At 46.9% G+C, this 72,089-nt stretch overlaps 1 protein-coding gene across 1 annotated transcript; it reads right to left on the bottom strand.

Moving 5' to 3' along the window:
* Positions 1-28,528: 28,528 nt before the first annotated feature.
* Positions 28,529-61,530, bottom strand: LOC110485764 (solute carrier family 2, facilitated glucose transporter member 9). Its single transcript, XM_021556922.3, has 12 exons — positions 61,369-61,530; positions 57,104-57,202; positions 52,608-52,768; positions 49,985-50,109; positions 49,080-49,225; positions 47,562-47,694; positions 47,097-47,284; positions 35,733-35,843; positions 34,592-34,693; positions 34,217-34,277; positions 32,457-32,584; positions 28,529-32,089 (listed from the first exon to the last, which is right to left on the bottom strand). The coding sequence occupies exons 1-12, from the start codon at positions 61,411-61,413 to the stop codon at positions 31,838-31,840; spliced, it is 1,551 nt and encodes a 516-aa protein (XP_021412597.2). The 5' UTR covers positions 61,414-61,530; the 3' UTR covers positions 28,529-31,837.
* Positions 61,531-72,089: the final 10,559 nt, after the last annotated feature.

The following is a 72,089-nucleotide window of genomic DNA, read 5'->3' as shown; positions in this document are numbered from 1 at the left end:
GTAGGCCAGGGTGTGACTAGGGCAGGCATTCTATGTTCATTTTGGGGGTTGCCTCTCATTTTGGCCGTTACAGAACTACCCACCACCAACGGACCAAGCAGCGAGGTGAAAAGGAGGAATGGACATGGGAGGACATCTTGAACGGCAAGGGATCCTACACATGGGAGGAGATCCTGGCTGGAAGGGATCGCCTCCCATGGGAACAGGTGGAGGCAGCAGGAGAAGGGAACCAGCGTTACGAGGGAACACGGCTGGCGAGGAAGCCAGAGAGGCAGCCCCCAATTTTTTGGTGGGGGGCACACGGGGAGTGTGGCAGAGTCAGGTTGGAGACCTGAGCCCACTCCCCATGCTTACCGGGGCGAGCATGGGACTGATCAGGCCCCATGCTATGGGGTGATGTGCACTGTGTCTCGGCGGAGCATTCACAGGCCGGTGTGCTCGGTGCCAGCGTCCCGCATTTGCCAGGTGGAAGCTGGCATCCAGCCAGAACGGGTGGGGCCAGCTATGCGGTCGAGACCGCCAGTGCGCCTCCACAGCCCTGTGTATCTGGTGCCTCGGCCAAGGAAGAGGCCGCCTGTACATCTCCCCAGCCTGTGACTGTTCCCAGAACCAGGTCTCCTGTGTCTCCCTCCAGCCCGGAGCTGACAGATTCTCCCTCCAGCCCGGAGCTGCCAGAGTCTCCCTCCAGCCCGGAGCTGCCAGAGTCTCCCCCCAGACCGGCGCTGCCAGAGTCTCACGCCTGTCCGGCGCTGCCAGAGTCTCCCTCCAGCCCGGAGCTGCCAGATTCTCCCTCCAGCCCGGAGCTGCCAGAGTCTCCCTCCAGCCCGGAGCTGCCAGAGTCTCCCTCCAGCACGGCGCTGCCAGAGTCTCCCGCCTGTCGGGCGCTGCCAGAGTCTCCCGCCTGTCTCCCGCCTGTCCGGCCAGAGTCTCCCGCATGTCCGGCGCTGCCAGAGTCACCTGCCTGTCCGGCGCTGCCAGTCTCCCGCCTGTCCGGCGATGCCAGAGTCTCCCTCCAGCCCGGAGCTGCCAGATTCTCCCTCCAGCCCGGAGCTGCCAGAGTCTCCCTCCAGCCCGGCGCTGCCAGAGTCTCCCGCCTGACTGCCGCCTGTCCGGCCAGAGTCTCCTGCCTGTCCGGCGCTGCCAGAGTCACCTGCCTGTCCGGCGCTGCCAGAGTCTCCCGCGTGTCCGGCGCTGCCAGTCTCCCGCCTGTCCGGCGCTGCCAGAGTATCCCGCCTGTCTCCCTCCTGTCCGGCCAGAGTCTCCCGCCTGTCCGGCGCTGCCAGAGTCTCCCGTCTGTCTCCTGCCTGTCCGGCCAGAGTCTCCCGCTTGTCCGGCGCTAGCAGTCTCCCGCCTGTCCGGCGCTGCCAGAGTCTCCCGCCTGTCTCCCGCCTGTCCGGCCAGAGTCTCCCACCTGTCCGGAGCTGCCAGAGTCTCCCGCCTGTCCGGCGCTGCCAGAGTCTCCCACCTGTCCGGCGCTGCCAGTCTCCCGCCTGTCTGGCGCTGCCAGAGTCTCCCGCCTGTCCGGCGCTGCCAGAGTCTCCCGCTTGTCCGGCGTTGCCAGAGTCTCCCACCTGTCAGGCGCTGCCAGAGTCTCCCGCCTGTCCGGAGCTGCCAGTCTCCCGCCTGTCCGGAGCTGCCAGTCTCCCGCCTGTCCGGCGCTGCCAGAGTCTCCCGCCTGTCTCCCGCCTGTCCGGCCAGAGTCTCCCGCCTGTCCGGCGCTGCCAGAGTCTCCCGCCTGTCTCCCTCCTGTCCGGCCAGAGTCTCCCGCCTGTCCGGCGCTGCCAGAGTCTCCCGTCTGTCTCCTGCCTGTCCGGCCAGAGTCTCCCGCCTGTCCGGCGCTACCAGTCTCCCGCCTGTCCGGCGCTGCCAGAGTCTCCCGCCAGTCTCCCGCCTGTCCGGCCAGAGTCTCCCACCTGTCCGGAGCTGCCAGAGTCTCCCGACTATCCGGCGCTGCCAGAGTCTCCCGCCTGTCCGGCGCTGCCAGTCTCCCGCCTGTCCGGCGCTGCCAGAGTCTCCCTCCAGCCCGGAGCTGCCAGATTCTCCCTCCAGCCCGGAGCTGCCAGAGTCTCCCTCCAGCCCGGCGCTGCCAGTCTCCCGCCTGTCTCCCGCCTGTCCGGCCAGAGTCTCCTGCCTGTCCGGCGCTGCCAGAGTCACCTGCCTGTCCGGCGCTGCCAGAGTCTCCCGCGTGTCCGGCGCTGCCAGTCTCCCGCCTGTCCGGCGCTGCCAGAGTATCCCGCCTGTCTCCCTCCTGTCCGGCCAGAGTCTCCCGCCTGTCCGGCGCTGCCAGAGTCTCCCGTCTGTCTCCTGCCTGTCCGGCCAGAGTCTCCCGCTTGTCCGGCGCTACCAGTCTCCCGCCTGTCCGGCGCTGCCAGAGTCTCCCGCCTGTCTCCCGCCTGTCCGGCCAGAGTCTCCCACCTGTCCGGAGCTGCCAGAGTCTCCCGCCTGTCCGGCGCTGCCAGAGTCTCCCACCTGTCCGGCGCTGCCAGAGTCTCCCGCCTGTCCGGCCAGAGTCTCCTGCCTGTCCGGCGCTGCCAGAGTCACCTGCCTGTCCGGCGCTGCCAGAGTCTCCCGCGTGTCCGGCGCTGCCAGTCTCCCGCCTGTCTCCCGCCTGTCCGGCCAGAGTCTCCCGCATGTCCGGCGCTGCCAGAGTCACCTGCCTGTCCGGCGCTGCCAGTCTCCCGCCTGTCCGGCGATGCCAGAGTCTCCCTCCAGCCCGGAGCTGCCAGATTCTCCCTCCAGCCCGGAGCTGCCAGAGTCTCCCTCCAGCCCGGCGCTGCCAGTCTCCCGCCTGACTCCCGCCTGTCCGGCCAGAGTCTCCTGCCTGTCCGGCGCTGCCAGAGTCACCTGCCTGTCCGGCGCTGCCAGAGTCTCCCGCGTGTCCGGCGCTGCCAGTCTCCCGCCTGTCCGGCGCTGCCAGAGTATCCCGCCTGTCTCCCTCCTGTCCGGCCAGAGTCTCCCGCCTGTCCGGCGCTGCCAGAGTCTCCCGTCTGTCTCCTGCCTGTCCGGCCAGAGTCTCCCGCTTGTCCGGCGCTACCAGTCTCCCGCCTGTCCGGCGCTGCCAGAGTCTCCCGCCTGTCTCCCGCCTGTCCGGCCAGAGTCTCCCACCTGTCCGGAGCTGCCAGAGTCTCCCGCCTGTCCGGCGCTGCCAGAGTCTCCCACCTGTCCGGCGCTGCCAGAGTCTCCCGCCTGTCCGGCCAGAGTCTCCTGCCTGTCCGGCGCTGCCAGAGTCACCTGCCTGTCCGGCGCTGCCAGAGTCTCCCGCGTGTCCGGCGCTGCCAGTCTCCCGCCTGTCTCCCGCCTGTCCGGCCAGAGTCTCCCGCATGTCCGGCGCTGCCAGAGTCACCTGCCTGTCCGGCGCTGCCAGTCTCCCGCCTGTCCGGCGATGCCAGAGTCTCCCTCCAGCCCGGAGCTGCCAGATTCTCCCTCCAGCCCGGAGCTGCCAGAGTCTCCCTCCAGCCCGGCGCTGCCAGTCTCCCGCCTGACTCCCGCCTGTCCGGCCAGAGTCTCCTGCCTGTCCGGCGCTGCCAGAGTCACCTGCCTGTCCGGCGCTGCCAGAGTCTCCCGCGTGTCCGGCGCTGCCAGTCTCCCGCCTGTCCGGCGCTGCCAGAGTATCCCGCCTGTCTCCCTCCTGTCCGGCCAGAGTCTCCCGCCTGTCCGGCGCTGCCAGAGTCTCCCGTCTGTCTCCTGCCTGTCCGGCCAGAGTCTCCCGCTTGTCCGGCGCTACCAGTCTCCCGCCTGTCCGGCGCTGCCAGAGTCTCCCGCCTGTCTCCCGCCTGTCCGGCCAGAGTCTCCCACCTGTCCGGAGCTGCCAGAGTCTCCCGCCTGTCCGGCGCTGCCAGAGTCTCCCACCTGTCCGGCGCTGCCAGAGTCTCCCGCCTGTCCGGCCAGAGTCTCCTGCCTGTCCGGCGCTGCCAGAGTCACCTGCCTGTCCGGCGCTGCCAGAGTCTCCCGCGTGTCCGGCGCTGCCAGTCTCCCGCCTGTCTCCCGCCTGTCCGGCCAGAGTCTCCCGCATGTCCGGCGCTGCCAGAGTCACCTGCCTGTCCGGCGCTGCCAGTCTCCCGCCTGTCCGGCGATGCCAGAGTCTCCCTCCAGCCCGGAGCTGCCAGATTCTCCCTCCAGCCCGGAGCTGCCAGAGTCTCCCTCCAGCCCGGCGCTGCCAGTCTCCCGCCTGACTCCCGCCTGTCCGGCCAGAGTCTCCTGCCTGTCCGGCGCTGCCAGAGTCACCTGCCTGTCCGGCGCTGCCAGAGTCTCCCGCGTGTCCGGCGCTGCCAGTCTCCCGCCTGTCCGGCGCTGCCAGAGTATCCCGCCTGTCTCCCTCCTGTCCGGCCAGAGTCTCCCGCCTGTCCGGCGCTGCCAGAGTCTCCCGTCTGTCTCCTGCCTGTCCGGCCAGAGTCTCCCGCTTGTCCGGCGCTACCAGTTTCCCGCCTGTCCGGCGCTGCCAGAGTCTCCCGCCTGTCTCCCGCCTGTCCGGCCAGAGTCTCCCGCCTGTCCGGCACTGCCAGAGTCTCCCACCTGTCCGGCGCTGCCAGTCTCCCGCCTGTCTGGCGCTGCCAGAGTCTCCCGCCTGTCCGGCGCTGCCAGAGTCTCCCGCTTGTCCGGCGTTGCCAGAGTCTCCCACCTGTCCGGCGCTGCCAAAGTCTCCCGCCTGTCCGGAGCTGCCAGTCTCCCGCCTGTCCGGAGCTGCCAGTCCCCCGCCTGTCCGGCGCTGCCAGAGTCTCCCGCCTGTCTCCCGCCTGTCCGGCCAGAGTCTCCCGCCTGTCCGGCGCTGCCAGAGTCTCCCGCCTGTCTCCCTCCTGTCCGGCCAGAGTCTCCCGCCTGTCCGGCACTGCCAGAGTCTCCCGTCTGTCTCCTGCCTGTCCGGCCAGAGTCTCCCGCCTGTCCGGCGCTACCAGTCTCCCGCCTGTCCGGCGCTGCCAGAGTCTCCCGCCAGTCTCCCGCCTGTCCGGCCAGAGTCTCCCACCTGTCCGGAGCTGCCAGAGTCTCCCGACTATCCGGCGCTGCCAGAGTCTCCCGCCTGTCCGGCGCTGCCAGAGTCTCCCGCCTGTCCGGCGCTGCCAGAGTCACCTTTCTGTCCGGCACTGCCAGAGTCTCCCGCTTGTCCGGCGTTGCCAGAGTCTCCCGCCTGTCCGGCGCTGCCAGAGTCTCCCGCCTGTACGGAGCTGCCAGCCTCCCGCCTGTCCGGCGCTGCCAGAGTCTCCCGCCTGTCTCCCGCCTGTCCGGCGCTGCCAGAGTCACCTGCCTGTCCGGCGCTGCCAGAGTCTCCCGCCTGTCCGGCACTGCCAGTCTCCCGCCTGTCCGGCGCTGCCAGAGTCTCCCGCCTGTCTCCCTCCTGTCTGGCCAGAGTCTCCCGCCTGTCCGGCACTGCCAGAGTCTCCCGTCTGTCTCCTGCCTGTCCGGCCAGAGTCTCCTGCCTGTCCGGCGCTACCAGTCTCCCGCCTGTTCGGCGCTGCCAGAGTCTCCCGCCTGTCTCCCGCCTGTCCGGCCAGAGTCTCCCGCCTGTCCGGCGCTGCCAGAATCTCCCGCCTATCCGGCGCTGCCAGTCTCCCGTCTGTCCGGCGCTGCCAGTCTCCCGCCTGTCCGGAGCTGCCAGAGTCTTCAGCCTGTCCGGCGCTGCCAGTCTCCCGCCTGTCCGGCGCTGCCAGAGTCTCCCGCATATCCGGCGCTGCCAGAGTCTCCAGCCTGTCCGGCGCTGCCAGAGCATCCCGCCTGTCCGGCGCTGCCAGAGTCTCCCGCCTGTCTCCCGCCTGTCCTGCCAGAGTCTCCCACCTGTCCGGCGTTGCCAGTCTCCCGCCTGTCCCGCGCTGCCAGTCTCCCGCCTGTCCGGCGCTGCCAGAGTCTCCCGCCTGTCTCCCGCCAGAGTCTCCCGCTTGTCCGGCGCTGCCAGAGTCTCCCGCCTGTCTCCCTCCTGTCCGGCCAGAGTCTCCCGCCTGTCCGTTGCTGCCAGAGTCTCCCGCCTGTCTCCTGCCTGTCCGGCCAGAGTCTCCCGCCTGTCCGGCGCTGCCAGAGTCTCCCGCCAGTCTCCCGCCTGTCCGGCCAGAGTCTCCCACCTGTCCGGAGCTGCCAGAGTCTCCCGACTATCCGGCGCTGCCAGAGTCTCCCGCCTGTCCGGCGCTGCCAGTCTCCCGCCTGTCCGGCGCTGCCAGTCTCCCGCCTGTCCGGCGCTGCCAGAGTCTCCCGCCTGTCCGGCGCTGCCAGAGTCACCTTTCTGTCCGGCACTGCCAGAGTCTCCCGCTTGTCCGGCGTTGCCAGAGTCTCCCGCCTGTCCGGCGCTGCCAGAGTCTCCCGCCTGTACGGAGCTGCCAGCCTCCCGCCTGTCCGGCGCTGCCAGAGTCTCCCGCCTGTCTCCCGCCTGTCCGGCGCTGCCAGAGTCACCTGCCTGTCCGGCGCTGCCAGAGTCTCCCGCCTGTCCGGCACTGCCAGTCTCCCGCCTGTCCGGCGCTGCCAGAGTCTCCCGCCTGTCTCCCTCCTGTCTGGCCAGAGTCTCCCGCCTGTCCGGCACTGCCAGAGTCTCCCGTCTGTCTCCTGCCTGTCCGGCCAGAGTCTCCTGCCTGTCCGGCGCTACCAGTCTCCCGCCTGTTCGGCGCTGCCAGAGTCTCCCGCCTGTCTCCCGCCTGTCCGGCCAGAGTCTCCCGCCTGTCCGGCGCTGCCAGAATCTCCCGCCTATCCGGCGCTGCCAGTCTCCCGTCTGTCCGGCGCTGCCAGTCTCCCGCCTGTCCGGAGCTGCCAGAGTCTTCAGCCTGTCCGGCGCTGCCAGTCTCCCGCCTGTCCGGCGCTGCCAGAGTCTCCCGCATATCCGGCGCTGCCAGAGTCTCCAGCCTGTCCGGCGCTGCCAGAGCATCCCGCCTGTCCGGCGCTGCCAGAGTCTCCCGCCTGTCTCCCGCCTGTCCTGCCAGAGTCTCCCACCTGTCCGGCGTTGCCAGTCTCCCGCCTGTCCCGCGCTGCCAGTCTCCCGCCTGTCCGGCGCTGCCAGAGTCTCCCGCCTGTCTCCCGCCAGAGTCTCCCGCTTGTCCGGCGCTGCCAGAGTCTCCCGCCTGTCTCCCTCCTGTCCGGCCAGAGTCTCCCGCCTGTCCGTTGCTGCCAGAGTCTCCCGCCTGTCTCCTGCCTGTCCGGCCAGAGTCTCCCGCCTGTCCGGCGCTACCAGTCTCCCGCCTGTCCGGCGCTGCCAGAGTCTCCCGCCTGTCTCCCGCCTGTCCGGCGCTGCCAGTCTCCCGCCTGTCCGGCGCTGCCAGAGTCTCCCTCCTGTCCGGCGTTGCCAGTCTCCCGCCTGTCCGGCGCTGCCAGTCTCCCGCCTGTCCGGCGCTGCCAGAGTCTCCCGCCTGTCCGGCGCTGCCAGAGTCGTCTGCCTGTCCGGGGCCCTCTGCGAGGGTCCCCAGTCCGGGGTTGGCGGCGAGGGTCCCCGCTCCAGAGGCGCCACCTAAGTGGTTAGTTATTTTCTGTTTAGTGTGTTTCGCACCTGACGGAGCTGGTTCGGTTGTTCCTTTGTTGTTTTGGTTATTCAGTGTTCAGTTAAATAAAAATGACGAGCACGTACCACGCTGCACCTTGGTCCTCACCTTCTTCCACCAACGGCCGTTACAGTATGAGCTGAAGTGAAAATTGAAACAAAAACCACATCTAAACCTAGTACTCCTGTAACAGGATTGGTTATGTTTCCACTTGACATTGCGGAAATATGTCTTGATATTTATGTATTCTAATTGGTTGGTTCAAGTCAGATGTCAATAAGGTGTTATGCCATTGGTGATGCTTGCAGATAGAGGGAGGTCATGAAAGTAAATTCTTCCTAGTCTGATATTGACATGCAAGGGGTAGGTCACGTTCCGAAATACATACTGGATTCTATTTTCATATTTACAATGTGTTCACTATGTCCATGTCCTGATAGGTATATATATGGGTGTACGCAACCTGTTAGATATTGGGGGCATCCTGGGTTGTGCTTTTGTATGTTATGGCTGTAAGAGCGAGTTAGCTAGCCTGCTCTAATTGTAAGCTTCCTGCTAATTCACAGTTATTTCCATGCTAACAGATGAATCACGAACCTACAGCCATCAGCATACTGTTTTCTTGCATATCTAATGTGCTCCCTTGTGTCTATCATCATAATAAACACCAATCAACTGGGACCGCTGGCTGGACAGTCATTTCTTTAAAAACACAACGCAAGAGAGTTAGGAAGTACAATCACATCTGTTAAAGTGGTGCAGAGACCAGTTTTCTTGTCTTCGCTGGACAGCTGCTACAGTCCATAGGACCTCCTAGACTATAGAGTGTTTACAACTCTACATTCAGTTATCACTCTGTGTAATGTGAGAGTGGTGCTAAATGACATTTGTTATTCTGGACTTGTCCAGTCAGATATGGTATTTCGGGGCGCTATATAAGAAGGTTGTGGTATCCGGGAGGTCTACCCCAGGGGTTGGTGATAGAGGGGAGGGACGTGCCGCAACGTTGTGTACTCTGCTGGGAGTACACAGGCTGGGCACCCAAGGTAATTAGGGGAGAGTGCCAACCAGCCGTGCAGGCCACATAAAGGGAACACCTTGGCACACCGCGAGGAAGACAAAGAGATAGGCAAGGAGTGAGCCTACAGAGGGGAACAAAGCTTCCAGAGGCACGAAGCTAAAAACCTTAGACTGATAGCGGAGGAGCCCAGTTGAAGGGTGGTATATCTCAGGAGTCTGGCCCAAATCAGTTCCTGGTCAAGATAATGGAGGTAGATGACATGGAAACATATTTGTGCACCTGAGGACAGCACAGAGGGAAGGATGGCCCAAGCCCAAGTGGGCCAGCCTTTTGGCACCCCAACTCTCCGGGATGGCTGAGAATGCCTACTATCAGGCAGCGAATTATGAGGGACTCAAACATGAGATCCTGAGCCGGTATGGATTCAGCATTGCACCTAGTGCACTATTGGTCCACAACTGGGCCTGTGACTCCACCATCTCCACCTGCGCTCAGATGAGCGACCTGGTGCACATTACCAGGGGCTGGCTACTGACCGATGTACCGTCCCTCCCGATAATCGATAAGGTCGTCCTGGATCGGTACCTTCGGACCCTCTTACGAGGTGAAGAAGGCGGCAGGCATGCAGAACTCCCAGAGCCTGGAGGAATTGCTGACTGCTGTGGAAACCCACCAGAACACCCAGGACCAGCTGAAAGGGGCCTGGGCCGAGAGAGAGGACGGGGGAGGGGGAAGAAACACACAGAGAGGCGAGAGGCTGAAGTGGGCCCAGACGAACCAGCCGAGGCCGTGAAGCGGGAGGGCGACGCAAACTGACGACGACGTCTACTGCTAGACCTAGATCAGAGGTGCTGCTATGTGTGTGGTGAGCCGGGACACCTTGTGTGGAACTGCCCCACCGGGAGGAGTCCATGCCCTCCGCATCCCCCAGCTCTGGGGTAACCTGTATGGCGAGTTATCTCACCTCCTGTTGGGCACAAACTGAGGCTGACCCTCTGATGGTTCCATTACGAATTGATTGCGTCGACGCCAGCGCTCTGCTGGCCTCCAGCAGCATGGTGACCCTGGCCCAACCGCAGTGGCTCACACGAGAGAGGAAAGATGAACCGGGGGACAAAGAGATGACAGTGTGCTGGGATGCTGGCAGATCCGCGTAGGGGCTGTATCTAACCTGCCTGTGCCCATTCTCCTCGGTAGAGATTTCCCTCTCTTCCAGGCACTGTGGATGAGGGAGGTGTGAGGTAGGAAGGAAGGAGAGGAAAAAGGACGGTCGCCTGCACAACCCAAGCCCTGCGGTGAGAGGTGTCCACTCGGCCTGAGTTGGACCATGAGGAGGGAGACGACCCCACGCCCAGAAGCCGGCCATTGTCCGAGGAGGACCTCAGGCTTCCCTTTATGGAGGTGGAGGCCCCAGACGGACCCCCTGACACGGGAATCCTCACAGGCCAGTTTGGGACGGCCCAATTAGACGATCCCAACCTCGAGGGGCCAGGTGATCATGGTGGACGGCGCGCTGTTACCCGAGGTAAGAGAGTGGCGCTACCCACAATTCGCCATCAAGCATAATTCATTGTATCAGGTAGTAAAGCACAGTGGGGAGACAAAATACTTGTTACTCCTACCCACCCAGTATATTAGTACTGTCTTGCTGGTGATGGAGAAAACCAGGGAACGGGTCAGGATTCAGTTCCACTGGCCCAGAGTTAAGCGCCCTGTGGAGGACTACTGTCATACCTGCCCAGAGTGCCATATCACAGCCCAGAGGGCACAAATGAGAACTTGTTCTCAACTAGCCTACCTGGTTAAATAAAGGTGAAATTAAAAACTTTTTTTTAAATTATCGAAACCTTTTGGTTCCCGTGCCCATTATATGGGTGCCGTTTGAGCGGGTGGCGATGGATCTAGTGGATCTGTTAGTGAAGACATTGAGGGGGACACCAATACATCCTGGTAATCATTGATTACAGCACCCGGTATCCAGAGGCATTCCCGTTATGCACGGCGGTAGCAAAAGGTATCACACGGGAGCTCTTCCATTTATTCAGTTGGATGGGTATTTTGCGGGAAATGCTGCGGACCAGGGCACTGCATTCATGTCTCGTGTAATGAAAGATGTCTGCAATCTTTTACAAATCAAACAGGTGAGAACCAGTGTGCACTATCCACAAACGGATGGGCTAGTCGAATGCTTCAATAAGATCCTAAAGCAGATGTTGAAGAAGGTCATCGAGAGAGAGTGGAGGAACTGGGACCAGTTGCTGCCCCACCTGATTTTCTCGTAACACGAGAGTTCCACCCAGGTGAGAAGTTCTTGGTGCTGATCGCCACAATGGAGAGCAAATTCCTGGCAATGTGACATGGGCCCTTCGACATCGTCGAGCTTTACTATGTGAACCTACTGAAGAAGTGGCATGCACGAGAGGCGATATGTGCAACGTGGACCCGGCCACTGCAGAACCCGTCCTCTGTTTCCATGGGGGAAGACCTCTGCCCGACTCAATGACAAGCACTCCGAGAATTGGTCCATTGGAATATGGCCATGTTCTCTGAGGTCCTGGGGCGTACGGATCTTGTGGAACATCATATCCATACACTTCCAGGAGAAAAATTCCGCAAATGGTAATACCGGATACCAGAAGCCCGGAGGGTGGGGGTCCAGCGGGAAGTGATGACAATGCTAGAGATGGAGGTAATGGAGTACCACAGTGAGTGGTCTAGCCCTAAAGTGCTGGTACCGAAACCAGACGCTTCTGCAACGACTTCCGGGGCCTGAACGAGGTCAGTAAATTTGATGCCTATCCCATACCCTGGGTGGACCAACTGATTGACCACTTGGGGAAGGCAAGATACATCAGCACCCTGGATATGACAAAGGGGTACTGTCAGGTGCCGCTGGCAGCAGCCTCCCAGGAGAAGACGGCCTTCTCCACCCTGGGGGGGCTATACCTTCCAGCGACTCATGGACCACGTCTTACGCCCGCACCAGCCCACATGTGCAAGCAGGGCTACACCGACGTGGAGTACCTGGGCTATCAAATCGGGCGGAAAATGTGATGCCCCAAGAAAAAAAAAATCACTGCCATAGGGAATGCCCGGTCCCCCGAACCAGAGGCAGCTGAAGTCGTTCCTGGGGTTAGCAGGCTACTACAGTTGATTCGTACCTAACTGTGCCGCAATAGCTTTTCCCCTCACAGACATAAATAAGGCACACCTACCCCAGATGATGCGATGGATGGAGGACACAGAGGCGGAGGTTCCAGTCCCTGAAGGACATGCTATGTTCGCACCCGGTACTCGTCACCACGGACTTCTCAAAAACAATCCTGGTCCAGACAGATGCTTCTGACACTGGGGTAGGGGTCGTCTTGTCCCAAGAGCAGGAAGGCGAGGAGCACCCAATCATGTATGTCAGCAGGAAGCTCCTCCCCATGGAGAAGAAGTACTCGATTGTCAAGAAAGAGTGCCTCACCGTGAAGTGGGCATTGGAAACCCTCAAGTATTACCTCCTCGAGAGGAAGTTCCCCCTGATCACTGACCATGACCCCTTGTGGGGAAAGCCAGTGGTAAGGACATGAATGATCGCGTCACACACTGGTTCCTGACGTTACATCGATTTTCTTTCTCTGCCATTGACAGGTTGGGGGCCCAGCATGGCAATGCGGATGCCCTCTCCAGGAGGGATGCAAACATATCCCTGTGCACGCCTCCCTCTGTGTTTGGGGGGGGGGGGGGGGGGGGGGTTATCCCGGAAGGGCTGCCCCAGGGGTTAGTGAAAGAGGGGAAGTACGTGCCGCGACGTTGGCTCCCTCTGCTGGGAGTACACGGTCAGGGCACCCCTGACATTGATGGCCCCATGTAGATGTGTAATTAGGGGAGAGTGCCAAACAGCCGTGCAGGACACATAAAGGGAGCACCCACCGTGTCACACCGTAAGGAAGACAAAGAGAGAGACAAGGAGTGAGCCTACAGAGGGGAACGAAGGTCCTGGAGGTACGGAGCCGAATATAAGGACAGAGCCAACCCAAAGTTATTTATGTTGCTATGTTTGTTTTCTGACTAGAACCTCTCTGTCTCTGTGCCCGTCTCTGCATGCTCCACCCAACACCCCACGGTTTACCACAAGATAAAGAGAACGTTTTTGCACTGTCTATATCCATATATTCTAACTTCTAACTTCAAAAGCACCAAGTTAATGCGGATCTGCTTCTATCCCATCTGTTAGTGAAATGGGGCCGTTGGCGGCGTAATCTCACTGTTTATAGGGTTGTTTGATTCTAGTGTTCTACCCATCACCATGTGGCAGGGCATTAAGACTACCCTAGCTTATAAAAGGCTACGCTGGTTTTATCATTTGTAATTAACAGGAAATAGACACCCGTAATACAGCGTCTTGATATAGTGCCGTCCGAGTTGTTAGTTCATCTGATTAGTTAATAAAGTTCAAGGATAATTCTGGACAGCCCATAGAAGACCATGTATGGTACTGGCCATAATATGTGGACCACCAGTCTATTTTCAAACAAAATATCATAGGAATTAGAGTGAATGATGATTGCATTGTTGTTATTGTTTCATGGCCCAATATCTTATTCAGTCTAATTATTCAATAAGGTGATTTAGATCACTGTCACTAGTTTGTCTTGGTGATTTCAGAGCTCTGTTCTTCACTATACTACTGTAGTCAAAGACCACACACACACACACACGTACACACGCACACGCACGCATGCACACACACACGCACCCACGCACACACGCACACACACACACACACACACACACACACACACACACACACACACACACACACACACACACACACACACACACACACACACACACACACACACACACACACACACACACACACATACACACATACACACACATGCACACGCACACACACACACACACGCACGCACGCACGCACACGCACCCACGCACACACGCACCCATGCACACACACACACACACACACACACACACACACACAGCCTCTTTAGATAGATAGACCAAAATAACGTTAAAACATCCCATTTTTCATTAACTGTGAAATATACTGGTTCGTGTGCTGCTGTCCATTTCTCCCCTATATTTATCAAGCTAGCATTAGGGGAGTATAACCATCAATTTACAATGGTGAAGCACGGAGTTGTCTTCCACTCATGTGTGACCATTATCCTAATGAGGTTAATGGTTCAGCTGTGCTTACCATAAGATGGATGCCCCCCAGTGAAACCAACCTGTGAGTGTGAGTGTGTGATTGTGAGTGTGAGTGTGAGTGTGTGTGAGTGAGAGTGTCAGAGTGAGTGAGTGTGCAAATGCATGTGTGCGTGTGCAAGTGAGTGAGTGTGTGTGTGTGTGTGTGTGTGTGTGTGTGTGTGTGTGTGTGTGTGTGTGTGTGTGTGTGTGTGTGTGTGTGTGTGTGTGTGTGTGTGTGTGTGTGTGTGTGTGTGTGTGTTGCAATGAGAAAGACAACAAACCATGATTTTGAATAACGGAGATAGATGCATCAAAGACATTCACTCTGTTTGACTCAGTTTATTACACACTGTATCCCCTCTAGCTCCTGTAACACACACTTGTCTTTGACATAACTTCACCTTTTTAACATGTCGAGATTTATAGACTTATGGAGATTTATAGACAGATAGAGATTCACAGCCATTTAGAGACTCACAGACATATAGAGATTCACAGTGGTGTAGAGATTCACAGACATATAGAGATTCACAATCATATAGAGATTTACAGCCATATAGAGATTCACAGTGGTATAGAGATTCACAGTGGAATAGAGACTCATAGACATATAGATATTTACATTCATATAGAGATTCACAGTGGTGTAGAGATTCACAGTCATATATAGATTCACAGATATATAGAGATTCACAGTCATATAGAGATTCACAATCATATAGAGATTCACAATCATATAGAGATTCACAGTGGTATAGAGATTCACAGTTATATGGATATTCACAGTCATATAGAGATTCATAGAGATTCAGGGTGCGTTCTACGCTTTTCTAATCCAACCCTGGTCCTGCATATTGAGCCAGACTAAAAGATATGAGACAGTTAGCTAGTCTGTCCATTGTGCAGTGCGCAGTCCATCTGCCATGACGGGTCCACATGGCTCAAACCGAGTTCTAGTGGCCTGCAGACGGCCTGTTAAAAATGTCACTGCGGGACACGAAATGGCCACCCTGGGGCATCATGGCCCCCTTTCCACGGAGATGGGAACACAAATTGCCATCCTGGGCATCTTGGCCAAACGTTACGTTATCATTTTGAACAATATTCAGCGCAGTGGCCTTAGAGAAAATAAATAAATCTGTTTTTAAACATAAATACATTCAGGGAAGGGAGAGGCGGAGGAAGGCGACGTGTCCGATAGGGCAGTAAATGATAACGCTGAGGGGAACTGCAGGGAATGTGTGTTTTATCCCTTAAGAAGGCAATGACCTCTGTCGCTTATGACATTTCCCCTCTGCGCCATCTCAGTGTGTGTGTGTGTGTGTGTGTGTGGCTGCTTACAAGAGCTAACAACACAACACGCCCTGAAGAGGTATACCTTTTCCAGTCACCAGCAGCCTTCCGAATCATTCAAGATGAAACCTCACAGGAGTATTAAGTGTTTTTGATAAATCACGTTTACGCGAGACGCTTTAAAACAAAACTGAGAATAAACTGCGGCAACGGAGAACATGAATTGAAGAAGAAAAATGTATCCTGTGTGTTCGTAGAGACACGTCCATTAGTCTTTCTCACTAACATATGGCACGGGCATAAAAAAAAACAACAGAAAGTCTCTTGGCAGAAGCTTGGTGTAAAGATGCTATATGCGGTACATGCTGTATCACCTCATCTTGTCATTCGTATGGAGAGAAGAGAGGAGGAGAGATGAGGATGAGAAAACATAACAAGAGAAAGAGAGGAGAAGACATAACAAGAGGGGGAGAGAGAGAGAGAGAGAGGGGGAGGGAGAGAGAGAGAGAGAGAAACGGAAAGAGAGAGAAAGATTGGGGAGAAGTTGTTTTAGCACTCCTAAAGATGTAAGATGGCACCTCGCCAGCGCTGTAGTTTGGGTTGGAACCCTGAAGCATTAGCATCACACCATCAAGCTGTTCCAACAGCCTGAGCGCTAACGGGCTAATGTTGCTAATGGCTAATGGAGCTACCGCGTTAAAGACGGTGTCTAAAAAAAAAATCTGGTCTACAACACAACACTAGATGCTACAGTCCATGTAAAGTATATCAACACTTATTTCACTGCTGCTTTTTATTGGTCACTGTCCATACAAAACACCTTTAAAAATGGGTGTTTTTCCCCCCAACAACGAGTTAATGAGTTAATGGCTAATGGAACTAACGTGTTAAAGACAGTGATCTATGAAAACCTGCTTTACAACACTTGACGGTACAGTCCAAGTAGAGAGAGAGATAGATAGATGATAGATGGATAGATAGATGATAGATAGATAGATAGATAGATAGAAAGTTTACATACACCTTAGCCAAATACATTTAAACTCAGTTTTTCACAATTCCTGACATTTAATCCTAGTAAAAATTATTCCCTGTCTTTTATTTTTATTTTTTTTCACCTTTATTTAACCAGGTAGGCAAGTTGAGAACAAGTTTTAGTTTTTTTTTTTTTTCAAGTTTTTTTTTTACAAGTCTTAGGTCAGTTAGGATCACCACTTTATTTGAAGAATGTGAAATGTCAGAATAATACTAGAGAGAATGATTTATTTCAGGTTTTATTTATTTAATCACATTCCCAGTGGGTCAGAAGTTTACATACACTCAATTAGTATTTGGTAGCATTGCCTTTAAATTCTTTAACTTCAGTCAAACGTTTTGGGTAGCCTTCCACAACCTTTTGTCCCATTCCTCCTGAGAGAGCTGGTGTAACTGAGTCAGGTTTGTATCCTCCTTGCTCACACACGCTTTTTCAGTTCTGCCCACACATTCTCTATAGGATTGAGGTCAGGGCTTTGTGATAGCCACTACAATACTTTGACTTTGTTGTTGTTGTTGCTTCAATATATCCACATCATTTCCCTCCCTCATGATGACATCTATTTTGTGAAGTGCACCAGTCCCTCCTGCCGCAAAGCACCACCACCTTCAGCTTGCAAGCCTCCCCCTTTTTCCTCCAAACATAACGATGGTCATTATTGCCAAACAGTTCTATTTTTGTTTCATCAGACCAGAGGACGTTTCTCCAAAAAGTACGATCTTTGTCCCCATGTGCAGTTGCAAACCGTAGTCTGAATTTTTTATGGCGGTTTTGGAGCAGTGGCTTCTTCCTTGCTGAGCGGCCTTTCAGGTTATGTCGATATAGAACTCGTTTTACTGTGGATATAGATACTTTTGTACCCGTTTCCTCCAGCATCTTCACAAGGTCCTTTGTTGTTGTTCTGGGGTTGATTTGCACTTTTCACACCAAAGTACGTTAATCTCTAGGAAACAGAACGCGTCTCCTTTCTGAGCGGTATCACGGCTGCGTGGTCCCATGGTGTTTATACTTGCGTACTATTGTTTGTACAGATGAACGTGGTACCTTCAGGCGTTTGGATATTGCTCCCAAGAATGAACTAGACTTGTGGAGGACAACAATTGTTTTCTGAGGTCTTGGCTGATTTCTTTTGATTTTCCTATGATGTCAAGCAAAGAGGCACTGAGTTTGAAGGTAGGCCTTCAAATACATCCACAGGTAGACCTCCAATTGACTCAAATGATGTCAATTAGCCTATCAGAAGCTTCTAAAGCCATGACATAATTTTCTGGAATTTTCCAAGCTGTTTAAAGGCACAGGCAACTTAGTGAATGTAAACTTCTGACCCACTGGAATTGTGATACAGTGAATTATAAGTGAAATAATCTGTCTGTAAACAATTGTTGGAAAGATTACTTGTGTCATGCACAAAGTAGATGTCCTATCTGACTTGCCAAAACTATAGTTTGTTAACAAGAAATTTGTGGAGTGGTTGAAAATCAAGTTTTAATGACTCCAACCTAAGTGTATGTCAACTTCCGACTTTAGTTGTAGATAGAGAGTTCGCAGGTTAGCTATTGGGCTAATAGATAGTATGTGTTTGTATGAGAACCTGCTACAACACAGATACGTCCATACACATCTACCAAACACAAGAATCTGCCATTTTGGGTAGTTAGTTTAGAACATGTTTCCGATGTAATGTGGAGATTCACTCATTAGGCTAATCACTAACGGCTAATTGTAGTGCATCAGAGAACACCTGTAGTACAACACAGACACAACAGGCCAAGTACAAAAACATTTTACAGAACACACTGCGGTTCCGTTTGTCCCTCTTCCCCATCCATACAAAACACCTCTAAAAACAGGTCATTCCCCCAAACATCTTCTGTTTTCAAACATTTCCGTTAAAATGCAGAGGTGAGTAAGACGTCCAACGTGTTCACTACACATGGAAAATAGACTTCAAACTTGGTAAAGTATTGATTTAAAAAAAAAAAAAGTATTTCACATAATGGTGTCTTTAGAAGTTCGGTTCAATTACAAAACGTGTTCAGACTAGTCTACCTTCTCATCAGTCAGTTGACTGTCCTCATTGTATTGCAGACACTGTAGAAAACAGAGCAGGTTGACTGGACTCTGGGGCTTCTATTGTGTGCAGGCTACTGCTATCTAGTGGTGTGAGGCTCCATTGCACAACCAGGGTATCTATTTCTCCCAGGCCAGAGACTGACCCCTATTACAAAGCTTATAACCAATTACATTTCTCAGTAGTACACACTTGGCATAAATAGTAAGAGAAGAGTACAGCCAACAATGTTCCATTAGGTTACAATAGAGTTTCATTAGAATGCTCATCATTTAATGCTACAATTCGCCCAAGAACTGATGCTGAAAAACCTGTTCTCTCTCTCTCTCTCTTTCTTTCTATCTCTCTCTCTCTCTAGCTCTCTGTCTCTAGCTCCCTCTCTAGTTTCTCTCTCCCATTCTCTCTCTCTCTCTCTCTCTCTCTCTCTATCTCTCCCTTTCTCTCTCTCTCTCTCTCTCTCTCTCTCTCTCTCTTTCTCTCTCTCTCTCTCTCTCTCTCTCTCTCTCTCTCTCTCTCTCTCCTGTTCTCTCCCTTTCTTTCTTTTTGTGCCTCTGATTTTCTCTCTCTCCCGCCAGCTACCCAGCTGAAGTGTGACTGTGGCAGCAGCAGTTCAGCAGTGGTGGAGGGAGGGATGGCGGGATGGAGGCACGGAGGGATGAGATAGATGAGTGATGAGGCAGTGTTTGGGTTAATGACAGGACGGGGTGTTAAACCTGAAGTGTTTAATTAACGCTACAATGGGCCTGCCTGTAACCCTGCCGCCCATTCTGCCTTGATTGAGACCTCAGTCCTCACACGCACATGCTCGCGAATGCACACACACACACACACACACACACACACACACACACACACACACACACACACACACACACACACACACATACACACACCTCCTGCTGTACGATCTGCAAAAGAACGAGGGAGGAGGGAGGAGGGAGGAGCAAGGAGTGGAAGGGAGGTAAAGGGATAATGCTCCGCCACAAACACAAGATTGCTTTTTTTTCTCCCTCTAAACTCCATTTTCCGGGTCACTGCTATTGAATTCATTACTGTCTATGAAGAAGACATTGGGGCGAAGGAAGGAATAATGCTCTCTCTCTCTCTTTCTCTCTCTTCCCCTCACTGAGGAGTTGTGTGACTAGAGAGAGCTAGGGGCCAGGGGCCTAGGAGGAGGGGATGGAAGAAGGAGGAGGAGAGGGGAGAGTAGTTTAATATGTGACATCTTTATCTAGTTTTAATTTCGGTCATAAATATTGAATGGTTTATTTGCTCATCTGCAGCTGTCTGCTGTGCTCTCCACATCTCTCTCTCCACCCCTCTCTCTCTCTCTTTCCCTCTCTCTCTCCACCTCTCTCTCTCCACCCCTCTCTCTCTCTCTTTCCCTCTCTCTCTCTCCACCTCTCTCTCTCACTCTCTCTCTTTCCCTCTCTCTCTCTCTCTGTCTCTCTCTCTCACTCTTCCTCTCTCTTTCCCCCTCTCCCTCTCTCTCCCTCTCTCTCTGACTCTGCCTCTCTCTCTCTCACTCTCTCTCTTTCCCTCTCTCTCTCTCTCTCTCTCTCTCTCTCTGCCTCTCTCTCTCACTCTTTCTCTCTCTTTCCCCCTCTCCCTCTCTCACTCTCTCTCTCTGACTCTGCCTCTCTCTTTCTCACTCTCTCCGTTATTTAATTTGTTCTATCCTAGCAGCATCTCTCCATTCTGTTTTATTCTCTTTCTCTTCCTCCAGGCCAAGCCGAGGCAATAGCATTAGATAACGATTTTTCTATTTTCAAATGAACTCAAAATGGACTTAGCAGATAGTAACAGGAAAAGCCAGCCTTTGGTACAACTCAATAGATTAATATGAATAAACAACTGTTTGAAAATTGCTACATGACCAAATAGTGAATCCAATACGCCACCCATCTCGTAAGAGAATAGGAGGAGGGGATGGAGAGATGGAGGGATGGAGTAGTAGCAGTAGTTCCTTGGTCTTGGGAGGATGGAGTCTGCTCTTTTCTATCCGAAACTGCAGACGGAGGGATGACGAGACAGCGCTTTCCCCCTGTGAGGGGTGACAGTGTGCATTCTGGGAGATCATCTGCTTCCTCCCCTCAATCCCACAGTGAGTCAATAGGCGCCATATGACAGCAGCTCACCCATCACCCGGCACCCAGCGCGGCGACTGGGGCTGCTGCTAGAAATTTGCTTAAAGCCCATACCAATTAACTTCAGCCTGTCACGACGGATACGAGCCGGACACGGGCAGTCAATGGGTGAGGGCCCTGTGTGCCTATTTGGCTGGCTGTCAGTCTGCCTCGGTGCGGGCACAGAAGAGAAGAAGGGAAAGCTCAGCTGTTCTATGGATGGAAGAGAGAGGGAGAGAAAGAGCAGGAGAGAGAGGGAGAGGGAGAGAGAGACACACTGAGACAAAGAGGGAGAGTAAGAGATAAAGAGAGAGAGAGAGCGAACGACAGAGACAACGAGACCGAAAGAGAGAGTCAAAGAGAGAGATCAGTGGAGGGGAGGAGTGAAAAGGAGGCGTTTATTCTTTTTTTAAAGGGTATAAATCTGCAGCGATTCAGGCCTCTCACTCTCTCTCTCTCTCTCTCTCTCTCTCTCTCTCTCTCTTGGTCGGTCTCGGTCTCCCTCCTTAATGATGATGTCAATCTGTGAAAAGGCTTGGCACACATTGGAGCTGTCAGGGGCCCATCCATCAGACAGGGGTTTGTCAAAGGAGCCGGGCCGCACAGCTCAGAGTAACGAGGCGCGCACAATGACGGCAAGCCCCCATTTGCATAGAAAATGACCCTCTTCTCTTTGGGAAAGTGATAGCGAGGATGAACGGGATGGAGGGTGTGTGGGAAAGGGGGGAAGGGGGGAAGGGGCGGTGGGGGGGAGAAATAAAGAGAGTGTTTGGCCATTGTCGGTGTTTGTTGTTGAAGTGCCTTGTTGTGAGTCAGTGTGAATGGTGTTGAAGTGTCTTGTTGTGAGTCAGTGTGAATGGTGTTGAAGTGTCTTGTTGTGAGTCAGTGTGAATGGTGTTGAAGTGTCTTGTTGTGAGTCAGTGTGAATGGTGTTGAAGTGTCTTGTTGTGAGTCAGTGTGAATGGTGTTGAAGTGTCTTGTTGTGAGTCAGTGTGAATGGTGTTGAAGTGTCTTGTTGTGAGTCAGTGTGACTGGTGTTGAAGTGTCTTGTTGTGAGTCAGTGTGAATGGTGTTGAAGTGTCTTGTTGTGAGTCAGTGTGACTGGTGTTGAAGTGTCTTGTTGTGGGTCAGTGTGAATGGTGTTGAAGTGTCTTGTTGTGAGTCAGTGTGAATGGTGTTGAAGTGCCTTGTTGTGAGTCAGTGTGAATGGTGTTGAAGTGCCTTGTTGTGAGTCAGTGTGAATGGTGTTGAAGTGCCTTGTTGTGAGTCAGTGTGAATGGTGTTGAAGTGCCTTGTTGTGGGTCAGTGTGAATGGTGTTGAAGTGCCTTGTTGTGAGTCAGTGTGAATGGTGTTGAAGTGTCTTGTTGTGAGTCAGTGTGACTGGTGTTGAAGTGTCTTGTTGTGAGTCAGTGTGAATGGTGTTGAAGTGCCTTGTTGTGAGTCAGTGTGAATGGTGTTGAAGTGTCTTGCTGTGAGTCAGTGTGAATGGTGTTGAAGTGCCTTGTTGTGAGTCAGTGTGAATAATGTGAGTGTTGACTGGGATAGAAAAGGACAGGTCTTTGATGATTTCTCTCTTTCATTTCAAAGCGGGGATTGAGAACGATAATAGTTTGGATGTATGTTGCTGTTTCAAAATGTTTATTTGTTTCATCCTCAGCTAATGTGTGGCTATAGCTACCTCTATAAATGTCAATATATTTCAATATATATTTCAACATATATACTCAATAAAATCATATAACTTGATAGGTTGATTAGTTTAGTGATAAATCCAAGCCCAGTAGTTTATGTTCAGAGTGGTTGCCTCACCTCCACATCCCCAGAACACAGATTGGGGCCCAAGCCCCTCACGTGCACTTTGTCCGCTTTCTTTTCTCGCCCAAATGAGACATTGAGTAATCCGGTGGGTTTTTCAACTTGTTTTTATGAACTACTCGAAGGCTACACACTGACTTCATCTGCTAAACAAACACACCCACACTGCTACCTCTACATCTACTGCCCCTCCCACTGTGTGCTGGGAAGACAATGGTTAAAGCTACACATTAACCCACTCTGTTGCAGTGGCTATTCAGACACTAGTGCCATCTGGTCTGACTGGATTGTCCTTCTCCCTTCAGAGACGGGACAGTGAGGGTCAGATCACCTGCAGGGTTAGGGCAGAGTACATTACAAAGTGCTGGTCTATAATGAAAGTGTGTGTGGGTTTGGGAGGGGGGGGGGGTTGTTAGGTGGGGAGGGTGTGTGTGTGTGTGTGTGTGTGTGTGTGTGTGTGTGTGTGTGTGTGTGTGTGTGTGTGTGTGTGTGTGTGTGTGTGTGTGTGTGAGAGAGAGAGTAGGACAAAAAGGGGTGAAAAAGAGGGAGCGGATGTGAATGGGTGCACGTGCACCAACCCTAACTCTGTTTGCCCCTGTGTGGATAGTGGTGGGGGTCCTCCTGTTCCTCCTCCTGAACAGAGCCAGGGGACAGTAAAGGTGTCAGCGCCATGATGGAAAGAGTGCTCCTCCACGGGACATCAGCAGCTGCCAGCCAGCTTTCCAGCAGCTTGGCCCTGCATGGTCCCCCTGGTCACACCACACTAGCCAGTGGTCTGGCCAGAGGTAGGACTGGTTAAGATAAAGGACCGTAAGGGCTGGACCCTCTAATGGTCTAGAGGAGTCAAGAGGTTGGAGGTCAGTGTGAGGAAGGTCAGATTATAGGTGCTTGAGTGCACGCTCAAAAGCATAGACACACACACTTCTGAAATACTAGTGCCGCATACAACTGTGATGCAGCTGCTCAGATTAGCTGAAGTCGGGCCACCAGGACAACTATCATGGAGGGAAATTAAAAGCCATACCATGGATACTATTAACACTAAAACAGGAACTCTCCAAATCGTGTGACTTGCAATACCCTGAACTATGTCTCGTTATACAGTTCTAACCAAGTTGAGGGCTCCAGCACAGTTTTATCTACCCCAAACAACAATGTACCTCCTTTACAACAGTCAAATCTAAACAAATGCTAAGTGAGGCTACCTAAACAAACACTCCAACACTACCTCTGCACCAGCAACAATGGCTGGTTTGTAACTACCCTTTAACCCAAGCTTTATTAGCACAAACCTCTGTCCAAATCTCTCTTCAGTTGGATAGTTCAGCTTCCATGAGTCCAGTGTGTGTGTGTGTGTGTGTGTGCGCGCGTGCGTGCGTGCGTGCGTGTGTGCGCGCGTGCGTGCGTGCGTGTGTGTGTGCATGTTTGAATAGGTAGCATCATTAATCACATGCATACCAGAAAAGACAGTTAAAAGCCTACTACTCTTGGCAGACTTCCTTATTACATTGTCATGGACCAATAAGCATCAAGCCCCAATCCCGCTTTCATCCAATCAAACAGCTGGCTTCCCCGGGTCGTTAGGGAGGTGACGAATCAAAACGCTCCGTGCTCGGCCCGTTGCCCGGCGCCGCCTAATCTCACCAATGGGAGCACTGCGCTCTTGTAATCCAGTTATAGAGCAGATAAGCGATTTGTTAGACACTGTGTGTTGGTCTGGCAGCTAGCCAATCTGGTGGGTCTGTCTGGTTGGTAATAGCGTGGCTGGGGATAGGAGCGGAGAACGAGCACAGGAATAGAGATGAAAACACACACACAAGAGCAGGATGATACAACAGGAGGGTGTAATGTACTAGCAGCAATAGCAGGATCAGTACATTTTCATGCAGGGTTTCTCCAGCGGTCTTTTGGAGAATGAGTCTCATTGATGCCATGCTGCATGATGACTCTGTAGCACAGGGACTATTATTAAGCTGATTGTTGGGTTGTAACAGCAGGTTGACCAGCTCATCGTGGGAACAACCCCTGTGTTAATGATGAGAACAGTTGTAGAAGCAAAATGCATGACGTCTGCACGTTAATTCCGCCATAGGCCTGCTGTGAAAATTGGTGGATATACGCATAATATATGGGTAATCGAATCAAACCAAATGTTTATTGGTTGCGTTCACAGATTTGCCGATGTCATGGCGGGTGAAGCGAAAGGCTTGTGTTTCTCGCTCCAACAGTTCAGTAGTACCTGGCAATACATAAACAAAACACACACACAATCCAGAACAATTAATAAATGAAGAAATATCAGAATGAGCAATATCAGAGAATATAAATATATAACGTGTAGAGATAATGTATACAGTGGTGTGTATAGACTGAATGGACAGTGTATGATCAGAAGAGATGGCTACATCAGTAGTTATATAGGCTAGAGCCATGACTAGAATAAAGTATATACATATAAAGTGAGTAAAACATGATGTAAACATTATTCAAGTGACCAGTCTTCAATTACTCTATGTACCACGCCTTCGGAAAGTATTCAGACCCCTTGACCTTTCCACATTTTGTTAGGTTACAGATATATTCTAAAATTGATCCAATCTTTTTTCCCCTCATCAATCTGCACATAATACCCTATAATGACAAGGCAAAAACAGGACTTTGTCAATTTTTTCTAATTCATACAAAATAAAAACTGAAACATCAAGTTTTCAGACCCTTTACTCAGTACTTTATTGAAGCACCTTTGACAGCGATTACGGTCTCGAGTCTTCTTGGGTATGACACTACAAGCTTGGCACACCTGTATTTGGGGAGTTTCTCCCATTCTTCTCTGCAGACCCTCTCAAGCTCTGTCAGGTTGGATGGGGAGAGTTGCTACACAGCTATTTTCAGGTCTCTCCAGAGATGTTAGATCAGGTTCAAGTTCAGGCTCTGGCTGGGCCACGAAGGACATTCAGAGACTTGTTCCGAAGCCAATCCTGTGTTTTCTTGACTGTGTACTTAGGGTTGTTGTCCTGTTGGAAGGTGAACCTTCGCCCCAGTCTGAAGTCCTGTGAGCTCTGGAGCAGGTTTTCATCAAGGATCTCTCTGTACTTTGCTCCGTTCATCTTTCCCGCACTGAATAGTCTCTCAGTCCCTGCCGCTGAAAAGCATCCTCACAGCATGATGCTGCCACCATCATGCTTCACCGTAGGGATGGTGCCAGGTTGACGCTTGGCATTCAGGCCAAAGAGCTCAATCTTGGGTTCATCAGACTAGATAATATTGTTTCTTGTGGTCTGAGTCTTTAGGTGCCTTTTGGCAAATTCCAAGCAGGCTGTCATGTGCTTTTTACTGAGGAGTGGCTTCTGTCTGGCCACTCTACCATAAAGGCCGGATTGGTGGAGTGATGCAGAGATGGTTGTCTTTCTGGAAGGTTCTCCCATCTCCACAGAGGAACTCTAGAGCTCTGTCAGAGTGACCATCGGGTTCTTGGTCACCTCCCTGACCAAGGCTCTGATTGCTCAGTTTGGCTGGACGGCCAGCTCTAGGAAGAGTCTTGGTGGTTCCAGACTTCTTCCATATAAGAATGATGTGGCCACTGTGTTCTTGGGAACCTTCAATGCTGCAGATATGTTTTGGTACCCTTCCCCAGATCTGTGCCTCGACACAATCCTATAGACAGGTGCGTGCCTTTCCAAATCATGTCCAATCAATTCGAATTTACCGCAGGTGGACTCCAATCAAGTTGTAGAAACATTTCAAGGATGCGCAACGGAACAGGATCCACCTGAGCTCAAAGGGTCTGAATACTTACGTAAATAAGGTATTTCTGTTTTATAATTTTTATACATTGGCAAAAAACTAAAAACCTGTTTTTTCGCTTTTTCACTATGGGGTGTGTGTAGATTGCGGAGGATTTTTATTTATTTAATCAATTTTAGAATAAGGCTGTAACGTAACAAAATGTGGAAAAAGTCAAGGGGTCTGAATACTTTCCCGAAGGCACTGTACATAGGGCAGCAGTCTCTAAGATGCAGGGTTAGAGTGCCAGGTGGTGCCGGGTAGAACAGTGACTAAGGCTAGTGGTGACATTAACAGTCTGATGGCCTTGAGATAGAAGCTGTTTTTCAGTGTGTCGGTCCCAGCTGTAATGCACCTGTACTGTCTCCACCTTCTAGATGGTAACGTGGAGAACAGGCCGTGGCTCGGATGGCTGAGGTCCTAGATGATCTTCTTAGCTTTCTTGTGACACCGATGGCTGTAGATGTCCTGGAGGGCAGGCATTGTGCCCCGGTGATGCGTTGGGCTGACCACACCACCCTCTGGGGAGCCCCGCGGTTGCAGACGGTGCAGTTTCCATACCAGGCGGTGATACAGCCTGACAGGATGCCCTCAGTGGTGCATCTGTAGAAGTGCGTGAGAGTCTAATATGTCATAGACAACTAGCTATATGTCTAATGTACATTGCAAGGTTTGAGAGGAAGCAAAGTGACCAAATGTCCAATCAACTGGTCAGAATGGAGTGAGCAGGAGGGGTGGATAGGATAATGATGTGTTAGCTCTGTAGCTACATCACTCTGTCCTGTTGGGATGAAGGACAGTCTGTTTAGAGACAGACAACATATCCCACTTAGAGAGACATACTGTAGGCTGCTATTTACCTAAGTGCAAGTGTACAGACATGCAAACTGATTCTGCATTCGGATACTAGGCCACTTCCCATTTCCCTCAGATGTGGCAGTGTGTGAACACCTTGTTCTTGACATGATTGGACTTAATCATATCCTCTTCTCTCTTCGGAGAAGCACTGAACTGAACATAATTAGATGCTACATCACCTCTGAAAGGGGTGTGCGTGTGTGTGTGTTCGCATACTAGTGCATGTCTGCGTGAGTGCTGGCCTGTGTGTCTGATCTCCTGTGTGTGTGTGTGTGTGTGTGTGTTTGTGTGTGTGTGTGTGTGTGTGTGTGTGTGTGTGTGTGTGTGTGTGTGTGTGTGTGTGTGTGTGTGTGTGTGTGTGTGTGTGTGTGTGTGTGTGTGTGTGTGTGTGTGTGTGTGTGTGTGTGTGCATAGCAAATCTTATTAAGAACACTTTCCTTCAAATCCACCCTGTTTCCCTCCACTCACTCTCCACCACCGCTCTCTGAAAAAAGCCCCTCCGAGACGCCTTCCCAGCAGCCTCTGTAACTAATGACAGCCCTGGACAGATCTGACAGTGAGCTGTGTCTGTATATTGTGCTTAATATCATCATAATAATGAGAGCAAATTAGAACAATCAATTTCCACAGGCTGGTGCTTGATTGGTCGAGAAGGGGGAAGTGACAAGGGGTGATCCATCATTCCACGGACCAGTCACATTAAGGGGAGCGCCGGGGAGTGTGGTGGGGGCAGGTGGGCTGGGCTGGTGGCCAGTAACAGCCAATAGGGACGAGGCTGAGGAGAGCGAGGAAGGCAGGGCTAGGAATTAGACGCAGTGTTCTAGAAGCAAGCATTAATTCAGCTGTGGTATGGACTGGACGGTGTGTGTGTGTGTGCGTGTGCATCATTCTTTTACAGTAAACACTTTGCTCTCCATGACAAAAGGCCGTTTAAATGACAATAACGTTGTGTAAACACAATCAATTACTTTACCTCCAGCCAGCAACAAAACTACCATCACTCTATATTTTAACACACATCACCAATGACCTTGCTCTCACCTCTGACCTTAGGACCACCTCCAGTTCAAAACGACACATTCTGAAAACCATGACATTGAGTTTTACTTTCAAATCCCAAACAAAGCAGACGTGGCATTTCGTCAACTACTTCTCTATTTTTCTCTGTTGAGAGTCTCAGTCAGTCGCTTGACAGCACGTCACCATTGTGGCCCCAGTCGGGGGTTCCCCGGCCCGTCTGCAGGGGCTGTGTGTGCAGATGGAAGCAGCAGCCTAGGGGTTAGAGAGACAGGGAGCAGCACCATTTCATTTCCCATCATCTGATCTACCATAACGCTCCATTGCACCAGGCTGCGTGACAATACCTCACGGTGAACTGTCACCAGACCTTTCCTTGAAAATGGTTGTGGAAAACAGGCCTGTGCGTGGCTGAATGTATCGTTTGAGGCAGTTCTCTGAAGATGTTTACAGGAGGTAAAAGTTCACCTTACCTAAAGATATGATTTAAAGGGGCAATCTGGGACTTAAACAACAACAAAGCGTTCTCCCGACACTTTTTGGGGGGTAACAGCTAAGAATTTGTGCACACAACACCTCAAATGGTTGGAGCCTACCAGACTAGAAGTGCAGTTGATGGAAGTTTAACAGAGAAACCAACTATTCAATATGTAGTCCAGAGCAGTGGAGCGGGCCCTGTTCAAAAGTAGTGCGCTACCTAGGGAATAGGGTGGCGTTTGGGACACTGCCCTAGTCATGATGAAGGTTGTGTCTGATCTTCCCTGATTGACGACCCAAACGTAAAATATGATGTATATTGTGACTTGTCAGGGCTGACAAATATGATAACATCACGGTGCGCCATAACCAAAGACAGGAAACATGTTCAAACATATTTATTCATATCATTTACATACATTTCGATACAAAACGACAAAGGACTTTTTACTCAACCCTCTACGATATACAATAGATGTTGCAGCAATAGTTAAAGACACATTAAAATATTCCAAATGTGAATACAATGAGTCTAAACAAATCTATACTGTTACTTTGATACTCAGAGCGTATGTACAGTGGCTTGGGATAGTATTCACCCCCTTGGCATTTTCCTATTTTGTTACCTTACAACTTGGAATTAAAATAGATTTTGTGGGGGGTAGTTGTATGATTTGATTTACACAACATGCCTACCACTTTGAAGATGCAAAATATATTTTTGGGTGAAACAATAACTTGAGCGTGCATAACTATTCACCCCCTCAAACTCAATACTTTGCAGAGACACATTTTGCTGCAATTACAGCTGCAAGTCTCTAGGAGTATGTCTCTGTAAGTTTGGCACATCTAACCACTGGGATTTTTGCCCATTCTTCAAGGAAAAACTGCTCCAGCTCCTTCAAGTTGGATGGGTTCCGCTGGTGTACAGCAATCTTTAAGTCATACCACAGATTCTCAATTGGATTGAGGTCTGGGCTTTAACTAGGCCATTCCAAGACATGTAAATGTGTCCCCTTAAACCAAACGAGTTTTGTTTTAGCAGTATGCTTAGGGTCGTTGTCCTGCTGGAAGGAGAACCTCTGTCCCACTCTCAAATCTCTGGAAGACTGAAACAGGTTTCCCTCAAGAAGTTCCCTGTATTTAGCACCATCCATCATTCCTTCAATTCTGACCAGTTTCCCAGTCCCTGCTGATTAAAAACATCCCCACAGCATGACGCTGCCACCACCATGCTTCACTGTAGGGATGAGGTTCTCGGGGTGATGAGAGATGTTGGGCTTGCGCCAGACATAGTGTTTTCATAGACAGCCAAAAAGCAAAATTTTTGTCTCATCTGACCAGAGTACCTTCTTCCATATCCTTGTCTTTGGTCTCTTTATTGCCTCTCTGATCAATGCTCTCTTTGCCTGGTCTGTGAGTTTTTGTGGGCGGCCCTCTTTTGGCAGGTTTGTTGTGGTGCCATATTCTTTCCATTTTTTAATAATGGATTTAATGGTGCTCTGTGGGATGTTCAAAGTTTCAGGTGAACTTTATTTCAGTAATTATGTGACTTCTGAAGTTCATTGGTTGCACCAGATCTTATTTAGGGGCTTCATAGCAAAGGGGGTGAATACATATGCACACATCACTTTTCCGTTGTGTTTTTTTTTTTAAACAAGTAATTTTTTTCATTTCACTTCACCAATTTTGACTATTTTGTGTATGTCAATTCCATGAAACCCAAATAAAAATCCATTTAAATTACAGGTTGTAATGCAATAAAATAGGAAAAATGCCAAGGGGTTGAATACTTTCGCAAGGCACTGTATAAATATATACAGTACCAGTCAAAAGTTTGAACACACCTATATTCCACAAAGGGACACCTGTTAAATTAAATGCATTCCAGGTGACTACCTCATGAAGCTGGTTGAGAGAATGCCAAGAGTGTGCAAAGCTGTCATCAAGGCAAAGGGTGTTTAACGTTTTTTTTTTGGTTACTACATGATTCCATATGTGTGATTTCACAGTTTTGATGTCTTCACTATTATTCTAGGTCCAATATAACGTACGATATACACTGAGTGTACAAAACATGAAGGACACCTGCTCTTTCCATGCCATAGACTGACCTGGTGAATAGTAGTAGGTGGTAGTAGGTGCCAGGTGAGTATGGTAGTAGGTGCCAGACGCACCGGTTTGAGTGTGTCAAGAACTGCAACGCTGCTGTTTCTTTTAACACTCAACAGTTTCCTGTGCGTATCAACAATGGTCCACCACCCAAAGGACATCCAGACAACTTGACACAACTGTGGGAAGCATTAGATCAACATGGGCCAGCATCCATGTGGAACGCTTTCAATACCTTGTAGAGTCCATGCCCCCACGAATTGAGGCTGTTTTGATGGCAAATAGGGTGCAACTCAATATTAGGAAGGTGTTCCTAATGTTTATCCTCCTACACACTTTCTTGTGCATATCTGTTTAACATGTACGATATATAACTTATCCTGCCTCGGAATATGGAATGACTACTACAGTAGACACATTGACACTTACGCAAAAGAGAGAAGAAAAAAACAAACAAGCAAACTCAAGTTATTGGTTCTCTTCAGCTAAGCAAGGTAAACATGATCAAAGACACGGTAACACTTGGAGCACCTTCTTATGAAGCCTTATAAAGGATCATAGCACCTTATAATGTGCTATGAATACATTGTTAAGGCATTATAACACCTGATAGTGTTTCTAAAAGTATACCGTGATGTGGACTGCCCTCATTTTCTGTCAAAATCAGTGATCAGGAAAACGGTCAAGTCAGATACTGCATTCATATCATCATACTGTTGCTGTGTCAATAAATAAATACATTCTCTCTATACTGCACATTGTAGGAAAAGGTTTTCAGCCAGATTGAGAAAAGACATTCAGCGTGATTCACGGAGAGAGAGGCACGTATAACTGAGAGGAGAGTGAAACCTAATGGTTGTAGATGTGCTGACTTCCAAACAGCACATAGAGTCAATGTAGGTTACTGTACAACTGGTGACAATAAATGTTACATTTTGGAACAGTATGGAGATAACATTTCTGACAGAAATCTTTCCATTTACATAGATATGGACATAATTAAACTTAAGAAACCATTGACAACATTTTAAAACACCACCACACATCTCACACACTATCCTAGAGCTCTGACATTAGGGGTTTTGTAGACTGACACAGGTGTCTGTAAACCATGAACACAGATTCAGAAGAAATACTGAACAATGAACCGAAACAGATGATTTTTTTTCTTTGTCTGTACTAACTGGGCAGGGAAAAGCAAAGTCCACCAATTCCACCTCATTACTTTCACCTATTCTGTCCCACTGGGCAAAAACCGGTTGAATCAACGTTGTTTCCACATCATTTCAACAAACACATTCAGTGTGATGACGTTGAATCAATGTGGGAAACAAATTGGATTTGCAAAAAGGGAATTTTGGCTTTTTAAAATGTTTATCTGACTTTTAACCTAAAGCCAGTGTCATGGTGACATTTTATGTTAATTTCACATTGACTTCACGTTAGTTGACGATTCAACCAAATGGAAATCAAAAATAGACGTTTAACTGACGTCTGTGCCCAGTGGGGTGTTTTCAGATCAGTACAGATGAAGAGATACTTTTAGACTACTGACGTCTATCACTCTCTCTCTCTCCCCTCTACTTCTTCTTCTCTATCACGTCGTACTCCAGGACGACGGCACCATAGCCGTTCGTCTTGGCCAGTTGGGGGTTGTTAGCGACGGCCAGTTCGCTGCTCTCCTCCTCCAGCATGCCGTTCCTGGCCGCGAACATCTGGCTGATCTCCACAAATGTCTTGTTCTTGGTCTCGGGGACGATGAAGAAGACGTAGGCCGCCACTGCCGTGCACACGCCAAAGAACACCAGGTAGCAGTAGGCCCCTGCCGACATCTGGGGGGGGGTGGAGAAAGAGTTGTTTGTTGAATGAATTGACTTGATTATTAGAGGGAACAGTAACAGAACACAATGCGAATTGGATCTTCAGACGATGACACTTATTTAATTCAAACATTTGCTAATATACTACTGCTATACTTCTACTATACTACCAATATACTGCTGCTATACTACCACTATACTACTAGTATACTACTACTACTACTATACTACTTCTTTACTACTACAGATGAGTTCGAGTGGAGTTTGAGGGAATAGGGAGCTGGATCGAGAGCTGTCGTGAAAAAGGCACGACTAAAATGCCAACATGCAGCAGGAAAAAACGTAAGTACAAGGGTAATTATAGGCCAGTAGTTCTGACCTGTAGGAAGGGGAAGACAAAGCCGATGGTGAAGTTGGACAGCCAGTTGAGGCATCCAGCCACGGTGTAGGCAGCCGGACGATGGGACTGTTTAAACAGCTCTGCTGTAATCAGGAAGGGCACTCCAGCTACATAGGGACAGAGACACACAGACGGCCAACCCAACTTGGATAATTATTTCCACTAACAGGTCTTTTGACCAATCAGATCAACTCTGAAAAAGATCTGATGTGAAAAGATCTGATGTGATTGGCCAAAAGAACAATTAGTGGAACGAATATCAGAATGTGTGAACACAGCCATAGTCTACAAAAAAAAAAATAATTTTCAAGCCGTGATAGAATCACATCATAGACTACTAGTTATAGTCACGTGAAGTTGGGCAGACTACCAAACCGCTGATACTGATAACAGCAAGACTTTAGAGTAAGGATAGTACATTGGGGGTTGAAACCACCATTATATTCCCTCGGTGTAAGACAGATGTATGATCTTAATTTGATCCGTATTGTCACAGCCAAATAATCCTGCAGCAACAGGATTTTAACATTTAGTCCATTATATTGCCTGATTGGTGGTTAGGCTATTAGCTGGCCAAAAAGGCTACATGAAAAATACAATATTGATAACATAACCATGTGTTAGTGTGGGTTTTCAGTGAACTTACCAAGCTCATCTGAAAATTCTCAGCAACAAAGGAGTGATCAAATTAAGGTCCTACGTCTGTATCACAATATGTTAACTCTATAATATGTAGAATCTATAGACGGTTTCATTGCTCCATAATATCTAATTCATCATGGTTAGAAATGAGAGATTTTATGAATGAGGAATGATACATTAGTAAAAGCCTAATGATGAACCTGTCAAGTTAAGTCCTCATTATTTGAGCATGATAATGACATGGGGAGAAGGCTTGATAATATAGTCAATAAGTAGGGCTCTGCAATTTGTCTACATCTGCAGTACAGTGAGCTCCTTCACATTGTTTATGCAAGTTTTTGTCTCAAGGAGGCATATTCATCACACACACACACACCAAAATATTCATTATGAACAATGAGCCATTGAAAATCTAATTGCGGCAAACAGAAAATCCTCATCTGAGCTTGATGTATGGATTTTGCCTGCTTGACGGATTACATTATGTAAACTGGTGTTGGTCTAATTCATCAGGCTTATAGCCACCATCAACATTCTAATAAACTGTTGCGTTCAGCCGACGAGCCCCAAACAAATGGGTGTAAGAATGGATGTTCCTGTTACCGTGGCAGTTATGATTTCCTCATTTAGTGGATTAATGAAATACAATACAATAGAGTAGCTATTTATGTTGGCTGCCTTTCCAAGAGCACTTCTATATTCCACCACCAGAGAGCAGTGTTTCCTAGTTAGAAAATAACAGGCTGTGTCTGTTGGATAAAGTGGAACGTTCAAAGTGCTATAGGTTTCCTGGAGGTTAAGAGTACTGGGTCAATAACTGAAATGTTGCTGGTTCGAATCCCTGAGCCAACTTGGTGAAAAATCTGTTGATGTGCCCTTGAGCAGGACACTTAACCATAGTTTCTCTGGATAACAGAATCTGCTAAATAACTTAAATGTACTTCTTTGAGTAGCATTATAACCCCTTGTGCTGAAAGAGGAAGTACCCACTCTTCTATTGAGCGAGATATACATCCTGAGTATAGAACCGTGTTTTGAAGGAGAGAAACAGAGACAGAGATAAACAAACAAGCAGACCACCAGGGTAGATGTCTTACCTGGTCCTATACAGAAGCCAGCGATGATCCCCACCACACAGGCAACACTGATGTAGTGGGACTTAATGGGCATTGAATGGAAGCATAGGACAGTCATTATCAGAGACCATAGGACAGTCATCACATTACAAATAATAATAGACTGACTGGTTACTGATTGTACTCATTAAAGAGACAGTCAGACACAGAGACAGTAACTATCAACAAAGAGAGTCAGCACGATTCAGACTAATAGTAATGAAGATTGCATTGTTCTTCTATAAACTGACCTGAAATCAGATTCTCTCTTTTCACAGAAAATGCAGAATTCCAGGTCTGGTGAACTGATCCTAGGCCTGTGTCTATAGGGGAAGATTCATGGGTAGATGAACGTACCTGGAACATGAGGGAGAGCGTGATCCCTGCACAGCAAATTCCCATGAAGGTGAATCCACCAATCATCAGAGGTCTTCTGCCCAGCCGTTCAATGGTGAAGCACTGGAGGCGGGACAAAGGAGAACACATTATTTCTATTGGCTGACGACTTAACATGTCAATGTTATGCTTCTGCATGGGAAAAAATGGCAAACTGCTACCCAGAGACTGTGTTTCTTGGAATAGCTCAGCACCCAGTATGTCCACTGACCTATATGTCTCTTTAGAAACTGTAGCCATGGGATGTATGCATCCCAAATGACACCCTATTTCCTTTGTAGTGCACTACTTTTGACCAGGGCCCAAAGGGGGATATATAGGGAATATAGTGTGCCTGTCACAGCTGATTTCCTCCTCTTCGTCTGAATGCAGCGTGGTAAGTGTCCATAGTAGATTTTAATGAATAATCCGAAACAGTACAAAACAATAAACGAAACGTGAAAAAAAAAAACAGTACCATGTGGTGAAACAAACACAGACACGGAAACAATCACCCACAAAGTACCCACAGAATATGGCTGCCTAAATATGGTTCCCAATCAGAAACAACGATAGACAGCTGCCTCTAAATGAGAACCAATCTAGGCAACCATAGACATACAATATACCTAGAAGGGAAACAGCCCCATAAACATACAAAAAACCCTAGACAAGACAAAAACGCATACATCACCCATGTCACACCCTGACCTAACCAAAATAACAAGGAAAACAAAGAATACTAAGGTCAGGGTGTGACAGTGTCATTTGGGACAGACACGGTCTGAACCAGAGCCGTACTGTATACATAATATACTGTATATAATAAAGCTGTGGTTTGACTATAGTATCTCAGTGGATATATGCTGAACAGTTCCTGAGGAATAGCCTTATAGCTAAAGTACAGGCTTGTCCAAAAGGAGTGTTGAAGTGAGTATTACCACCAGCTACCAGACAATAATAACAACACCTGAGACTAGAGTAGGCTAGCTAATGTTAGCCTGGTTAAACCAGTCTGAATGCTTCACTCACCTATGAGAGCAGCTTTCAGTCTGGTGAACCAGGCTAAGCTAGCATGCTCAGCTGTTGTGCTCACACAGTAATCCAATGACAGCTTGCTTACCCCTACGCATCCAGCGATAACCTCGATGGCTCCGGTTCCAACCGTGGTGTACTGGATCTGAGGGACTGGGATACCTGCGTTCTCAAAGATGGTGTTGGTATAGAACCAGATCTGAAGAGAGAGAGAGAGTTGTAAGATCAGTAGCTGAACTGTGAGTAGTGAACATGTACATTGTTGAATACACATACTGTAGGGCTACATCTTTGTTGCATTGTTCTTTGAATACTCCATTGTTCAGTGTTCTGGGCTGTACAGCGCTTACATGATCATCATGGACAGCAACATTAGTAACTGAGTGTACATATTAAACATGACCGTCTGTTTAACCTGGCTAAACAAATATGCAACGTTCAGCTAATGGTCATTCTTAAGCTCTTATTCTTCATGGCTGATTCATCATAAATGCTGTCATGACCATCCTAAATCCAATCTGTCAAATCAGATATATTTAATCAATGCTGTGGTCCAACATGTCAACGTTGGCTGATAGTACTCCCAGTGAAATGAATGACTGTCATTATCTCATTCGTCATACTTCAGTACAACAACACACATCCTCTAATACGGACAAGATCAGGAAAAGTGGATGAAATGCACACATACTGTAGGTTTCAGTAACCATCCATACACATACATGGATTTTTCCACCCACTCATGGAAATATTTCACATCCACACACTGGTATTTGCCCGTCCCCGTGTAGAATTCTGATTGGACTTCTAGAATTGCCAAGCAGGAAATGGGTTGCAAAGACCTAAAAGGTGGACATTGGGGTTCTTTGATATAACATTAGAGCTGTTGTGCTCTGTGTCTGGAACAGCTGCGACAGTAGAAAGCAGTATAGCGTGGCCGTGCTGTGAAATGGGGACCAGCATGAGACCATGTACACGAGTGCTTATCCACATGCCGCTGAAGGGCTAAGGGCCCATGTCACTAGGACCAGTGTGTGTATGGGGGAATCCATTTGGACTATGAAATAAGGATGTGTGTCTAGGGTGTATTGTACGGTAATGAGGACCAGTGTGTGTATGTGTCTAGGGTGTATTGTACGGTAATGAGGACCAGTGTGTGTATGTGTCTAGGGTGTATTGTACAGTAATGAGGACCAGTGTGTGTGTCTAGGGTGTATTGTACAGTAATGAGGACCAGTGTGTCTAAGGTGTATTGTACAGTAATGAGGACCAGTGTGTGTGTGTGTCTAGGATGCATTGTACAGTAATGAGGACCAGTGTGTGTATGTGTCTAGGGTGTATTGTACAGTAATGAGGACCAGTGTGTGTGTGTGTCTAGGGTGTATTGTACGTTAATGAGGACCAGTGTGTGTATGTGTCTAGGGTGTATTGTACGGTAATGAGGACCAGTGTGTGTATGTGTCTAGGGTGTATTGTACGGTAATGAGGACCAGTGTGTGTATGTGTCTAGGGTGTAGTGTACAGTAATGAGGACCAGTGTGTGTGTGTCTAGGGTGTCTTGTACAGTAATGAGGACCAGTGTGTGTATGTGTGTGTCTAGGGTGTATTGTACAGTAATGTGGACCAGTGTGTGTGTGTCTAGGGTGTATTGTACAGTAATGAGGACCAGTGTGTGTCTAAGGTGTATTATACAGTAATGAGGACCAGTGTGTGTGTGTGTGTGTGTCTAGGATGTATTGTACAGTAATGAGGACCAGTGTGTGTATGTGTCTAGGGTGTATTGTACACTAATGAGGACCAGTGTGTGTCTAGGGTGTATTGTACAGTAATGAGGACCAGTGTGTGTATGTGTCTAGGGTGTAGTGTACAGTAATGTGGACCAGTGTGTGTGTGTGTGTGTGTCTAGGGTGTATTGTACGGTAATGAGGACCAGTGTGTGTGTGTGTGTCTAGGGTGTAGTGTACAGTAATGAGGACCAGTGTATGTGTGTGTGTGGGTCTAGGGTGTATTGTACAGTAATGAGGACCAGTGTGTGTGTGTGTGTCTAGGGTGTATTGTACACTAATGAGGACCAGTGTGTGTGTGTGTGTGTGTGTCTAGGGTGTATTGTACAGTAATGAGGACCAGTGTGTGTGTGTGTCTAGGATGTATTGTACAGTAATGAGGACCAGTGTGTGTCTAGGGTGTATTGTACAGTAATGAGGACCAGTGTGTGTCTAGGGTGTATTGTACAGTAATGAGGACCAGTGTGTGTCTAGGGTGTATTGTACAGTAATGAGGACCAGTGTGTGTGTGTGTATCTAGGGTGTATTGTACGTTAATGAGGACCAGTGTGTGTATGTGTCTAGGGTGTATTGTACGGTAATGAGGACCAGTGTGTGTATGTGTCTAGGGTGTATTGTACGGTCATGAGGACCAGTGTGTATGTGTCTAGGGTGTAGTGTACAGTAATGAGGACCAGTGTGTGTGTGTGTGTGTCTAGGGTGTATTGTACAGTAATGAGGACCAGTGTGTGTGTGTGTCTAGGGTGTATTGTACAGTAATGAGGACCAGTGTGTGTGTGTGTCTAGGGTGTATTGTACAGTAATGAGGACCAGTGTGTGTCTAAGGTGTATTGTACAGTAATGAGGACCAGTATGTGTGTGTGTTTAGGATGTATTGTACAGTAATGAGGACCAGTGTGTGTCCAGGGTGTATTGTACAGTAATGAGGACCAGTGTGTGTGTGTGTGTGTAGGGTGTATTGTACGTTAATGAGGACCAGTGTGTGTATGTGTCTAGGGTGTATTGTACGGTAATGAGGACCAGTGTGTGTATGTGTCTAGGGTGTATTGTACGGTAATGAGGACCAGTGTGTGTATGTGTCTAGGGTGTAGTGTATGTTAATGAGGACCAGTGTGTGTATGTGTCTAGGGTGTATTGTACGGTAATGAGGACCAGTGTGTGTATGTGTCTAGGGTGTATTGTACAGTAATGTGGACCAGTGTGTGTGTGTGTGTGTCTAGGGTGTATTGTACAGTAATGAGGACCAGTGTGTGTGTGTGTGTGTCTAGGGTGTATTGTACAGTAATGAGGACCAGTGTGTGTGTGTGTGTGTGTGTGTCTAGGATGTATTGTACAGTAATGAGGACCAGTGTGTGTATGTGTCTAGGATGTATTGTACAGTAATGAGGACCAGTGTGTGTCTAGGGTGTATTGTACAGTAATGAGGACCAGTGTGTGTCTAGGGTGTATTGTACAGTAATGAGGACCAGTGTGTGTCTAGGGTGTATTGTACAGTAATGAGGACCAGTGTGTGTGTGTGTATCTAGGGTGTATTGTACGTTAATGAGGACCAGTGTGTGTATGTGTCTAGGGTGTATTGTACGGTAATGAGGACCAGTGTGTGTATGTGTCTAGGGTGTATTGTACGGTCATGAGGACCAGTGTGTATGTGTCTAGGGTGTAGTGTACAGTAATGAGGACCAGTGTGTGTGTGTGTGTGTCTAGGGTGTATTGTACAGTAATGAGGACCAGTGTGTGTGTGTGTCTAGGGTGTATTGTACAGTAATGAGGACCAGTGTGTGTGTGTGTCTAGGGTGTATTGTACAGTAATGAGGACCAGTGTGTGTCTAAGGTGTATTGTACAGTAATGAGGACCAGTATGTGTGTGTGTTTAGGATGTATTGTACAGTAATGAGGACCAGTGTGTGTCCAGGGTGTATTGTACAGTAATGAGGACCAGTGTGTGTGTGTGTGTGTAGGGTGTATTGTACGTTAATGAGGACCAGTGTGTGTATGTGTCTAGGGTGTATTGTACGGTAATGAGGACCAGTGTGTGTATGTGTCTAGGGTGTATTGTACGGTAATGAGGACCAGTGTGTGTATGTGTCTAGGGTGTAGTGTATGTTAATGAGGACCAGTGTGTGTATGTGTCTAGGGTGTATTGTACGGTAATGAGGACCAGTGTGTGTATGTGTCTAGGGTGTATTGTACAGTAATGTGGACCAGTGTGTGTGTGTGTGTGTCTAGGGTGTATTGTACAGTAATGAGGACCAGTGTGTGTGTGTGTGTGTCTAGGGTGTATTGTACAGTAATGAGGACCAGTGTGTGTGTGTGTGTGTGTGTGTGTCTAGGATGTATTGTACAGTAATGAGGACCAGTGTGTGTATGTGTCTAGGGTGTATTGTACACTAATGAGGACCAGTGTGTGTCTAGGGTGTATTGTACAGTAATGAGGACCAGTGTGTGTATGTGTCTAGGGTGTAGTGTACAGTAATGTGGACCAGTGTGTGTGTGTGTCTAGGGTGTATTGTACAGTAATGAGGACCAGTGTGTGTGTGTGTGTCTAGGGTGTAGTGTACAGTAATGAGGACCAGTGTGTGTGTGTGTGGGTCTAGGGTGTATTGTACAGTAATGAGGACCAGTGTGTGTCCAGGGTGTATTGTACAGTAATGAGGACCAGTGTGTGTGTGTGTGTGTAGGGTGTATTGTACGTTAATGAGGACCAGTGTGTGTATGTGTCTAGGGTGTATTGTACGGTAATGAGGACCAGTGTGTGTGTGTCTAGGGTGTAGTGTACAGTAATGAGGACCAGTGTGTGTGTGTGTGTGTCTAGGGTGTATTGTACAGTAATGAGGACCAGTGTGTGTGTGTGTCTAGGGTGTATTGTACAGTAATGAGGACCAGTGTGTGTGTGTGTCTAGGGTGTATTGTACAGTAATGAGGACCAGTGTGTGTCTAAGGTGTATTGTACAGTAATGAGGACCAGTATGTGTGTGTGTTTAGGATGTATTGTACAGTAATGAGGACCAGTGTGTGTCCAGGGTGTATTGTACAGTAATGAGGACCAGTGTGTGTGTGTGTGTGTAGGGTGTATTGTACGTTAATGAGGACCAGTGTGTGTATGTGTCTAGGGTGTATTGTACGGTAATGAGGACCAGTGTGTGTATGTGTTTAGGGTGTATTGTACGGTAATGAGGACCAGTGTGTGTATGTGTCTAGGGTGTAGTGTATGTTAATGAGGACCAGTGTGTGTATGTGTCTAGGGTGTATTGTACGGTAATGAGGACCAGTGTGTGTATGTGTCTAGGGTGTATTGTACAGTAATGTGGACCAGTGTGTGTGTGTGTGTGTCTAGGGTGTATTGTACAGTAATGAGGACCAGTGTGTGTGTGTGTGTGTCTAGGGTGTATTGTACAGTAATGAGGACCAGTGTGTGTGTGTGTGTGTGTGTCTAGGATGTATTGTACAGTAATGAGGACCAGTGTGTGTATGTGTCTAGGGTGTATTGTACACTAATGAGGACCAGTGTGTGTCTAGGGTGTATTGTACAGTAATGAGGACCAGTGTGTGTATGTGTCTAGGGTGTAGTGTACAGTAATGTGGACCAGTGTGTGTGTGTGTCTAGGGTGTATTGTACAGTAATGAGGACCAGTGTGTGTGTGTGTGTCTAGGGTGTAGTGTACAGTAATGAGGACCAGTGTGTGTGTGTGTGGGTCTAGGGTGTATTGTACAGTAATGAGGACCAGTGTGTGTCCAGGGTGTATTGTACAGTAATGAGGACCAGTGTGTGTGTGTGTGTAGGGTGTATTGTACGTTAATGAGGACCAGTGTGTGTATGTGTCTAGGGTGTATTGTACGGTAATGAGGACCAGTGTGTGTGTGTCTAGGGTGTAGTGTACAGTAATGAGGACCAGTGTGTGTGTGTGTGTGTCTAGGGTGTATTGTACAGTAATGAGGACCAGTGTGTGTGTGTGTCTAGGGTGTATTGTACAGTAATGAGGACCAGTGTGTGTGTGTGTCTAGGGTGTATTGTACAGTAATGAGGACCAGTGTGTGTCTAAGGTGTATTGTACAGTAATGAGGACCAGTATGTGTGTGTGTTTAGGATGTATTGTACAGTAATGAGGACCAGTGTGTGTCCAGGGTGTATTGTACAGTAATGAGGACCAGTGTGTGTGTGTGTGTGTAGGGTGTATTGTACGTTAATGAGGACCAGTGTGTGTATGTGTCTAGGGTGTATTGTACGGTAATGAGGACCAGTGTGTGTATGTGTTTAGGGTGTATTGTACGGTAATGAGGACCAGTGTGTGTATGTGTCTAGGGTGTAGTGTATGTTAATGAGGACCAGTGTGTGTATGTGTCTAGGGTGTATTGTACGGTAATGAGGACCAGTGTGTGTATGTGTCTAGGGTGTATTGTACAGTAATGTGGACCAGTGTGTGTGTGTGTGTGTCTAGGGTGTATTGTACAGTAATGAGGACCAGTGTGTGTGTGTGTGTGTGTCTAGGGTGTATTGTACAGTAATGAGGACCAGTGTGTGTGTGTGTGTGTGTGTGTCTAGGATGTATTGTACAGTAATGAGGACCAGTGTGTGTATGTGTCTAGGGTGTATTGTACACTAATGAGGACCAGTGTGTGTCTAGGGTGTATTGTACAGTAATGAGGACCAGTGTGTGTATGTGTCTAGGGTGTAGTGTACAGTAATGTGGACCAGTGTGTGTGTGTGTCTAGGGTGTATTGTACAGTAATGAGGACCAGTGTGTGTGTGTGTGTGTCTAGGGTGTAGTGTACAGTAATGAGGACCAGTGTGTGTGTGTGTGGGTCTAGGGTGTATTGTACAGTAATGAGGACCAGTGTGTGTGTGTGTCTAGGGTGTATTGTACACTAATGAGGACCAGTGTGTGTGTTTGTGTGTGTGTCTAGGGTGTATTGTACAGTAATGAGGACCAGTGTGTGTGTGTGTCTAGGATGTATTGTACAGTAATGAGGACCAGTGTGTGTATGTGTCTAGGGTGTATTGTACAGTAATGAGGACCAGTGTGTGTATGTGTCTAGGGTGTATTGTACAGTAATGAGGACCAGTGTGTGTCTAGGGTGTATTGTACAGTAATGAGGACCAGTGTGTGTGTGTATCTAGGGTGTATTGTACGTTAATGAGGACCAGTGTGTGTATGTGAATAGGGTGTATTGTACGGTAATGAGGACCAGTGTGTGTGTGTGTCTAGGGTGTATTGTACAGTAATGAGGACCAGTGTGTGTATGTGTCTAGGGTGTAGTGTACAGTAATGTGGACCAGTGTGTGTGTGTGTGTGTGTCTAGGGTGTATTGTACGGTAATGAGGACCAGTGTGTGTGTGTGTGTCTAGGGTGTAGTGTACAGTAATGAGGACCAGTGTATGTGTGTGTGTGGGTCTAGGGTGTATTGTACAGTAATGAGGACCAGTGTGTGTGTGTGTGTCTAGGGTGTATTGTACACTAATGAGGACCAGTGTGTGTGTGTGTGTGTGTGTCTAGGGTGTATTGTACAGTAATGAGGACCAGTGTGTGTGTGTGTCTAGGATGTATTGTACAGTAATGAGGACCAGTGTGTGTCTAGGGTGTATTGTACAGTAATGAGGACCAGTGTGTGTCTAGGGTGTATTGTACAGTAATGAGGACCAGTGTGTGTCTAGGGTGTATTGTACAGTAATGAGGACCAGTGTGTGTGTGTGTATCTAGTGTGTATTGTACGTTAATGAGGACCAGTGTGTGTATGTGTCTAGGGTGTATTGTACGGTAATGAGGACCAGTGTGTGTATGTGTCTAGGGTGTATTGTACGGTCATGAGGACCAGTGTGTATGTGTCTAGGGTGTAGTGTACAGTAATGAGGACCAGTGTGTGTGTGTGTGTGTCTAGGGTGTATTGTACAGTAATGAGGACCAGTGTGTGTGTGTGTCTAGGGTGTATTGTACAGTAATGAGGACCAGTGTGTGTGTGTGTGTGTAGGGTGTATTGTACGTTAATGAGGACCAGTGTGTGTATGTGTCTAGGGTGTATTGTACGGTAATGAGGACCAGTGTGTGTATGTCTTTAGGGTGTATTGTACGGTAATGAGGACCAGTGTGTGTATGTGTCTAGGGTGTAGTGTATGTTAATGAGGACCAGTGTGTGTATGTGTCTAGGGTGTATTGTACGGTAATGAGGACCAGTGTGTGTATGTGTCTAGGGTGTATTGTACAGTAATGTGGACCAGTGTGTGTGTGTGTGTGTCTAGGGTGTATTGTACAGTAATGAGGACCAGTGTGTGTGTGTGTGTGTCTAGGGTGTATTGTACAGTAATGAGGACCAGTGTGTGTGTGTGTGTGTGTGTGTCTAGGATGTATTGTACAGTAATGAGGACCAGTGTGTGTATGTGTCTAGGGTGTATTGTACACTAATGAGGACCAGTGTGTGTCTAGGGTGTATTGTACAGTAATGAGGACCAGTGTGTGTATGTGTCTAGGGTGTAGTGTACAGTAATGTGGACCAGTGTGTGTGTGTGTCTAGGGTGTATTGTACAGTAATGAGGACCAGTGTGTGTGTGTGTGTGTCTAGGGTGTAGTGTACAGTAATGAGGACCAGTGTGTGTGTGTGTGGGTCTAGGGTGTATTGTACAGTAATGAGGACCAGTGTGTGTGTGTGTCTAGGGTGTATTGTACACTAATGAGGACCAGTGTGTGTGTTTGTGTGTGTGTCTAGGGTGTATTGTACAGTAATGAGGACCAGTGTGTGTGTGTGTCTAGGATGTATTGTACAGTAATGAGGACCAGTGTGTGTATGTGTCTAGGGTGTATTGTACAGTAATGAGGACCAGTGTGTGTATGTGTCTAGGGTGTATTGTACAGTAATGAGGACCAGTGTGTGTCTAGGGTGTATTGTACAGTAATGAGGACCAGTGTGTGTGTGTATCTAGGGTGTATTGTACGTTAATGAGGACCAGTGTGTGTATGTGACCGTGTGTCTAGGGTGACCTGTGTGTGTCTAGGGTGTATTGTACAGTAATGAGGACCAGTGTGTGTCTAAGGTGTATTGTACAGTAATGAGGACCAGTATGTGTGTGTCTAGGATGTATTTTACAGTAATGAGGACCAGTGTGTGTCCAGGGTGTATTGTACAGTAATGAGGACCAGTGTGTGTGTGTGTGTGTGTAGGGTGTATTGTACGTTAATGAGGACCAGTGTGTGTATGTGTCTAGGGTGTATTGTACGGTAATGAGGACCAGTGTGTGTATGTGTCTAGGGTGTATTGTACGGTAATGAGGACCAGTGTGTGTATGTGTCTAGGGTGTATTGTACAGTAATGTGGACCAGTGTGTGTGTGTCTAGGGTGTATTGTACAGTAATGAGGACCAGTGTGTGTGTGTGTGTGTGTCTAGGGTGTATTGTACGTTAATGAGGACCAGTGTGTGTATGTGTCTAGGGTGTATTGTACGTTAATGAGGACCAGTGTGTGTATGTGTCTAGGGTGTATTGTACGGTAATGAGGACCAGTGTGTGTATGTGTCTAGGGTGTATTGTACGGTCATGAGGACCAGTGTGTGTATGTGTCTAGGGTGTATTGTACGGTCATGAGGACCAGTGTGTATGTGTCTAGGGTGTAGTGTACAGTAATGAGGACCAGTGTGTGTGTGTGTCTAGGGTGTATTGTACAGTAATGAGGACCAGTGTGTGTGTGTGTCTAGGGTGTATTGTACAGTAATGAGGACCAGTGTGTGTGTGTCTAGGGTGTATTGTACAGTAATGAGGACCAGTGTGTGTCTAAGGTGTATTGTACAGTAATGAGGACCAGTGTGTGTGTGTGTCTAGGATGTATTGTACAGTAATGAGGACCAGTGTGTGTCCAGGGTGTATTGTACAGTAATGAGGACCAGTGTGTGTGTGTGTGTGTGTAGGGTGTATTGTACGTTAATGAGGACCAGTGTGTGTATGTATCTAGGGTGTATTGTACGGTAATGAGGACCAGTGTGTGTATGTGTCTAGGGTGTAGTGTATGTTAATGAGGACCAGTGTGTGTATGTGTCTAGGGTGTATTGTACGGTAATGAGGACCAGTGTGTGTGTGTCTAGGGTGTAGTGTACAGTAATGTGGACCAGTGTGTGTGTGTGTGTGTGTCTAGGGTGTATTGTACAGTAATGAGGACCAGTGTGTGTGTGTGTGTGTCTAGGGTGTATTGTACAGTAATGAGGACCAGTGTGTGTGTGTGTGTGTCTAGGGTGTAGTGTACAGTAATGAGGACCAGTGTGTGTGTGTGTGTGGGTCTAGGGTGTATTGTACAGTAATGAGGACCAGTGTGTGTGTGTGTCTAGGATGTATTGTACAGTAATGAGGACCAGTGTGTGTATGTGTCTAGGGTGTATTGTACAGTAATGAGGACCAGTGTGTGTTTGTGTCTAGGGTGTATTGTACAGTAATGAGGACCAGTGTGTGTCTAGGGTGTATTGTACAGTAATGAGGACCAGTGTGTGTGTGTATCTAGGGTGTATTGTACGTTAATGAGGACCAGTGTGTGTATGTGTCTAGGGTGTATTGTACGGTAATGAGGACCAGTGTGTGTATGTGTCTAGGGTGTATTGTACGGTCATGAGTACCAGTGTGTATGTGTCTAGGGTGTATTGTACAGTAATGAGGACCAGTGTGTGTCTAAGGTGTATTGTACAGTAATGAGGACCAGTGTGTGTGTGTGTCTAGGATGTATTGTACAGTAATGAGGACCAGTGTATCCAGGGTGTATTGTACAGTAATGAGGACCAGTGTGTGTGTGTGTGTGTAGGGTGTATTGTACGTTAATGAGGACCAGTGTGTGTATGTGTCTAGGGTGTATTGTACGGTAATGAGGACCAGTGTGTGTATGTGTCTAGGGTGTATTGTACGGTAATGAGGACCAGTGTGTGTATGTGTCTAGGGTGTAGTGTATGTTAATGAGGACCAGTGTGTGTCTAGGGTGTATTGTACAGTAATGAGGACAATTGTGTGTGTGTGTGTCTAGGGTGTATTGTACGTTAATGAGGACCAGTGTGTGTATGTGTCTAGAGTGTATTGTACGGTAATGAGGACCAGTGTCTGTATGTGTCTAGGGTGTAGTGTACGGTAATGAGGACCAGTGTGTGTATGTGTCTAGGGTGTATTGTACAGTAATGAGGACCAGTGTGTGTGTGTGTGTGTGTGTGTGTGTGTGTGTGCGTGTGTGTGTGTCTAGGGTGTATTGTACAGTAATGAGGACCAATGTGTGTATGTGTCTAGGGTGTAGTGTACAGTAATGAGGACCAGTGTGTGTGTGTGTGTCTAGGGTGTATTGTACAGTAATGAGGACCAGTGTGTGTGTGTGTGTCTAGGGTGTATTGTACAGTAATGAGGACCAGTGTGTGTGTGTGTGTCTAGGGTGTAATGTACAGTAACGAGGACCAGTGTGTGTGTGTGTGTGTGTGTGTGTGTGTCTAGGGTGTATTGTACAGTAATGAGGACCAGTGTGTGTGTGTCTAGGGTGTATTGTACAGTAATGACGGCGTGCCCCTGCTTTGTCACTCAGCACCAGTGGTTCTAAGTGAGGCTGTAATATATAGTGGTGGTGGTGATATGGGCATATGGTGTATCCACACACACAGGGAAACACACTCTCCTGCATGTATGCATGAATGTATGGACAAACACACATAAACACACACACTGACCCACCGCGTCGATACCGGACAGCTGCATGCCGATATTGACCACCACTATAGTGATGACCTGCCAGCGGACGCTCCGGTCCTTCAGCAGACCGATGACCGACACGGTCTGGACCGAGGACATGGACCGCTGCTCCTCCTGCATCTCCTCGATCTCTGCCTGGATGTTCACTTTGGACCGATACCACTTCAGAGCTGGGGAGAGAGTTTCACTTTACTCGACTGGTGAGTACAGCACAGCTAGGGTTGTATACAGTATGGACAGTATTGAAATACTAGTCTTTGTTGTATTGGTCTGTGGTCACAGCTTTCCCCCAAAAAAATGTACAAACAGAAAATCTGCATCTCTTCATATAATACTCCTTACAATAGCAATTCAGGTCTTTTAGGTCTTTTACAGTCTACTCTACATACCAAGAAAAGAAAGAAAGAACTATCAACTATATCTTCCTAATGGACGGCGCCTCCTCACCTGTGATGGTGGCGTGGACATTCCTCTTCTCTATGAGCAGGTACCGCGGGCTCTCTGGGAACCATGGCAACAGCATCAGCTGGAACATGGTGGGGATCACCACCAGAGACAGGAAGAGGGGCCAGTGCTCTTCCTGTTGAGGGGTTAGAGGCCAAAGGATGTAGGGTCAGCAAGAGGTCAATATGAGTTTCTTTAAAAAAATGATATAACTAAGTTTGAAGGAAGGTAGGAATTCTCTGGTTTAAAAAGCAGCCAAATCGTCTGCTGAATGGAGATGATCGTAAAAGATGAGTCTACCACGTGGGTCGATACTATTGACTGATCTGATTACTGTAGAACTGGGACACACTGCAGAGGTATTCAGATCTCATTCCTTGATAGTTCCGCCTTGAGAGGAGGATAGCATTTCTCCAAAGAAAAGTGGAATAAAATTAATGTCACATACTCTTCTCTCATTGCAGTGTACTTTTAATGTACCTCCAATGTTTAGGCTTCACCAGCACGCCACAGGGTGAGTGAGTTTATTCTATTAAACTCCGAGCGGTTGATTTGGGCCCGGTACAGGACCCGGAAAGTTTTTTGGGGGGGATACCCCCCACATACACCCTGATGGTCAATGTAAAGCAATGAATTTTTATCTCTATCCACATTACCTTGTATGCATCCTCCACATGCATCCTTAAACTCTCACTCATTTACAATAGAAAATAAGTTTGAAGTTTCTTCACTTGTTTGTGTCTTATCTTGGATTGCTATGGTCATTTTAAGATGTCAGATTTGAAAATCCGTTCAGCCATTTTGGAACAGTGACTCACTACCCGCACCAGATGCAACTGGTGTGGCCATGAGACGTCATGTGTTCTCGTATCTAGTGCACGAACTAGGAATCAGACAGCGGATATATTTACGTCAATGGATAGGTAGAGACTTCGTCTTTCTCTTCACATGCATAGAATTCCTGTAATACAAAAAATGAAGGCATGGAACTTTGCACAAGCCCTATGCTTTTAAAATGGCTGTGTTCCTATGAAAATGTGTCCATGTTAAGAGTGCCACCATTACTTAAAATATATACATATTTTTTGGGAACAGTAATTGGTGACATTTTATTTCAAACCTAGACTGTAAAAGGTCTTGTTCCCCATCCCCCCCTCCGTGAAGAGAAAAACAACAACAAAATAAACTGTACATTTCAAGGGGTTTAGGCCTGCTGCATCTCAGGCTCTGTTTTAGTCACATTTCTTCACCTTTATCAGAATCCCACAGTTCTTACCTTTGTAACAGTACTACGCCTGTGTTTGTAGGACTTATAGTTTGGAAACCGGAAATGCAATTTATGAGGGTAGTATACAATATTATGCGAGGTTTAGAAAATTCCACCAGAGGGCGTCAGTTTAAAAGGTTACGTTTCATATGTCTTTAACTCACCAAAAGTTCTTTATCTATTTACGCCAAAGAAAAGACCAACAAATAAGATGAACTATAAACTAAGATATTAATGATAAGATTTTACTGCACCTTGCCCAGTAGTTCATGTAGCCCCAGGATCTGAGCGATGAAGACTCCTAGACAGATAAAGATGCTAGGCATGAGGCCCAGGAACCCACGTAGATTCTTAGGTGCTATCTCCCCAAGATACATTGGCACCACACTCAGGGAGATACCTGGAGGGAGGGGGATATCGACATTACACAGATCAGATTCAGCATTAGCAGTTAACCTTACAGCTAGCATTGTTGCTGATAAGAGCTGATAATATGTTGCAGAGCAACAGAAAGAAGACCTGATTCATTCAGATAAGTAAAACACAACACACAGAAATGCATATATCAAATGTATTTATTTAAAGCCCTTTTTACATCAGCAGAAACCAAGCCTAAAACTCCAAACAGCAAGCACTGCATATGTAGAAGCACGGTGGCAAGGAAAAGCTCCCTAGAAAGGCCCAAACCTAGGAAGAAACCTAGAGAGGAACCAGGCTATGAGGGGTGGCCAGTCCTCTTCTGGCTGTGCTGGATGGAGATTTATAAGAGTACATGGCCATTAACTCTAGATCATTCTTCAAGATGTTCAAACGTTCATAGATGACCACCAGGGTCAATAATAATAAAAATCACAGTGGTTATAGAGGGTGCAACAGATCAGCACCTCAGGAGTAAATGTCAGTTGGCTTTTCATAGCCGAGCATTCAGAGGTTGAGACAGCAGGTGAGTGAGAGAGACAGCAAGTGAGTGAGTGAGTGAGTGAGTGAGTGAGTGAGTGAGTGAGTGAGTGAGTAAGTGAGAACTTGCTTCAGGTGTCAAGTTACACACAGTATGTGTTATGAATGTCTTATTTACTCCCTCAAATAGTGTTTCCTAATCCTTACTCAACATGTTAAGGACGGTAGGACATAATAGTATTATTCTCTGTTACTGGATTACCTGAGTGTACCCCTGTGATGAAGCGTCCAACAATGATCATCTCTGGAGAGCCAAAGGTCCTGCTGAAGCCCATGAAGGCTCCAGCTATAAACACCAGGCATGTGATTCTCACCAGGGTGCCTTTCCTGTAGACAGCAGAACAATCCGCCTGAGAAACCTTCTACAAACCTTTAACAAACCATTGGCTTCAACATACTGGAAGTCCAATATCCGCAAACACCCGATTTAAATGTAAGACTTCCGTAACGCAAAGAGATGTAGTCTAAGTATGCATAAATGTCGGAATGATTTCCAACATAAATCATTTTCCACAGAGTAAATCTATAGTTTTAGATGTTTGACCAGTTTTCCATTGACTTCTCTTTTCCTTTCCCCATTTTCGCAAAAATTTTAATCAAAATCCAGTTCTCAGTGGAGGATCTCTCGAACACCTTGGCATTTTCTTTGATGCAGCACATCATTGACATCACAGTGCGTGTAGAAATTCTACACACCTTGAACTTTTTTCACATCCTGCTGCCATAAAATGAAATCTGAAAAGGAATTCAATTTGATTTATTTTCATACACATCTAAACAACTTACTCCACATTTTCAAAGCCAAAGAAAGTTATAGAACATTTTCCAAATGAGGAAAATATTAAAGATCATAAATGGACAAGTCTCCACCACCCCTGAGGTAATACTTGGTGGAAGGACCTTTGGCAGCCATTGCAGCTGTGAATCATTTTCATTAAGATTCTACCAACTTTTCACAACTCTTAGGACAACTTGAAAATCAGAGACAAGGTTTGAATATTGCTGCCCATCAATGATTCCCAACCAAATTTAATGAGCTTGAGCAATTTTGACCAAAAACAATGAATATACAGTATGTTCTCCTAATAGTTGTGCAAAGTTGACAGAATCTTATTCCAAATGATTCACGGCTGTAAGGGCTGCCAAAGGTGCTTCCACCAAGTATTACCTCAGGGGGGTGGAGACTTATCCATTTATGAGTGTTCTATACATTTTTTCCACTTTGAAAATGTGGAGTAGGTTGTGTAGATCTGTAGGAAAAATATATACATTTTAATCCCTTTTTAGATAGAATTTTAAGGCAGCAAAATGTGAAAAAAGTTCAAGGGGGTGTAGACATTGACAGGCACTTGCACCAACAAGACTGGTCACAGACGAATGTGACCGTCATTGAGTGGTTTACTGATCAGTCAATGACGTTATGTCAATGATGTTATGTTAATGACGTTATAAAAACAACGAGAGTGGCACGCTCCGTATGTATAACCTCCCAGTAATTTATTGGGTAAACTATCAACGTTTCGGCATCACTGTGCCTTCTTCAGGGTAATGTCATAAATGCTCGAACCAGGTTATGTAGACAAACAGTGCATTTAGTGCAACCAATGACAATAGTGAGGGGTGTGTGTCGTAATTGCTAGGTTGATCAGAATGAATTGAGCGAAACTGTTGAGAGACAATAGCCCACAGCATATTGAATATATTATTTCATTGTTGCCATTAGCGTTAGCATAACATTAGCGTTAGCATAACATTAGCGTTAGCATAACATTAGCGTTAGCATAACATTGGCATCAACGTACATTGTTTCATTTAATGTCACCCATATATTTAAATATTTCCAATTTCACGCAATGTTTTTGTGACATGCAATCTTTTGGTTCTAACCATAGAGCATAATAAGCGTCATCAACAGGGGGAACAATATAGGGTGTACTCTGATAAGCTGTAGAAAGAATACATTCATTTACAAGACCTGATCACAGAATATATAATTGGTCATAAGATGGGCCTGAGATCAAAGTCAATATTCAGACCACTAGGGGTCAATATTTTTAGACAGGATATCCAGTAAGCCACCCTCTGTGGTAGTAGGATCTCCATGTTACCTCCTCTCCTTGGTAGAGCAACATGCTCAATGACTGTGTATTTGTAGGGAGGAAATGGGATGGTTGGCTTCAACATAGTGAGCTGCTAGTGAGTTAGTGTTCTTACACCTGATTGAGCGGCAGTGTTCAGCTATGCTTTGTTTTAATTGTCTTTTCTTTTGTCCTACGTAGGCTTTTCCACATGAACAGGCGATGAGATGGATTACTCCCTGTCTTGCATGAGATGATACCCCTCACAGGGATTTTCTGACACATGTGGGTGTCTGAAGAAGGATGTTTTTGTCGTGCTATTGCACTGTGCGCATGAGCCACATTTGTAGTTCCCATTTGGAATGTGTGTGAAGAGTGTCCGAGTGGGCTCAGGGGGCAGGTCCGATCTTATTAAGCTATCCTCAATAACGTGACCACGCAATTGCACTGTTTGTCTACATAACCTGGTTCAAGCATTCATGACACTGCCCTGAAGAAGGCACAGTGATGCTGAAACGTTGGTGTTTTTTTTTTAACCAAATAAATGACTGGGAGGTTATACATATAGACTGGTCAACTCTCTTTATTTTCATAGCTAACAGTTTAACAGTTTATTCTCTGTTAGTCAGCACCTCTACACTAAATCATTTTCTCTGTGTGTGCGCCAGCTCATGCTTTTTATTATGTCAATGGCGTATGTCAATTATGTCTGGAGGGGCAAGTCTAAGACTTGGGGCTAAGTCTTACCTTCCAAATCTGGTGACTAGTATGCCCACCGTGAGGCTGCCCACCATGCCCCCGATGGCAAACACAGACACGGTGACAGAGTAGAACAACGTAAGAGTCTTGTCGTCCAGACCCGTCCCGTTCCTTGCTACCATCGTCTGGTTATAGAATGCCTTGATGTACTGGGAGAGGAGGAAGAGAGGGAGGAAGAGTCAAACATACCGTAGATACTAGCTAGAAGCAGACACCATCTAGATTGCTAGAAGCAGACACCATCTAGATTGCTAGAAGCAGACCCCAATTTTATTGGTCACATACACATGGTTAGCAGATGTTAATGCGAGTGTAGCGAGATGCTTGTGCTTCTAGTTCCGACAGTGCAGTAATATCTAACAAGTAATGTAACAATTCCCCAACAACTACCTAATACACACAAATGTAAAGGGATGAATTAGAATATGTACATATAAGTATATGGATGAGCGATGTCCGAACGCCATAGGCAAGGTGCAATAGATGGTATAAAATTCAGTACATACATGTGATATGAGTAATGTAAGATATGTAAACATTATTAAAGCGGCGTTATTTAGAGTGACATTGTTTAAAGTGACTAGTGATCCATGTATTAGTGGCCAGTGATTGGGTCTCAATGTAGGCAGCAGCCTCTCTGAGTAGGTGATTGCTGTTTTGCAGTCTGATGGCCTTGAGATAGACTGAAAAACAGCTTCTATGTACTGAGGAAGGCGAGGAGAAGGAGAAAGGGAAGAATGTAGATAAGGAAATCATTTCAAGAAAATAGAGTCTAGAAGTGATGGGATCAACAGACAATACCCAGGCTTTTATTTTCGAACTATTTGCATGTGTCTTTTGGCATCGTTACATTTGTCTGTTGGGTTTTCGGTCCCTTTTAAGAGAGATTATGAAGGAAAATCTATTTTCACTCAATTTCAGTGCAGGCACATACAGTGCATTCGGAAAGTATTCAGACCCCTTCACCTTTTCCACATTTTGTTATGATACAGCACCACAAAAGACTCGAGGGTGTAATCGCTGCCAAAGGTTCTTCAACAACTTCCTGAGTAAAGGGTCTGAATACTCATGTAAATAAGGTATTTTTGTTTTTTATTTTTTAATACATTTCTAAAAAACTGTTTTTGCTTTGTCACGACGGGGTATTGATGAGAACTTGTATTTATTTAATCCATTTTAGAATAAGGTTGTAAAGTAACAAAATGTGGAAAAAGCCAAGCAGTCTGAATACTTTCCGAATGCACTGTACGCCTGGCTATGCACCTCCTTTCCTGTCCTCTTTTTCTAATACGGGCCTTTCTCCTTCTCTAATGACATTATTGTCTCTGAATCAGCGTGGTGTTACTATTATGTAATTAATTCATCTTAGCTCTGCCTCTCCCTAGCCTTAGATGAAACAGAGCAGCAAAATACAACTCTCTCAGTGGAAGAGACAGACCTGGGTTGGAAATCATTTGAAACATGTAAGGTGGGCTTGATTGAGCTTGCCTGGCACAATTTAACCAATAGAATAGTTGCAAAAGTGCTAAACTCACTCATCCGACAATCCGGGTGGACTAAAACAAGCGGGCAAAGTATTTGAAAGATTTCAAATCGTATTTGAACCCAGGTCTGTGAATAGACACTACAGTCTCGTGACAACCCATTTGGCAGGAAGGAGGGTCATTGATGGCCTTGATTCCCCACGTGACTTCCACAATAGTGCCAAAAGATTGCCACTGATTTGATGGTGAAGTGTGGGACAGTTATTCTGCTTGTTTTCCAGATGTGAAAGACTAGGTTGTGTTTTGGAGCCGTGCACATTTCTAATTATACTGTATGTCCACTGGGGAATTTGAAGCCAGGACAATAAAAGGAGGGAACCAACAATTGGAGCAAGGGATTGTGTGACAGGGATGTAATCGATAAACATTCCGAAAATGGTTGTAAGAAGAGGGCGTGGACAGATTTGACAATGGGATTGAAATGAAATACATTGCAATATCCATCACTAAAGAAAACAACCTTGTCATCATCATCATCCTCATCAACCACAAGAACAGTAACATCAGGTATCCATGAGATAGGGAGGTGATAGCATTTTCACTCATTTTACCATGCAAAAATGCATCATGTATGTCCTGATTTGCCCAAGTGTCTGAGGGTTAGAGATGAGTATGATGTGTCTCTTCTTTAACGCCCAGGAAGCTCCGATTCAAACTCCCATTAAACAGCTCTGCAAGCGGCCACCGGTGGGTTGCCTAGCGGTTCGAGCATTGGGCCAGTAACCAAAAGGTCGCTGGTTCTAATACCTGAGCCGAAAAGGTGAAAATCTACTATGGCTGACTCTGTTAAAAAAAAAAAAAAAAAAAAAAAAAAATTCACTGCACCTATACGGTGTGGAACAAAAAAAACTGCTTTTTTTTAACCTCTTGAGTGTAGGGGGCAGTATTTTGATGTTTGGATGAAAAAAAACATACCCAAATGAAACTGCCTATTTCTCAGGCCCAGAATCTAGAATATGCATATAATTGTCAGATTAGGGTAGAAAACACCCTAAAGTTTCCAAAACTGTCAAAATATTGTCTGTGAGTATAACACAACTGATATTGCAAGCAAAAACCGGAGGAAAATCCAACCAGGAAGTGCTGTTTTTCCTGAAAGCTCTCTGTTCCATTGCATGCCTTTCCTCCATTTAAAGGGATATCAACCAGATTCATTTTCCTATGGCTTCCACATGGTGTTAACAGTTTTTAGACATAGTTTCAGGCTTTTATTTTGAAACATGAGCGAGAAAGATCACATCGCGTCATTGGATGGCTGGGTGCCAGCAGCGTTTTGCATGCGCCAACAGAGTGGAGCAGACATATTCGCTCTCTCTCCTATTGAAGAAGCTACAGTCCGGTTGAAATATTATCGATTATATATTGTAAAAAACTTGAGGATTGATTATAAAAAACGTTTGACATGTTTCTACGAACTTTACAGATACTATTTGGAATTTGTCTGCCCCGTCGTGACCGCTCGAGCCTGTGGATTTCTGAACATAACGTGCCAACTAAATTGTATTTTGGATATAAAAATGATCTTTATGGATCATTTATTGTGTAACTGGGAGTCTCGTGAGTGCAAGCATCCGAAGATCAAAGGTAAGCAATTCATTTTATTGCTTTTCTGACCAATCTACTATGCTGCTAGCTGTTTGTAATGTTTTGTCTGCTGGGAGAGATGTCCTTACATAAACGCTTGGTATGCTTTCGCCGAAAAGCTTTTAAAAAAATCTGACACGCCATGTAGATTAACAACCAGCTAAGCTGTGTTTTGCTATATTGCACTTGTGATTTCATGAAAATTAAATATTTGTAGTAATTTAATTTGAATTTGGCGCTCTGCAATTCAGCAGATGTTCACGAAAATGATCCGGCTAACGGGATGGGTGCATCATTAATGTACATGCAACCGGAAAAAATGCCTATTCGGTACCTCCAATGCAAATCACTTATTTATGCGATGCAGAAGACAGCTGAATACATTGGAGGAAAATGTTGCTTGTACCTTTTTACTTAGACATTCTCTTGTTTTTCTAACATACTGGCCGGAGGACATTAAAATAGTTGCTCAGCGAAACACCATATTTGGTAACAAACGCATTTTGACATCATAGCGCTTCCAGAGTCTAACGGGAGTTAGACAGGAGACACGGCATACTCATCATCATCATCTCTAACCCAGAGACACTGGGCTGATTCAACTTCAGATACCAATAGTCGCTGTGTAAATGTGCGATTATATCGTCTATGGAAGTGTACGTCAATGGCCATTGTGTGTTATGTTTTTATCACACCATTTTGTCTCCATTAGACAAATCAATTTAGCTTATAAGATCTCTATCCAAGTCTAAGATGGAAACGCTCTGCAGGAGCAGGCCTTACAACGTCAACCGTTCCCCATTGTGGAAATAACACAGTCTAATGTGAGGCTGACTGAATTGACACAGTTCACACTGAACCGGTTCAACCATCCGGGTCAACACAAATCTACCACAACCAGGATATCAGGGGACAAGACTCATGGATCGGCTCACGGGTGAAGTTTCCCCTGGGTACAGACGTAGGATCAGCTTCCCCTCCCCTAATGTAAACGTTAACCAATAGTGGGGGAAATGCAAAATGACCCCAGATCAGCAATTTCACACTACTCCCATGACTCTAGATGCGAGGAGAGTAGTAACATGGCGTGAACAGAATACTCATGGTGGTAAACCTATACAATACATATGGTGTCTTAGTTTGTGTAGCTCCTATGTTATATTCCACTAACTACAGTACATATGTACTTATAAAAAGGATTGGTTCGGTCATGGAGTCTGTATATTCACAATAGGCCTATTCCTGTTGACTGTATGTATCTCACTGAATTGGTATATTTCCCTGTTCACAACCATTTCAGTGTATGTAGGCCTGCAGTGTCTTACTGCATAGAGATGTTACTGTGGTGCCTCCTACCTCTGCAGGAGAGTTGACCACGGCCAGGTTGTAGCCATAGAGCATGGAGCTACCGAACGAGGCCAGAAAAGCCACGGCCAGCAGCGACTTGGTGAGAGACTAGAGGAAGGAAAAGATGACAACATTAGGAGATCTTGTACAGGTGTAGGGTCTTCATTTGATCATCCTGTTGCTCCAGGATTATTTTCCTGCTGTGAGAAACTGGTCAAATTAAGATCCTACACCTGTAGGAAGTAGGAACACTGTAAAACCTGATGAGAAACATTCAAGACATCTGATAACATTTGGATACTTTTATCATACAATATGATCAGGGCCCTATGTTTTTTCTGAGCACATATACTGACCAGGAAAACCCCTAGGCCCTGGTTTCAGGTTATTAGGTCAAATTGAGCCCTAGTTAGTTTATCAGGTAAAACCTAGCCTGATTACAGGTAAAAACCTAGCCCTGATTACAGGTAAAAACCTAGCCCTGATTACAGGTTCAGGTAAAACCTAGCCTGATTACAGGTAAAAACCTAGCCCTGATTACAGGTAAAAACCTAGCCCTGATTACAGGTAAAAACCTAGCCCTGATTACAGGTAAAAACCTAGCCCTGATTACAGGTAAAAACCTAGCCCTGATTACAGGTAAAAACCTAGCCCTGATTACAGGTAAAAACCTAGCCCTGATTACAGGTAAAACCTAGCCCTGATTACAGGTAAAAACCTAGCCCTGATTACAGGTAAAACCTAGCCCTGATTACAGGTTCAGGTAAAACTCAGGGTCCTAAATACATTTCGAAAAAAGGGATCCAAAAGGATGATTTGGCTGTCCCAATAGGATAACCCTTTTTTGGTTCCAGGTAGAACCCTTTTGGGTTCCATGTAGACCCCTCTGTGGAAAGGGTCCTACATGGAGCCCAAAAGGGTTCTACCTGGAACCAAAAGGGGTTTTCCAAAGGGTTCTCCAATGGGGACAGCAGAATAAGCATTTTAGGTTCTAGATAGCACAATTTCTGACCAATATACAGTATCTATGATCGTTTCATTAATGGAGTCGTGTGGTGTAGGCCTAAGTGTTGGAGAGAACAGTACAAACTGTGACAATAAATACTACGAAAACAGGTCATTGGGTATTTCAATGGAAAACATACATAACCATAGTTCATTGTGCTTAATGATGATTTAAAATCAACCTGTCAACATAACAGCTTTCTGTGATGTACAGAACCAGTTTTCATAGGGAAGCTGACCTGAATGTAGCTACACTTCAACACTTACAGTATAGTATTATTGATATTATGAGCATTAAACTGTAGGTTACATGTCAGAGATCAGTTCTGGATAAACATTTCTGCAAGACATTATTAAGTGAAGTATACAACTTTTACTACGCTACTTTAACAACAACAACCGCTGCCACAAAACGTGTTGCTATAGCCTTGTGACAGACTTGTGACAAATCGAGTAGCTGGCTGGCATGCAAGATTTGGGTGCCGAGATTAGTGCCACTATAGAATGACAGCATAGTACAGCTGTCAGAGTCCGAAATGGTTCATTTCAATTCTTCTGTCTGTGGCCGGATTAGTATGGAATTATGAGATTAGTACATGATTTTGCATGTACAAGCGTTTAATACATCATAAATAGGGTATGGGTCGGATACTGTCTGGGACAAGGAGAGCTGTACTGTACTGGACCTTGGCCGGACCTGGGTCATGTTCATTGGGCACGAAACAGAAGATAATGGATTGAAAAAGGGAGGGACAACCTGGACTTGCCCAATAAGAATACTTGTTTTCTTTTTAGGTTGAAAAACGTGTTTTATTATTAATCTGTTGCGTGCCTGAATTAATACAGCCCTGGTTAGTCAGCCTGCTGGAACTGGTCCAACCCTCGAATCAGTTGGAAGCTACTCAGCTACCACCTGCCAAACACAGAATTACTGTACACGATTTCATGTGTTCGTTTTTCCCCCAACCTGATGTAGCAAGAAAAGGCTTGAGGAAAAGTTTTTTTTAAAACACTACAGATAGTTGTAAAAACTATAAACTTGTAGAATTGGTTATGGACAAACTTGACAGTTTAATTTAAAAAAATGTAATCTAGATGTAAAGTTGACAGCAAATCCCATTACAAGGCCAAACTCTATTCTATTACTCAGAGTGGGACAGAATCAGAGTAGGCTACTATGACCAATAACTACCAGAATCATTGTGTCAGCATACAAGCTAACTACACTAACTTGATTGATGGCCTGCAATGGCTTCTTGATAGCTAGCTATATGGTTGGGAGACTGGGAACCTACTGTAGCTAAAGCCAACTTCATAACATATCTTAGGTGGCTAGTAGTATTACAGAGAAACAACACAAAATTAAAACAAAAAATACAAAAAATATTCTGAGGGGGCACGTGCCCCTGTGCCCCTATGGGCATGACGGCTCTGCATATACTGAGACATACTAGGCTAAGTAGAAGTACTGTGTTATTGTATTCCTAGGGGTGGTGTAGTCGTCAGGAGCCCTGCCTGAACTTATTCCCCTGTCCAGATGCTGAACTCCAGCACAGCCAGTTTAACTGACACCCCCAGTACACAGGGTCAGTAGCTGAGAGAGGATTTAACTACACCCTACTAACCAAACTTAACCAAACCTCATCAGGAGTACAGCAGGAAGCAACAGAAGCTGCCATATTGCTTTTGGGAAAGTCAGCTGTGGAGAGTAGATATGGGGGTGAATGGTTGAGTGGACTGTAGGTATGGGGGTGAATGGTTGAGTGGACTGTAGGTATGGGTGTGAATGGTTGAGTGGAGAGTAGGTGTGGGGGTGAATGGCTGAGGCGACTGTAGGTATGGGGGTGAATGGTTGAGGGGACTGTAGGTATGGGGGTGAATGGTTGAGTGGACTGTAGGTATGGGGGTGAATGGTTGAGTGGACTGTAGGTATGGGGGTGAATGGTTGAGTGGACTGTAGGTATGGGGGTGAATGGTTGAGTGGACTGTAGGTATGGGGGTGAATGGTTGAGTGGACTGTAGGTATGGGGGTGAATGGTTGAGTGGACTGTAGGTATGGGGGTGAATGGTTGAGGCATAGTACAACAAGAACACATAAGAAGGACAAGAGCTAAAATAATGATCTGGATACGATAGGCTACAACTCCACAGCAGGTGTACAGTAGTAGCCTATAGCATGATTACAAACGCTCAAGATGTACTAATATTTATATTGAGTGAATGAATAGACGAATGTAAACAAAGTACCCAGGGCCATTTTAATAGTTCCGTATGGAGTTCATAGACTCAAAACATCCGGATATAAATGTATTTACATAGATGAGATAGGGAGCTCAATCCAAAACAAAAGCTGTCCTTGTCTAAACTGCCTGTAAAGATTACTCAAACACTTTGGGGCCTCCCACTCACGTAGTTGAGGCTTCCTCTATCTTGAGATCAATGTGAAACAAACAGGCAGAGAAGTTAGGGTGAACAATAAAAAGCATAGTGGAGCATGGCTAGCCTAGGAACCTAATTCAATCTTCTTAAAAGGCCAGCGGGAGAGACTAACAGACAACCACACATGAAAATGGCTGAAAAGGGACAATGCAGCATTGTAACATCCAATAGGTCGCTCTAGTCTTCTGACAAGCCTGGATTCAGTGGCTTGTATTGAAGTTCATAAGAGGCTTTAACGATCTTGCAAACACATTTGTTTCCATTAAAAGTCTCAGTTACTGGGTCTCCTTTTCTGAGTAAAATGTTGAAAAGGTTGCCATTTATAAGCTCAAGTTGCAGCAGTTTAGATGTTCTGAAGCTTTAGCTGGTCTAGATGAGCTGCATTCCTTAGTGAATTGAATGCACTGGCTGAGAGATGAATGCAGAGAGGTCAAGGTCAACCAAGCAGCAGAATGCACTGTAGGCTACAACAACACATGCACGGTAATGGGTATTGGGCTAGGGTTTGAAGTCCACTACAATAGGCCAACGACGTTGCCATGCTATACATTTTTTTTCAATCTGAAAGTAAGCCATACTTGTAGCCTACCATATATGGCCATAAAAGGGAAATGGCACACATGCTTTTAAAGATCAAAAATATATTGAAAGCCAGTTAGATCTCCAATGTGTAGTGTATCTCATATAGAAATGGAAAAAGTGATACTTGTAGAGAAGGCACAACTGTTAGAAAAGTGATGAAAGAAAATGTAGTCCATTTTTGTATGAAATAAATAGAAATCTAGAGGAATCATCAATAAGCTAATTATTAAAACAGAATCAACACTTACCCCCACACATTTCCCATCTTCTGCTAATAACACTTCCTCTGCCATCTATGAACTCACCAATAAATGCTCCCCTGGGTTTTCAGTGCGGTTTTAAAAGAAATGAATGTTTATCCTACAATACTTTTTATACCACAGGCATCTCCATCCATGTTATTTTGGGTGGAAAGAGGCGGGTTTTGATGACTGACATAATTGAGAAGTTGTGAAAGCTTCTGCCCACCAATCCGCGGAGCACAAAGCCTACAGGTCCCTCCCAGTAGCAAACCAACCTCCTCGGTTCTGCTTGATGGACTGCAGGCCATCACATGATGGTTGTCAGCGTGACTCTCCAAGGCAAAGGCAACTACCATAATGAATTCAATCAGCTTTGCCTCTGGTAATGTGTTGTTAAGAGCCTTCTGAATAAAACCGACTGGAGGTAAGACTCATAAGTGCATTGAAAAAAAGACCTAAAAGGACAACAATGCTTCTTGCTAGTCTAAAGTGTATTATTGTAAAAAAAAAAAAAAAAAAATCAAACATTAAAGGCCTACACTCTACAATGTCCTTCACACATTTAGGCTATATGTCATTCTCAAATTGTCATTCAGTAGACACTATGTAACGAGTGTGCTGAGAGTTGGGAAGCAAATTCAGGGAGTGAGTGTTTTAATTAAAAAAAGAACCAACGAACACAAACAACGCACCGACATGAAAACAGAGTCAATAACACCTGAGGAAAGAATCAAGGGGAGTGACAGATATAGGGAAGATAATCAAGGAGGTGATGCAGTCCAGGTGAGTGTCATGAGGCACAGGTGTGCGAGACGATGGTGACAGGTGTGTGGGATAATCAGCAGCCTGATGACCTAGAGGCCGGAGAGGGAGTATATGTGACACACTGATTCATAAACATTGTAGATAGGCTAGCCTACTATACATATCACTTTATGTATCAAATTAAATGTTATTGGTCACATACACATATTTATCAGATGTTACTGCGGGTTTAGCGAAATGCTTGTGTTTCTAACAGTATAGTAGTATATCACAATTCATGTTCAGCACCAGTCAAAAGTTTGGACACATACTCATTGCAGGGTTTTTGTTTATTTTACTATTGTCTACATTGTAGAATAATAGTGAAGACATCCAAACTATGAAAAAACACATATGGAATCATGTAGTAACCAAGAAAGGGCTAAACAAATCAAAATATATTTTATATTTGAGACTCTTCAAATAGGCCACTCTTTGTCTTGGTGACAGCTTTGCACACTCTTTGCATTCTCTCAACCAGCTTCATGAGGGAGTCACCTGGAATGTGTTTCAAGTAACAGGTGTGCCTTCTTAAAAGTTCATTTGTGGAATTTCTTTCCTTCTTAATGTGTTTGAGCCAATCAGTTGTGTTGTGACAAGGTAGGGGTGGTATACAGAAGATTGCCCTATTTGGTAAAAGACCAAGTCCACATTATGGCAAGAACAGCTCAAATAAGCAAAGAGAAACGACAGTCCATCATTACTTTAAGACGTGAAGGTCAGTCAATCCAGGAATATTTCAAGAACATTTAAAGTTTCTTTAAGTGCAGTCGCAAAAAAACATAAAGTGCAATGATGAAACTGGCTCTCATGAGGACCGCCACAGGAAATAAAGACCCATAGTTACCTCTGCTGTAGAGAATACGTTCATTAGAGTTAGCAGCCTCAGAAATGGGCAGTTAACTGCACCTCAGATTGCAGCCCAAATAAATGCTTCACAGAGTTAAAGTAACAGACACATCTCAACATCAACTGTTCAGAGGAGACTGCATGAATCAGGCCTTCATGGTCAAATTTCTGGTGGAAATCTGTGCTTTGGTCTGGAGTCCAAATGTAAGATTTTTTGGTTCCAACAGCCATGTCTTTGTGAGATGCAGACTAGGTGAACAGATGATCTCCGCATGTGTGGTTCCCAACGGGAAACATGGAGGGGGAGTGATGCTGTGGGGGTGCTTTGCTGGTGACACTGTCAGTGATTTATTTAGAATTCATGGCTACCACGGTATTCTGCAGCGATACACCATCCCATCTGGTTTGTGTTTGGTGGGACTATAATTTGTTTTTCCTCAGGACAATGACCCAAAACACACCTCCACGCTGTGTAAGGGCTATTTGACCAAGAAGGAGAGTGATGACCTGGCCTCCACAATCACTCAACCCAATTGAGATGGTTTGGAATAAGTTGGACCTCAGAGTGAAGGAAAAGCAGTCAACAAGTGCTCAGCATATGTGGGAACTCCTTCAAGATGGTTAGAAAAGCATTCCAGGTGACTACCACAACAAGTTGGTTAAGCTGTCATCAAGGCAAAGGGTGGCTACTTTGAAGAATTTAAAACCTAAAATATATATTTAACACTTTTTTTAGTTACCAAATGATTCCATGTGTTATTTAAAAGTTGTGATGTCTTCACTATTATTCTACAATGTACAATTTTTTTTTGTTTTAAATAAAAACCCTTGAATGAGTAGGTGTGTCCAAACTTTTGAGTGGTACTGTATGTTATGATTGTTATGACTGTGATGTAATCCCGTATTGTTTGCACAGTAGGCCTGAATGCAGTAAGCGCCCTCTTCAGTTATTCATAAAAGATACGAGGCCAGATCAAATGTAATATTTGTGACTGTCTTTAGCTGTGTGTCATTCAAAATATACAGTCTTAGGACAGTGACCGGTCCACCACCATGAGCTCTTCACACTAGGTCATTAGGCTCTGCTGTCAGACCAAGTTTCACATGAACAGGCTATAGTGAAACCTGCTGAGATGGCCTGCTCTACTGTCTACATAACCTCTACCTTGTGATGCTGTGATGTTACTCTCTCAAGCCAACAGCAATAGCACCCGTGACGTTTTCACTTATGGATTGTTTTGTAGGAGTCATTCATTTGTTTGTTTGTTCGTTCATATCTAAATGATCTTATTTAATCTAGTGCCTAATAGCAACGGCTGATTTCCAACACCTACCTCGCACAGTCCCTCGATAAAAAACCCACTGTTCCCCAACGACCTCAAAGCAAGAGGAGCATTACTGACGTCCTCCGCCTCACCAGCCGCCTCAGGTCTGTTGTTGACAGTTTGACAGTAGATCAATCGGATCATCACTCATGACTCTCAGCAGGATGCCTCCGTTGAGTGTCCATTGGACACAGTAACCTCACTGGGATGAGTCGCACATGACTCAGCTCTACTATTTCATGTTTGACAGTTCTCAGAGAGGCATCCGGTCAGGTCAACCTCGTGTGAGGTTGTTGAGGGAGCAGAGCTAATATTAGCACTAATTGGTGCAATTTGACATTGAAATGGATGTTAGCTATGAATTGAACAGGCACTTTATCTAGAAAAAAATAAGATGTAAGGAAGGTCTTTTCTAAGTAGCCTTTCTCATTGGCCTGCAATTTCAGAGTTTTCATACTAAAGGCTTTGTTGTTCCAATATACATACATTATGTTGTTGATCCATTATCCTAAATATGCTAACCTAATGTAAATAATGTTTATCATAACTTGGTTTAGTTACTCACACACTCACATTCACAAACATACACATGAACACTTACACAATTACACCATAGACCACCAGGCACTTTCTAACAAAGCACAATACCCTTTCCAAAAGGTCCTTTTTGGATTCTGGGCATATTCTGCAGTCCTGTGACCAACTATTTATTATGTCAAACGTTTTACTTTATGCAGGAGGCATAGATAGAGCTCTCATTTATGACAAACAGGCCCTGGTCATGTGCATACCATGGTACTAGCCAAGTACAGTTCAGATGGTTTTGAAGAAGCAATAAGGACACTTATAACACACGGATACTCAATCAGACACAGACACAGCTGTCTCAAAGACAGCCACCGGAATAGAGTCTCCATCATCCTTCCATTTCTCTCTCTCTCTCCCTCCCTCCCTCCCTCCCTCCCTCCCTCCCATCCCTACTGTAACCCAACAGTACAGTTTCCTCACAGAGGGAAGGGTGGAATGAGGCTTGGCAGCCCCCCAGGCACGTGCTTCATCCCACCAAGCTCTCTCTCTCTCTGTCTGTGTCTCAGGTCAAATGGTTTGTGTCATATGACTCCCGTCACCGTACACTGTCTGTGGCATCATGCTGCTTTTTGGTAAAAAAATATAAATTACACTTTTCAACATAAGGGCACTGTTCATGGTGTAGATGGGGGGTGGAGTGGAAGGGGGGTTGTGTGTGTGTGTGTGTGTGTGTGTGTGTGTGTGTGTGTATGTGTATGTTAGTGGGGGTGTTTCTCCCCTGCTGGGGCACGACACATGAAACAAATGTGCCAAGGCTGACTGATAGCCATAGTGATGTGTCGCAGGGAGTATTGGGGGACGGGAAACTGATCCTAGATCTGTACCTAGAGGACACTTCACCCTGGGGCGCTATTGAAGGTGCAGGCAGAAAAGGAAGCACAATGTTTACTGTTAGAAAACCAATCAAAGGCTTTTTACTTCCTCCTCATTTCAGCAGTCTTTCTGTACGCCCCTGTGGGCTGTATCCATAAAGCGTCTCAGAGTAGGAGCGCTGATCTGGGATCAGGTCCCCCCCCTTTCATCTTATTCATTATATTATGATCTAAAAGGCCAAACTGATCCTAGATCAGCCTTCTTAGTCTGAGACGCTTTATGAATCCTGATCCACTTCCCTAGAGCATTGCTCTCCCAGTCCCAGTCCTTCATGGTAGCACAACAATACAGATCACATGCGTCCAGGAACCACTGGAATAAGGAGGAGAATACGACATGTGAAAAGTATCTACCACCACAGACTACCTGTCCACTCAGACTTTTTGAGAAAGCATCCAAATGAATCAAATCAAGTTTGATTGGTCCCATACACATATTTAGCAGATGTTATTGCGGCTTTAACGAAATGCTAGAGGCCCCGTTTATCACAGAGAAAGATTTATGGAGTCAAAGGTACTTATTCCCCAAACAACATAACTAAGATTCCATCAGACAGGAGCTAGGGTCTGTCATGGGATAAGTAATATGTCATGGGATAAGCAGTATATCACCATTATAACTAAATTGGATTACTGGGCGAGTGAGTATTTTCATGCTTGTCAGAAGTGTTATTTTTGTGGTTCCCCAGTTCCCTACTGTCTCCTCTAGATTGTCTGTTCTGGTGAGGACTGTTACATTACAGCCTTATTCTAAAATTGACTAAATCATTTTTTCCCTCATCAATCTACACACAATACCTCATAATGACAAAGGACGGGGAGCATTGCTACACAGCTATTTTCAGGTCTCTCCAGACATGTTCGGTTGGATTCAAGTCCGGGCTCTGGCTGGGCCACTCAAGGACATTCAGAGACTTGTTCCAAAGCCAATTCTGCGTTGTCTTGGCGGTGTGCTTAGGGTTGTTGTCCTGTTGGAAGGTGAAGCTTCACCCCAGTCTGAGGTCCTGAGCACTCTGAAGCAGGTTTTCATTAAGGATCTCTCTGTACTTTGCTCCGTTCATCTTTCCCTCGATCCTGACTACTCTGCCAGTCCCTACAGTTTAAAAACATCCACACAGCATGATACTGCCACCTCCGTGCTTCATCATAGGGATGGTATTGGCCAGGTGATGAGCGGTGCCTGGTTTCCTCCAGACGTGACGTTTGGCACTCTTGGTTTCATTAGACCAGATAATCTTGTTTCTCATGGTCTGAGAGTCCTTTAGGTGCCTTTTGGCAAACTCCAAGCGGGCTGTCATTTGCCTTTTACTGAAGAGTGGCTTCCGTCTGGCCACTCTACCATAAAGGCCTGATTGGTGCTGCAGAGATGGTTGTCTTTCTGGAAGGTTCCCCCATCTCCACAGAGGAACTCTGGATCTCTGTCAGAGTGACCATCGGGTTCTTGGTCACCTCTCTGACCAAGGCCCTTCTCCACCGATTGTTCAGTTTGGTCGGGCGGCCACCCCTAGGAAGAGTTTTGGTGGTTCCAAACTTCTTCCATTTAAGAATGACCGAGGCCACTGTATTCTTGGGAACCTTAAATGGTGCTGACATTTTTTTGGTACCCTTCCACAGATCTGTGCCTCGACACAATCCTGTCTTGGAGTTCTACGGACAATTAATTTGACCTCATTGCTTGGTTTTTGCTCTGACATGCACTGTCAACAGTGGGACCTTATATAGACAGGTGTGTGCCTTTCCAAATCATGTCCAATCAATAGAATTGACAACAGGTGGACTCCAATCAAGTTGTAGAACCATCTCAAGAATGATAAATGGAAACAGGATGCACCTGAGCTCAATTTTGAGTCTCATAGCAAAAGGTCTGAATACTTATGTAAATGAGGTATTTCTGTTGATTATATTTTATAAATTTGCAAACATTTATAAAATCCTGATGTTGCTTTGTCATTATGGGGTAGTGTGTGTAGATTGATGAAGACATTTGTTTCTTTAATTGATTTTTAGAATAAGACTGGAATGTAACAAAATGTGGAAAAAGTTAAGGTGTCTGAACACTTTCCAAATGCACCGTAAGTGAATGGGGGAGACATTGCGATACAGAGCGGTCTTTATCAGTAATCAACATCACTACTTAGCTCGAGAGAGAGAGAGAGAGAGAGAGAGAGAGAGAGAGAGAGAGAGAGAGAGAGAGAGAGAGAGAGAGAGAGAGAGAGAGAGAGAGAGAGAGAGAGAGAGAGAGAGAGAGAGAGAGAGAGAGAGAGAGAGAGAGAGAGAGAGAGAGAGAGAGAGAGAGAGAGAGAGAGAGAGAGAGAAAAAAAAAAAATCCTGTACTGCATACATTTACCATACTCACCTTTATATCTACCACATGATACAAACCAACATCACAATACCCACTCCTACAACTGTATCTCCAAAATATCTTCCCCAGCTATACAGACAGCCCCCCCAACACATCATATCTCCTCAAACATCTCAACACATTTTATTATTTTATAGAACTCAAACTCAACCCTAAGGCGTGCAGAGACCATCCCATTAAACAATAGTAAAGAGTCTGTTATCCCCCCACCTTTGACCCTGTTCCTCCTTGTTAGCCAAATAGCTAACTTTGCCTGAGCAAACAGAAAGTTCAACAAAACACCGTTGGCTTTCTCCTTACTCAAATACCTGTATCCCATTATGAACATCCCAACAGTAAAAACCACCCCCAACCTCTCACACAGACATTCCAACAGAGACATTAATGTCATTAACCTGGTGCACACAGAAAACACATGAATCACAGTTTATTTTATTTTACAGAAAAGACACCCCTGCCCGATTCCCGGTTCAACCCGTACCAACCAGCTGCTAGTGGCAAGGGCTCCATGTAGAACCCTCCACACAGAGCAATGCCACAGGCCTCCAGTTCTTAAGTTCACACAAGTCCCCTTTTTTGGGCAGGAGTCAGAGCCGCCCGATGGCAGCTCATCGGCAACTCTCCTACCCAGACGCATTCACGCAACACGCAAAAGAAGTCCTGTCCAATTATTCCCCAGACTTTTTTATAAAACTCCAGTCCATCGACCCCCGGTGCACGACCGGGGGACATCTGGGTTACGGCCTTTGCCAGTTCATGGGACAACAGAAGAATGTTAATTTCATCCTTCTGTGCCAGAGAGAGCTTAGGGAGTCCTGCGAACAAGACTTGAGCACACATAGGATCACACACTTCTGCCCTATTCAATTCATTATAAAACTCCACAGTCCGCTCCCGCATCTCCCCCACCACAGAGGTCACCCGCCCTTCAGACAGCCGTAGACAATGCATACCCTTGGCTTCACTGCTCTGTCTTTCCAAACCAAAGAAGAAGGAGCTGGGAGCATCCGTCTCCTTGAGCATTGATAACCTGCTCTTACAAGTGCTCCCTTTGCTTTAACCTGGAAAAACTGCCCAGGTCCCTATGTAATTCAGCTAAATTAGCTTGGAGGCCTACATTGCCTTGCCCCACCATCTCTACCTCCATCTCACTAATACAACACTCTAGTTCCCCCAATACTCCCCTAGCCTCTGAGGATGAGAGAGCTGTGTACTGTCGACAGAAAAGCAAAATTTGGACTTTCCCCCATCCCACCATTGACTCAGAGACTCATACTCCTCTCTTCGCTGCCCCCACCTTTCCCAAGAGGTCTAGAAACCTGAGCAAAAAGTGGCATCTTGTAAGAGCTTTACATTGAACTTCCAATAAGATGCCTGCCGGGGCCCTGGTGAAATAGACAGCCGAGCCATCGTTATGTGATGATCCGAAAACCCCACCGGGAGAATGGTAGCGCCCAGCAGCCTATTGCTCCGATTCCTAGACATGTAAAACCGATCAAGTCGGTCTGCACTCACCCTAGCCCCAAAAACCTTCACCCATGTATACTGTCTTGTGTTTGGATGTTTAGTTCTCCAAACACCCACTAGGTCGAACTGATTAATGATGTCCCTTAACACTCCCACTGACACTGAATGATGCTCTTCCCCATTTCTGTCTTTTGTAAAATCCATTGTACAGTTCCAGTCCCCTCCGACCACCAGCGTCTCCTCAGGAGTTCCTGTCTAAGACTCCCAAATAGAATCCCACTTTCTCTCCCTGTGTTAGGCGCATACACATTTATAAAGACAAAACCCACGTTGTTAATTTCTGCTTTAACAACAAGCAGCCTACCGTTACACACCTCCTTTGAGGAGCAAAGTTTTACAGACAGCCCCGGTGCAAAAAGGACTGTCTCCCCTGCACTAAGATTTGTCCCATGGCTCAACACACAGACAGCCCCGGTGCAAAAAGGACTGTCTCTCCTGCACTAAGATTTGTCCCATGGCTCAACACACTTGCCCCTTTCCACCAGAGCACCCAATCAACTTCATTCAACACATCACTATGCATCTCCTGCAGAAACAACACCTGTACTTGTTTTTGTTTTACATATTCACCCAACACACTCCTCTTTCCTGCATCTCTGGCGCCATTTATATTGAGCAAGCCTACCCGACGAGTCTCCATAAGAAGTGGGAGAAAAGCCAGCAGAGAAAGAGACCAATAGCAAAGCTCAAAAAGTCCCAGTGTCAGAAAGAAAATATACATCTAAACCGTGTCTGAAGGTAAACCTTTACGCACTGTTGTGACCCACTTCCTCAACCTAAACCGTTTCCTGGGTGAGAGGACACCATGCCCCTCATTTTTCATAGCATGTTGTACTGATCTTACAAACTTTCTAGGATTAGAAAAAAAGCCTCAAGATTAACTTTTTTCCCCTTAGCCTCATTCAGGAACCTTGTCAATTCTCTCAACGTGTACTTAGACCCCTCTGCTTGACTGGCTGTCAGCTCCGGGCCCATTAACTCCTCATCCTCTTCCACAGACTCACTTTCCTCCTCATCTCTATCTCCCACCCTGACCACCTGCCCTTTCTCTCTGGTCAGGGCATCACCCACAGCAACAGGCAAAATGTCCATGGTGCCTTTGTCCACATCCTTTTTCCTTTTCCGCTTGACACCCCCCCCCCCCCCCTCTCCCCCTAATCTCTTACACTTCCCCACTATACTCTCCTCATCCACTAGAATAACCTGACTAGACCCAGCATCATCTACACCACCCTCCATAGCATGACTAGGCCCAGAATCATCTACACCACCCTCCATAGCATGACTAGGCCCAGTTTCAGCTATCCCACCATCTCTAGCCTGACTAGACCCAGCCTCCGCTACACCACCATTCATAGCCTGACTATACCCAGCCTCCGCTACACCACCATTCATACCATGACTATTCCCGGCCTCCGCTACACCACCATCCATAGCCTGACTAGACCCAGCCTCAGCTACCCCACCATCTCTAGCCTGACTAGGCCCAGCCTCATCTACACCACCATCTCTACCCTGACTAGGCTCAGCCTCATCTACACCACCTACCCTGGCATGACTAGGCCCAGCCTCATCTACACCACCATCTCTAGCCTGACTAGGCCCAGCCTCATCTACACCACCATCTCTATCCTGACTAGGCTCAGCCTCATCTACACCACCTACCCTGGCATGACTAGGCCCAGCCTCATCTACACCACCATCTCTAGCCTGACTAGGCCCAGCCTCATCTACACCACCATCTCTAGACTGACTAGGCCCAGCCTCATCTACACCACCATCTCTACCCTGACTAGGCTCACCCTTATCTACACCACCTACCCTGGCATGACTAGGCCCAGCCTCATCTACACCACCATCTCTAGCCTGACTAGGCCCAGCCTCATCTACACCACAATCTCTAGCCTGACTAGGCCCAGCCTCATCATTTTTCAATTATCCTGTCTCCTTCCTTCACCCTGTCTCCCTCCTATACCTTGTCTCCCTCCTTTACCCTCTGTCCTTCCTTTACCTTCTCTCCTTCCTTTACCCTGTCTCCCTCCTTTACCTTCTCTCCTTCCTTTACCCTGTCTCCCTCCTTTACCTTCTCTCCTTCCTTTACCCTGTCTCCCTCCTTTACCCTCTGTCCTTCCTTTACCTTCTCTCCTTCCTTTACCCTCTGTCCTTCCTTTACCCTGTCTCCTTCCTTCACCCTGTCTCCCTCCTTTACCTTCTCTCCTTCCTTTACCCTGTCTCCCTCCTTTACCCTCTGTCCTTCCTTTACCCTGTCTCCCTCCTTTACCCTCTGTCCTTCCTTTACCCTGTCTCCCTCCTTTACCCTCTGTCCTTCCTTTACCTTCTCTCCTTCCTTTACCCTCTGTCCTTCCTTTACCCTGTCTCCCTCCTTTACCCTCTGTC

Source organism: Oncorhynchus mykiss, chromosome 13, assembly GCF_057628025.1.
Source record: "Oncorhynchus mykiss isolate SJ-2025 chromosome 13, ASM5762802v1, whole genome shotgun sequence".
In the NCBI taxonomy this organism is placed as follows: Eukaryota; Metazoa; Chordata; class Actinopteri; order Salmoniformes; family Salmonidae; genus Oncorhynchus; species Oncorhynchus mykiss.
The sequence above is the reverse complement of the archived record's forward strand: the minus strand, read 5'-3'. Positions and strand labels throughout refer to the sequence as shown.

Bases quoted from the DNA above. Each gene is read 5' to 3' on its own strand.
- LOC110485764 (XM_021556922.3), bottom strand. From the start codon at position 61,413: ATGGCAGAGGAAGTGTTATTAGCAGAAGATGGGAAATGTGTGGGG. The intron at 47,285-47,561 runs GTGAGGAGGCGC...CTCTCTCCCCAG, and splicing joins TGTCCACGCCACCATCACAG to CTCTGAAGTGGTATCGGTCC. The intron at 34,278-34,591 runs GTACGTTCATCT...ATGCCCATTAAG, and splicing joins CGCTCTCCCTCATGTTCCAG to TCCCACTACATCAGTGTTGC.